Here is a 72,089-nt window from a genome sequence, read left to right as displayed (position 1 = left end):
AAAGAATCTTATGGTGTTAATCCATGCTCCTTCTGGTTGTTGGTTGTCTGATATCCGATGGTTTTATTGCAGATATCTCTTGAAGAAACCATACGATATGTTGCTTTTGATGAACTTGTTGAGGTATCTTTGCTATTTTAACTTCAAACGTGATATAATGACTCCCCACTACAGATAAGTTTCTATATTACTTATTTCGAATAATGGGTTGTTCGGCTGAACATATGTACCTTGGTATCCAGAATAAAGTAAGCCTACGCTAACGATAACTTTGTTATAAAAATATTATTGCAGGTTACACCGAAAGCTATTAGGCTCAGAAAGAGATACTTGGAAATAAACAAGAGAAAAGCAATGAGCAAGAGGCCAAAATAAACTCACACGTGTTACCATTTTCTTCTTTATACTTGTTGGAAATCTTCAGTTTTGCCAAAATTCCTTACACATCTTTTTCAGCTTCTTAATTCATGGCTGAATGAATGTTGTTTCGTACTTTCGGTTCTAAATTTTGGAAGAATTGATAATTTTTTAAGCTAACGGGAGAATCTCTTCACAATAGTCCTTACTAATTGCTGCTACTTTATTGTTTTGAAGCTCCAAGTATTTCTTAGATGAGTTCTTTCAACTTTTTATTCGCTTTTCTACAATTTTCACGGTGCAATTTCAGATCAACTTTTATCTAATCAATTTTGTCCTAATCGTCTTTGGGTTTTCATATTTTTTGATTTCACAGCTTTAATATATGGTTACTGTCGTTATTATTTTGCCTGATTATCTTTTTAGTATTCTTCGGCATTCATTTGCTTCTGTAGATGCTCATATTAGATAGACATAGTCTCTGCGTTAACAGTAATACGTTGATGGACTTATCTCGAAATCTACGTTACTTGAACTCTTTAAAAATAGGACTTATGTCAAATACTTCAAAAATAGTGAATATTTGGAGAGTCCAGCACGAGTACAACAATGTCTTCGGAGAGTCCAAACAACATAGTCCAAACACAGTCCATTAGGCTATCAACAAACATAGTCCATTAGGTGTGTGTATCAGTAAAACATGTGTATCAGAACATTAAGAAGAAGACATGGTTTTACTTATGTTCATTGTTGTCTACTATTGTTATGTTATTGTGTTGCTGATATGTATATGTCAAGCCTGTACTTCATAAGGATACACACATTATTTGTTGTCACTTCTCTTCGAGTGCATTTATGAAGACTATATTTTCCTGATAGAACCCAAATGAAAACAGCTAAAACACCGGTAGATATGATGATATTAACGTATAGTTAACCATGATATTTCGGAAGGTTTGCGCTTGCGACCCCAATTATTGTAATGCATTTGTGGTTCCAGCTTGTTCTGGTAACTATAAAGGAGTTACAGAATATGTAGGTTGTTCTTATATTGTTGTCACGAATCACACTGAATGTTGGCAAGGATTGGAGCAAGATATTACAAGTAGAATTTCAGCAGGTTATTTTTACACACTTTCTGCTCATGCTAGAGTCTCAGGTACTTTTCATGGCTCTATCGATGTCCAACCTACATTGACACTTGTTTGCCAAAATACAGAAACAAGCTATTTATTTATTTCAAAGTTAGAGTCTTTATCTTTATCCTTATTATTACAGTATATATTTTATGAAACATCTATAATGTTAGCACCTTTTTCCATGCAAAAAATTTGTTACGAAAGAGGGTTGGCAAATGTTGGAGGGTTCATTTTCACTATCAGCTATGCCCGATCAAGTTTTCCTTTATCTTGAGTAACCTTTGCCTGGATCTAACCTACTCATAAAACCAATGATCATCACTTGCCCCAACTGATTATTAAGTAGTTATTACTGTTCTGAAAGTGCTTTTTATATCCAGAGAAAGTGAACAATAGAAGTCCCACTTATGACTTGTTTTTGTTTTTTATTGATTATAACAACTGAAATCATTTATTCTGTTACAAAAAGCATTCTCACCTATATTCTGATAAAGTTCACGGCCAACATCCAGTTGTGCCAATGATGAGAGGATAATAATAAACACAAATTTTGATGATAAACTGAATAGTTGGTCTGGAAGAGGCTGTAAGGTTGTTGGCCATAACTGTATGGCAGATTGAAACATATTTGTACCACAAAATTCACCAATCGTGCAAAGGTTTCTCTAAGACAGAGTGCTCTTTCATATGTGATTCCTTCTTGTCGTTTCAATATGACCTGCAATGAATTATTATATTTTTTTTGTAACTTATATTAATTTTTGTTTGGCATTATTGCAGAATTATTTAGGTGACAAAGTATTGGTATGAAGAGTTCTAGAAAAAATGCTCCTTTATGAATGAGGTAAGTCGCTCTTTTGCTTGAGGTGGAGTGAAAATACAAGATCTTATCAATAATCACTAAGTGCCTCCATGGACCCAGGTAGCTAAATGTCCATAAAAAACTTGTGCACAGGTTATTTGTTCAATAGACAAACAACTGCTAACAGAAAGGCATAAACAAAATGCCAAAAGAAAAATCCAATAAAAGGAGGACAAGTGTATTAATGATTATTATTTATTTACAAAATCTTGCATCATTATTTTAGCATATTAAAAGTTTATTCCCGGAGGTCGACCGTTGACCATGTAAGATACTCTTGTGCATTAGAATTTAGTACTCCCTCCAACTCAATTTAAGTGTGTTAGTTTGATTGGACTCCGAGTTTAAAAAAAATAAAAAGACTTTTGAATCCTATGGTGTAATTAAAGATGTGTGTAGTCCTTCTAAGCTTGTGATCTTGCTTTCCATATAGAATGTTGGGATTGAAAAATACATAAAATATAAAAAGAGACTTTTTTTTTAGACTTGCCAAAAGGAAAGTACTTGAATTCAGATAGAGGGACCATGATTTATGTACTTAGTAAGAGTTTTAGGAAAAATATAAACTGAACATTATATTTCACATATTACAAAAGAATATAGACCAGCTTCATGGATAAGTGGTAGCTTTCCACCATCTTTAGCGATCCTTTTCCCATTGTTTCGATTATCCTTTATTTTATTGATTGTTTACTGGGGTCTGGAACTAATTTATTGATGTTTTTTCTGTGTAATGAGCTAGAATTGGCTTTAGTACTTCATACTTTTAGAGCTGGTCCCTTTTTGTGAAGGTCGTGGGCTCACGTTTCATCTTTATAAAGTGACTTTTTTATCTGACTAATCAAATAAGGAGCATGTTCTTTATTGTTGTTGACATAAAGTAGGTCTTGCCGAGGAATACTACTGAATGCTAAAGTTGTAACACCCCGATTCGCTGAACCAGAATGCTACACGGTACTCATGACCCCGAGGGACCACAAGCTAACCCATGACTGATATCTGTACCTGTATACTGCAAATCATGATATAATAATGCAGAATACATAGAACTGTAAGGCCATAAGATTCAACTGAATAAAACCATGTGGGTGAAAATACCCAAAACAACTCAATCTGAACGTAAATCTAAACATAAATCTGAAAGCCTCTAAACTATCTGAATAAGGAGTTGAAGGAACATGTCTCCAACTAACTCCGTAAAACTAAACTGAGGAAATATATAAATGAATGAAATCAGATTGTCCTTAAATCAATGAGGACTCACTGTGTCTCTGCGACTGGAATGCTACCGCTACTGCTAGGCTGGAGCTCGTGTCTCGAAACCTATGGTGTAACATGAAAAGAAAGCACCATAGCGCAAATGCGTCAGTACAACTGGAGTACTGAGTATACGAGGAAGGTAGGCTGAACATAAAGGGTTTCATGCATGAACAACACTGACTGACTAATATGAACGTGGGAGTGCAAACACACATATATAGAAACTGGGACCGTGAATACATGATAGCATGACCTGTAAGCTAGTACATGGTTTACTGATAACTGTCATGACTGATACTGAAACTGATAACATGTACGACTGTATCTAAAAGTCCTTTATATATTGAAATATGAAGAACGCCCTAAGTTCTTTTACTGAGACTGATACTGAAATTGTGGGAAGTAGTGTTTAACCGACATGCCCCATGTATGCCTTTATGGCTAACCTGGGTTCCAACCTCTACCCCGACTGGAGGGGTGTAATACCGTGCCACGGGTAAGGACAGCCTGTGAGTGACCCTTATCTGGCGGGTACTTAATGAGAATGGTGGGAACCCTAAACTGACGGGTTAAGACACCTCATCAACCCTAATCTGATGGGTTAAGATATCTCAACCTACACTGGCTACGTAGTTCTGGAACACAAGGATTGCTACTAAGAATCATACCCTGAACTGGCGAGTGAGTTCTTATCCTTGGGTTCACTCGGTGCTAACCTCTACTCCCATCTGGAGGGACTGGACATGAATAACTGATTGTACATGATTTAATCTTACTGGATTCCGTTGACTGGTAAAATATTACTAATATCTGACAACTGACTAAGATCATGAGGTTTTCCTGAGTCACATGACTGATTGAAGTCTATGGAATCATAGCTTGAGTTTGGATATCATGAAACATGACATGGATCTAGGCACACAGCTATAGTTTTCGGGTACAAGTACCTCCAAGACTCGATAGAAGGAAACTGACACACATGACTGACTTGATCATAATTGCAGAGTCCATAATTTATAATATCATAAGTAGGGATCTCATACTAAGCATGGTTATCAACAATGTATTGCATGGAAAGGATTTCATATCACATGGAAGTACTTGCATAATCTTAATATCATGTTTATTCCATAATCATATTGGCAACACATACTAATAGCATGGAAGTTCATGTGGAATGCATGGTTATCATACATCTTGTTCTTAAGTAGGATTTGCAAGTAAACATAGCATAATCTCATAAGAATAGTTCATAGGTATTCCAACAACATTTACAAGGCACATTAACAACTTAGAAGTCATTGGAACATAAGAGCATATCATGAATCCTTCACTTAGTCACAACTTAGCTATATTGCATAACTTCTGGTTCCTTAGGCATTTTATCAAACACCTTACATTCACATCTTAAGCATAGGTGAATTCATCAAATTATACATCATGAACAACCAAATTTACATGTTTCCAACTCATATGATATCATGAATTTACAAAAACATATAAAGATTCCATCTTGGGAATCACCCAATATCAACAACATGATCATCAACACCCAACAATATAGAAATCATACTTTATAATGAAAAGAGGAAAACAAAAAAACATCAACATGGGTATGATCATATTACCACAATCAACCAAGCTTTTGTATTTTAAAGATTGATTCTTGAACTCCACGGATGAAAGGAATTCATGGATGAACACTACGCATACCTTAGAAGGAAGATTCTTGATGATTGACGGAGGAATTTCCTTGAAATCGGATCTTCAACCTTAATTATGCAACCCTAGTTGTTTTTATCCTTTAGTTCTCTTCGATGATGAGCTTTGAGATGAAAATAGGGTTGTAATATGTTTGGAAGATATATATTTCGTAGGTTTAAGTTTAGGGACGTGTTAGGAGTATTTAAAGATTTAATTACCTTTAAAATAACTCAATACGGAGTGTTTTTGACACCTGGAATTGACTTAGGTGGCGCCCAAGTGATCTCCTATTATTGGGTTGGGTGGCGCCTAACCAATCGCCTATGCTTGGGTTGGGCGGCACCTAACCAATCGCCTATGCTTACTGTCTCTCACAAAAATGGGCATAACGTTTTGCTCGGGTATTGGATTAAGGCAAAATTGGTATCGTTTGAAAGCTAATTCAATTCTCTACAATTTGGTGGGTCTAAATCAGCCAAAATATCACATTAGTATTTAGTTACACTCATTAAAAGATGACCCTTGAAAAATTGAACACTGAAACTTGATGGATTCTAAAACTCTTAGCTTGTATTACCTTAAGTGACTCATATGAACATGCTTAATGAATTAGAAGCTATCCTATCACTAGGAAATTCATTGTAAGTCATGTACTAAAGTATGAATCACAGGATAGGATATTCTAGATGTAGGAATACTTATTCACCTCCTAGCTTAAAAGCATGCAGGGTATTACAATATCTCCCTCTTGGGAATATTCGTCCTCGAATGAGAATTTACTGAGAAGGGATACAAGACAATATAACCTAAACTGAACATGAAGAACTGAAACTTGATCTCATAACTGACATGCTAAACATACTGAACTCGTGCATATCTGATGCACGGACAACTGACATATGAATGCATGACTGAGTATGAAACAGTTAATAGGTACCAAGTTTATGCTGGAAACATGAATGTGAAACTGAATAAGATAACCTTGAGCTTGATCTAAATTGGCGGGGAAGAGTAAGTATACTTGGTACGCATATCTGCTTCTGCTTCCCAAGTAGCTCCCTCATGAGACTGATTTCGCCAAAGAACCTTGACTAGAGGGACTTCTTTGTTCCTTAATCTACGAGTCTCATAATCTAAGATTTTGACTGGAATCTCTTCATAGAGAGGCTATTCTGAATATCGATGCTCTGAATAGGGACAACAACTGCTGGGTCACCTATGCACTTTTTTAGCAAAGAGAAATGGAAGACTGGATGGACTGAGGCTAGATCTGAAGGTAACTCAAGATCATAAGCTACCTTGCCAAAATGACAAAGAATTCTGAAGGGACTGACATACCGGGGAATGAGTTTCCCTTTCTTGCCGAACCTCTTCACTCCCTTCATAGGAGAGATCTTAACATAGACATAGTCATTGACCTTGAACTCAAAATCCTTTCTACGAACATCTGCATAGGACTTCTGTAGGCTCTGAGTAACCCGGAGTCTCTGTCTGATTAACTGAACTTTCTCTAAGGCGTCGAATACTAAGTCAGGACATATGATTGAGGCCTCACTAACTTTGAACCAACCAATCGGAGATCTATATCTCCTACCATAGAGAGCTTCGAATGGAGCCATCTGAATACTAGAATGATAGCTATTGTTGTATGCAAACTCAATCAAAGGCAAGTGGTCATCCCAACTTCCCTTGAAGTCAATTGTACATGCCCTTAGCATATCTTTAAGAGTCTGAATGGTCCTCTCTGCTTGACCATCTGTCTGAGGATAAAATGCTGTGCTGAGATGGACTTGGGTACCGAGACCCTTTTGGAATGCTTTCCAAAAGTGAGAAGTGAACTAGGTACCTCTGTCTAAGATAATTGATAGTGGAACACCGTGTAATCTGACTAACTTCCGGGTATAGAGTTTGGGATAATCCTCGGTGGAATAAGAAGTATGAACAGGAAGAAAATGAGTTGACTTGGTCATTCTATCTATAATGACCCAGACTGAATCATGTTGATGACGAGTTCTAGGCAAGCCCGTCACAAAGTCCATGTTAACTTCTTCCCACTTCCAAGTAGGAATGGTGAACTCTTGCATGGAACCACTAGGTTTTTGATGCTCTATCTTAACCTGCTGACATGTAGAGCACTTAGCCACAAACTCTGCAATATCTCTCTTCATCCCACTCCACCAATAGATCTCCCACATGTCGCGGTACATCTTAGTGGCCCCTGGATAAATAGATTATCGCTCACCATGCTCTTCTGCAAGTATTCGCTGCCTCAATTCATCTACACCTGGAACACATAGATGACCCTGACAACAAAGAACACCATCTCCTTCTTGGGAGAAAACCTTGACTTTTTGATTCTGAACTGACTCTTTGAGCTTGACAAGGCTAGGATCCCTGTCTTGTTTCTCTTTCACCTCGGAAACTAGAGATGACTCTGAACTACTATGAACACATACACCACCCTCTAAAGAATCGACTAAGCAAACACCTAGTCTGGCAAGCTGATGGATCTTCTGAGCCATCTTTTTCTTACTATCTTCAACGTGAGAAAGACTACCCATGGAGAGTCGACTGAGAGCGTCGACCACAACATTGGCCTTGCCCGAATGATAAAGAACACTCATGTCGTAATCCTTTAAGAGCTCTAACCATCTTCTCTGGCGAAGATTGAGATCTTTTTGGGAAAAGACATACTGGAGGCTTTTATGGTCTGTGAAGACATCTACATGAACTCCATAGAGATAATGCCTCCAAATCTTTAAGGCAAAAACTACTGCTACTAACTTAAGATCATGAGTAGGATAATTCTTCTCTTGTGGCTTTAAATGTCTGGAGGCATAGGCTATGACCTTACCATGCTGCATGAGGACACAACCTAAACCCACTCTGGATGCATCACAATATACTATAAAACCATCTGAACCATCTGGAATAGCTAGAATTAGAGCGAAGGTGAGTCGAGCCTTCAACTCTTGAAAGCTCTTCTCGCATGAATTTGACCACTGAAACTTAATCTTCTTCTGAATCAATCTGGACATGGGAGATGAAATAGAAGAAAATACATCAACAAACCGCCTGTAATAGAAAGCCAAACCTAAGAAACTCCTAATATCTGATGGAGATATAGGTCTGGGCCAGTTTTTTACTGCCACGGTTTTCTGAGGATCTACTCTAATGCCATCACCGGAAATAATATGGCCAAAGAATGCTAATGATCTTAGCCAAAATTCGCACTTGCTGAACTTAGCGAATAACTGGTGATCCTTGAGAGTCTGAAGAACAATCCTGAGATGGTCTGCATGATCACGCTCTGTGCGAGAATAGACCAGAATATCATCTATGAAGACTATAATAAACATGTCCAAGTACTTCTTGAACACATGGTTCATCAAATCCAGTAAAGCTGTAGGGGCATTGGTAAGACCAAATGACATGACTAAAAATTCAAAGTGATCATATCGAGTACGGAAAGATGTCTTCGAAATGTCACATTCTCTAACTCTGAGCTGATAATAGCCTGATCTGAGGTCTATCTTGGAGAAGTAACTGGTACCCTGAAGTTGGTTAAATAGATCATCAATCCTGGGAAGAGGATATCTGTTCTTGACCATTACCTTGTTGATTTGACGGTAATCAATACATATCCTGAGAGAATAATCTTTCTTGCGCACGAATAATACTGGCGCACCCCATGGGGAAATGTTAGGTCTGATGAATCACTTATCTAAGAGATCCTTCAACTGATCTTTCAGTTTCTTGAGTTCTGTCGGTGCCATTCTGTATGGCGGAATAGAAATAAGTTGAGAATCCAGAAGAAGGTCTATGCCAAAGTCTATTTCCCTTTTGGGAGGTATGCCTGGAAGATCTTTGGGAAAGATATCTGAGTATTCATTAACAACAAGGGCTATTTCGAGGCTGGGAGATTTAGAACTAGAATCTTTAACATGTACGAGATGATACACACACCGCTTAGAAATCATTTTGCTTGCTCGAAGGTAGGAAACAAGTTGACCCCTGAATGCTGAAATACTACCCTTCCACTCTAGGACGGGCTCATTCGGGAACTGAAACTGAACTATCCTATTTCTACAGTCGAATGTGGCATAGCAGGAAAGAAGCCAATCCATGCTGAGAATGACATCAAAATCAGTCATCTCTAACTCCACTAAATCTGCTGACATGGATTTCTGAGATATCATAACCGGGCAGTTCCTGTATACCCGCTGGGCTATAATGGTTTTACCCATAGGGGTAGAGACTAAGAAGGGCTCTGCTAGGACTTCAAAACTAATTTCGAAATCGCCTGCTATGTATGGAGTAACAAAAGACAAGGATGCACCTGGGTCTAGTAAAGCATAAACATGAACATGGAAATCTGTAACGTACCAGTAACGACATCAAGAGAATTTTCCTGATCTTGCCGGGACTGAAGAGCATAGAGTCTGTTTGGGCGTTGCCCACTGGTAGTACTGGAAATGGCACCCTGCTGGTTCGGGCGACTGGACTGAGCTGTAGAATAATTTTGCTGACCCTGAAGACTTGACTGCAGACACTCTCTAATCCTGTTGCCTGGCTTGCCATAACCAAAACAGACATCACTACCGGCTCTGCAAATGCCCTTGTAGTTCTTACCACAAGTCTGACAAAGGGGATTCATTCGGGCACTGCTAACACTGCCCTAAGATTTAGAGCTTGGCACTTTGTTTCTATTGCCGTCTCTGAACTTTGACACTAGAGTGTTGGAAGAGGAAGGATATGGAACGGATGACTTAGAGTGAAATTATGAACGGTTTCCTCCATCTGACTTGGGGTGAGCAAAGTTAAAATTACCTGAACTTGCTCTCTTTTTCTGCCTCTCCTTAGTCTTAAACTTCTACTTTTCTACTTGCTGGGCATGGGTCATGAGTCTTGCTAAGTTCATATCACCGATCAGCATCGTAAACCTACACTCATTTACCACGCTATCATTGACCCCTGACACGAACTTGCTTATCTTAGCTCTATTATTTGCAACCATATGAGGAGCATACCTGGCTAGCTAAGTAAATCTGAGAGAATACTCCCTAACCATCATATTCCCCTGCCTGAGGTTGATGAACTCAAGAACTTTGGCTTTTCTCAGCTCTTGGGGAAAAAATCTATTTAAGAAGGCTGTGACAAATTCCTCCTACTCGATAGGGCCTGAATTATCTAACCTCTCAGACTTCCACTATTTGTACCAATCATGAGCAACATCCTATAACTGGTAGGTGGCTAACTCAGCACTCACAATAGAAGTAACACCCATGATGTCAATGACCTTCTGGACTTGGTCAATGAACTCCTGAGGGTCCTCATCAAACTTAGACCCATGGAAAGATGGAGGATTCATCCGGGTGAAGTCTTAAACCCTAGTTTCTTTGGGAGTGGCCACTGGATTAGCCGAAATGACTGGTGGCTGTTCATTCTGTGCAGCCATGGACTGAGCAGGTGTGGTAAATACGACTCTAAACTTCGCATGGGAAATATGTTCGCCTAAAGGATCTTCGGGCTGAGGAGCTGGTTGGTTTCTTCTCTTTGGGGCCATGGTCTGGAATAAGAGAAGAATGGATTAGACTGAGAGTTTATCTTGTGATTATGCTCACTAGCATGACATGAATAATGAAGAAAGGGAACTGTTCCTAAAACATCTTATAGCCTCTCGCACATAAATGTGGCGCGTAACACACCCTTGTACAAGACTCTACTAGATGCGGCTTTCAGACTTGCTAGGACTCTATTGAAACTTAGGCTCTGATTCCAAATTTGTAACACCCCGATTCACTGAACCGGAATACTACACGGTACTCATGACCCCGAGGGACCACAAGCTAACCCATGACTGATATCTATACCTGTATACTACAACTCATGAAATAATAATGCTGAATACATAGAACTGTAAGGCCATAAGGTTCAACTGAATAAATCCATGTCGGTAAAAATACCCAAAACAACTCAATCTGAATGTAAATCTAAAAGCCTCTAAACTATCTAAATAAGAATTTAAAGGAACACGTCTCCAACTAACTCCGTAAAACTGAACTGAGGAAATAAATAAATGAATCGACTAATATTGTCCTTGAATCAATGAGGACTCAGTCTGTATCTGCGACTGGAATGCTACCGCTACTGCTGGGTTGGAGCTCGTGTCTCAGAACCTATGGTGTAACATGAAAAGAAAGCACCATAGCGCAAATGTATCAGTACAACTGGAGTACTGAGTATATGAGGAAGGTAGGTCGAATATAAAGGGTTTCATGCATGAACAACACTGACTGACTAATATGAACGTGGGAGTGCAAACACATATATATAGAAACTGGGACCGTGAATACGTGATAGCATGACCTGTAAGCTAATACATGGTTTACTGATAACTGTCATGACTGATACTGAAACTGATAACATGTACGACTGTATCTGAAAGTCCTGTATATACTAAAATCTAAAGAACGCCCTGAGTTTTTTTACTGAGATTGATACTGAAACTGTGGGAAGTGGTGTTTAACCGACATGCCCCATGTATGCCGTTATGGCTAAGTTGGGGTCCAATCTCTACCCCGACTGGAGGGGTGTCAATACCTTGCCACAGGTAAGGACAGCCTATGAGTGACCCTTATCTGACGGGTACTCAATGAGAATGGTGGGAACACTAAACTGACGGGTAAAGCTAACTCATCAACCCTAATCTGATAGGTTAAGATGTTTCTACCTACGCTGGTTACGTAGTTCTGGAACACAAGGATTTCTACTAAGAATCACACCCTGAACTGGCGGATGATTTCCCATCCTTGGGTTCACTCGGTGCTAAACTCTACTCCCATCTGGAGAGACTGGACATGAATAACTGACTGTGCATGATTTAATCTTACTTGATTCCGTTGACTGGCAGAATATTACTGATATCTGACAACTAACTAAGATCATGAGGTTTTCCTAAATCACATGACTGATTGAAGTCTATGGAATCATAGCTTGAGTTCGAATCTCGTGAAACATGACATGGATCTAGGCACACAGCTATAGTTTTTGGGTATAAGTACCCCCAGGACTAGATGGAAGGAAACTGACTCACATGACTGGCTTGATCATAAGAGTAGAGTCCATAATTTATAATATCATAAGTAGGGATCTCATACTAAGCATGGTTATCAACAATGTATTGCATGGTAAGGATTTCATATCACATGGAAGTACTTGCACAATCTTAATATCATGTTCATTGCATAATCATATTGGCAACACATACTAATAGCATGGAAGTTCATGTGGATTGCATGGTTATCATACACCTTGTTCGTAAGTAGGATTTGCAAGTAAACATTGCATAATCTCATAAGAATAGTTCATGAGTATTCCAACAACATTTACAAGGCACATTAACAACGTAGAAGTCATTGGAACGTAAGAGCATATCATGAATCCTTCACTTAGTCACAATTTAGCTATATTGTATGATTTCTAGTTCCTTAGGCATTCTATCAAACACCTTACATGCACATCTTAAGCATAGGTGAATTCATCAAATTATACATCATGAACAACCAAATTTACATGTTTCCAACTCATATGATATCATGAATTCACAAAAACATATAAAGATTCCATCTTGGGAATCACCCAATATCAACAACATGATCATCAACACCCAACAATATAGAAATCATACTTTATAATGAAAAGGAGGAAAACAAACAAGCATCAATATGGGTATGATTATATCACCATAATCAACCAAGCTTTTGTATTTTAAAGATTTATTCTTGAACTCCACGGATGAAAGAAATCCGTGGATGAACACTACGCATACCTTAGAAGAAAGATTTTTGATGATTGACAGAGGAATTTCTTTGAAATTGGATCTTCAAGCTTAATTATGCAACCCTAGTTGTTTTTCTCCTTGAGTGCTCTTGGATGATGAGCTTTGAGATAAAAATAGGGTTGTAATATGTTTAGAAGATATATATTTCATAGGGTTAAGTTTAGGGATGTGTTAGGAGTATTTAAAGACCTAATTACCTTTAAAAAAACTCAAGACGGAGTGTTTTTGACACCTGAAACTGACTTAGGCGGCGCCCAAGTGATCGCCTATGCTTGGGTTGGGCGGCCTAACCAATCGCCTATGCTTGGGTTGGGCAGTGCCGAACCAATCGCCTATGCTTACTGTCTCTCACAAAAATGGGCATAACTTTTCACTCGGGTATTGGATTAAGGCGAAATTGGTATCGTTGGAAAGCTAATTTGATTCTTTACAATTTGGTGGGTCTAAATCAGACAAAAAACCACATTATCATTGAGTTATACTCATTTAAAGATGACCCTTGCAAAATTAAACACTGAAACTTGATGGATTCTAAAACTCTTAGCTTGTATTACCTTAAGTGACTCATATGATCATGCTTAATGCATCAGAAGCTATTCTATCACTAGGACATTCATTGGAAGTCATGTACTCAAGTATGAATCATAGGATAGGAGATTTCATATGTAGGAATACTTATTCATCTCCTAGCTTAGAAACATGCGGGGTATTACAAAAGTGTAGGAGTAGAAAAAGGGCAACACGAAGAAGATCCTTGAGAAACAAAGCAAAACAATATCCAGAAGCTAAAATCTACTTTTTTTAGTTTGATTTTTATTTAGAGTATAAATAAATTCAACATATGTCCTATGGGAATTAAAGGGAACTATTTAGTAATGGCTATTCTAATCAGTTTCCCAAATGTATTTGTCAGATTCTTAGTTTTAGGTCTGAAATCTTAGTAATTATTCTTTCACAGTGGTACTTTGTCATGTTGATTAATGTGTTTTGGAGGTTGTGAGATCAAATTTCATCTTTAATTTAAGATAAAATACATAAAGTAACGATTGAAGTTGTCCATCTTAGGTAATAATCATTCTATTAGGACATTTGTCATATTGTTGAATATAAAAGATGAGCCTATGAAATGTATGGTCAGTCTCTTAGTTAACTTCTAAATATTAAGATTCCTCACATTCATATTAGGAATATTGACTATTGTGGCTTGGAGTAACGTTTAGGCTTAAACAGATGAATATGTTTATTTGGATAAGTGGTTTGTCTTAGATCAATTTTTATGAGTCGTGTTCTAGAGCAGAATGCATTTGATTGAGGAAGATTCTTAAATTTAAGATAAAGCTGAAAAAAAAATAGGAGTAATGATTTTTTAAGGAATGAAAATTAAGTTGTTTCCTATAACATCTTAATTAAAGTTGATATGAGGGGGACTTATAAGCCGGTAAAAGGGAAAAAATATTACTTCTTGATGATCTCCAGGCACTCTACTGATCGCGAGGGTGTTATAATGAAACTTATGGCATACCTATCACACACGCTTGCTGAAGTAAGTTTCTCGACTATGTAGCTTGCTAACATTTTTCTCTTTCTATAGGAAAGTCAGTCACTTCCTTTCTTGGAATATTTGTCTTTCAATAAAAGTTATTACTTTGAAACTATGTCATTTGCAGTTATTCTATTTAAGTGGAATCCTCACTGTATTTTTATCTGGGATCGTAATATCTCACTGCACCTCGTATAATATGACTGAGAGCTCAAGAATCAATACCAATGTAACGCTCTGAGTCTGTACTCTGGACGTTACACGATGCTCATAATTCCAAAGGATCACAAGCTAACCCATGACTGGTACCTGCTGCAATAACTGAATAATAGTACTGTAATATGCAGAAACTAGACAGAAAATATGCCATAAGGTTCTATACTGTAATAAAACTAAATACGGTATGGAGTTGATGGGACAAGTCCCCAACTAACTCTGAACTACTAAAATAAGATGAACTATTGAAATAATTATCATTTCGTCAAACTAAGAGGACTCACCACTAACTCTGTCAGTTGAATATTTGAACTACTAAGTATGATCGGGAGCCCGCGCGTCTGAACCTATGATATAAAATTTCATAGCTAAAGGAAAGTTATGCGTCAGTACTTTGAATGTACTAGTATGCAAAGTGTGGTAGGCTAAAATGCATGGGTTCATATGCATGAACAATACTGATTGAATAACATAAATATAACTGAATGGGAGTACATGCATGAATACGTATACTATAATCTGAGGTCGTGATAAAACTGGATACTCAGTTATGAATTACTAATTTACTGATATCTGAGTTTAATGATATTGTGTAGCTGATAAATAAGGGATTGTATATGATAGTCTTGATCCTATGGAACTATACTGAGTTCCGTACTGAACTAAGTGACTATATCTGACAGTCCTAAATCTATAGAACTGAACTGAATTCGATTCTGAGAATGGAACTGAAACTGAGACTGTGGGAGGTAATCATCTGACCAATATGCCACTTTCTAAATAGATTGAGGTCCAACCTGAAACCCCAGTTGGAAGGATGTCAGTATCGTGCCACGGGTAAATACAACTATGAGTTAACCCTCTCTGAGAGAAAGCTCTTTCGTCAACCCTCGATGGCAAGAAAACTTGTTCGAGATGTATCAACCCTAATCTGGCAGGAGAATATCTCAACCTATGCCGGCTACGTAGTTCTGTAATGCAGGGATTTCTACTAAGGGTCAAACCCTCTGCTGGCAGGAATTCCCCTACCCCTGGGTTAACTCGGTGCTGAATCCTACTCCCAACTGAATAGACACTGAACTGATTTCTAGTTCATACTAGACTTGACTGAACTGTTACTGATTATACTATCTAACTGAATTGAATTGAGTTCACTAAGTTTCGTTGACTGACGAAATACTACTGAATTCTATTAACTGGCTGAATTTATTGAGGCCTAAACTGAATACTGAACTGAACTGGACTGATACTGAGTCTACTGAGTTTTTCCTGAGTTCTGTAACTGAATGAGAGTACTACTGATCGTGACATGGCTGATACTATCCTGAGACTGACCATGGCTCTAGGTAATCAGCTAAATTATCGGGTATTAAATACCCCAGGATTCGATAGCATAAATTTAAGACCTGGCACAATCTTGAAACATGATAAATAACTACTTAATCATTATTCATTCATTGGGATATTCTAGCAAACACATGTATGACATAAACTTTAATACATGCTAACATGATATAATTTTATTATTTAATTCTCATGAAAAACTCATCAATCACTTGGAAGGCATTGTATATGAACATAGTACTAATCAACATATGAGCATCACAATTTCAAGGCTTTAACATGAATTCACATGATACTACATACATAATAGTTGTTTTTACATAAATCTTGCACTTAATTATGGAATAGAAATCCAATCAACATTATAATCATGAATACTCTTGAATCCAAATCATGGAAAGCATGAAATCAAACTACTTGAAGTTTAAAAGAGTTTCTTGGACTCCAAGGGTAGAAGGAACCCTTGGATGAACACTTGACATACTTTGTTTGCTAAATTCTTAAAGAAAAATGGTGAAACCTTGAGCCTTGTCTTTGAAATTAAATCACCTAGGGTTCTTGTTCTTGAGTAATTTGAGAGAAAGTGAGTATATTTTACCCAATGAGGGTTGAATCATGTGTTTTAGGGTTGAACAGGGGTTGGAAAAAAAAACTTAATACCCCCGAGAATGCGGCTTTTTAATTACTGAAAATTGAACTATCGATATGCAGACTAATGCACCGCATTATTGGTATCAACACGACGAACAACACACCACATTGAGTCCATGTCGGTTAACTGGAAATTGCCACTGGGAGCTAAGGAAAAATATTGATTGACATGATGGCCGATATGCCGTGTCGAGATCGCATCGATTCACTATTTTGGATTCCCAAACGTGGTTCAAAAGAGGTCCAAAAATATGAAACTCATCCGGTAACACCTACAGACATTCCTGATCATGAATCAACCTAAAGATTGACATTTTAAAGCTATAGAGGTCGTGAAATAGAGTTGCCAACTTATGAAGGCCAAAATAATACTAAGTCTGAATACTTAGCTAGAATTTTGTAAGTCTGGGACCCCTTAGCAAGCTTAAAAGACTGAGTTGAGCTTAGGATTTTGTGGGGTCTTACAACCAAGTATGTTGTCCAACTTCCTGAACTATTTTGATGGAGTGTATTCAGCTGCTTCTCTTTCTCCCATGAGATGGTTTAATCCTAACATATCGTCTTCATCTGTTTCTCAGGCACGCGTTTGCTATATTATCATTTATTGCTGAAATATTCATATTTCTTGATGTTGGTATGGATGCTTTAGACATTATGAAGTGGAGATTTGTAAGCGACAAGTGTATTTCTATGTCACTGAAGTCCATCATATACTATTGGATTATATGCACTTCATCAATTGATTGGAGGTAACTATTCCTTGGATGAAGAGGATAGTCATTATCACTTGTGTATGATTCATTAGCCTTTCTCACTCCATAATGCCATAGTAAATAAGCATAGCGTGCACGTTGACTTTCAGAATCAAAACCACATGAATGCACTTCCAGTTCTTCACTTAATATTTCATATATGCAGCTACAAAGATGTCACAGTCCCTGATTTTAAAAAAATTATGAAATAACAGGTCGTTAAAGAAATATAAAATGATTATACATGTAAAAAAATATAAACCAAAATTACTTACAAACTATCAGACGCTTGTTGTGATACATTTTGAACGTAGTCAACATCAAATGAGTTTTTATTGATAAGTTGAGTGTGCTAACCAAGCTTGTATTTTTACGCTTCCAGTGATGCCCAGTCAGTTTGCTCTGTCTTTAAAAAAAAAAAACCACTGTCTGACAAGTAAGTAGGCAGCATCACTGCCAACTTTTATATTTCATTTGGTGGTTTCTTTTTTCTTTTACTTGATAATATGTCGTAGACACGTATCACTCTCTTCTTCAACACAATTAAAAACAATACTCTACGAAATTCTTTGACATAGTTTACTGAAATATAGACCTCATGTAATACCCGTGCTTTTTCTTAGCTTGGAAATAATCTCAAGGATGTTAGAAATTGCATTGAAATAAGGATTCATTCTTATACACATGGTATTTCTATAATTTTCACTTTCTATCATGTGGTAAATTGAATAATATTTCCATCGATATATAATTTGCCTAAATTCGACACCCGGGCGAAGAGTTAGGGCTTTTTTAATAAGACAGTGTCTGACCTAAGCCTTCAGCACGTTGCGGGGGTAGCTCAAATGATAATTGTCAAATTACAGTGTTTCTTCGCGATCCTGGCACATCGAGCTAAAGTTATAGGTCTCAAAGAGGGGGGCAACATGATGGCTCCACATCGCGCCATCCCTCCATTTCCCAGTTGTCAATTTCAAGTGACACGGTGCGATAACGCCGCGTCGCGCCAAAGGTCTAATTTGGGAAATTTTTTGAAAACTTAATGACATGTTCAGGGTTAAAAGGGTCAATTTCCCCACCCTATATAAACCTTATAACACAAGATTTAAGCCTTAATTCATCAACTTACACTCAATTTCTCTCAAAAACTCTCAAGAACAAGCCCTAGGGATTTCATAGAAGATTTAATTCAAGGAAATTTCACCATCAATCTTCACGAAATCACAAACTAAGGTATGCGCAGTGTTCATACATAGATCCCTTTCATCCGTGGAGTTCAAGAATCAATCTTAAAATACTAAATTCTGTTTGTTTGTGGTGATATGATCATACTCATGTTGGTGTTTGCTATTTGTGCTATAGAATAGTATTTTGATTGTATTTCATGAAGGTTATTATCATGTTAGTTGAAACCCGTAAATTATATGGTTTAATATATTGCAAACTTATAAAATACACCTATGACTTAAACAGTGCATGCAAGGTGTTTAATAAAATGCTTAAGAAACTAGAAATCATGTAATATAGCTAAATTTTGACTAAGTGAAGGATTCATGAAATGCCACTATGTTTCAATGACTTCCATGTTGATATTGAGTCTTGTAAATGTTGTTGGATTGTTCATCAACTAGTCTTATGAGATTATGCTATGCTTATTTGCGAATCCTACTTATGTACAAGATGTATGATAACCATGTACCTCATGAAATTCCCCAAGTTATGGTATTATGGAGTGTTGATGTTGATCATGTATTCAAGTCAGTCACGTGTGTCAGTTTCCTTCCATCAAATCCTGAGGGTATTTGTACTTGAAAAATATAGCTGTGTGCCTAGAACCATGTCATATTGTCATGATAATCTCAGTCAAGCCATGATCAATAGAACTCAGTTAGTCATGTGACTCAGGAAACCTCAGAAATCTCATGATCTCAATAAAATTATCAGATGGTAGTACTATCCCGTCAGTCAATGGAAGTCAGTTACTCAGTCCATGTATAGTCAGTTACATCATGTTCAGTCTCTTTAGATGGGAGTAGAAGTTAGCACCGAGTAAACTCAAGAATGGAAACTCACCTACCAGTTTAGGGTGTAATTCTTAGTAATCATCCTTGTGTTCTGGAACTACGTAGCTAGCATAGGTTGAGACATCTAAACCTGCCAGATTAGGGTTGATGAGGTGGTTTAACCTGTCAGTTTAGGGTTCCCACCATTCTCATTCGAGTACCTGCCAGCTAGGGGTCACTCATAGCTGTCCTTACCAGTGGTGCGGCATTGACACCCCTCCAGTTGGGGCAGAGACTGGACCCCAACTTAGCTATATGCATTATTGGGGCATGTCGGTTAAAAAACTACCTCCCACAATTTCAATTTCAATCTCAGTAAAAGAACTCAAATAGTTCTTCAGATTTCAGTATATCAGGACTGTCAGATACAGTCAAATTCAGTTATAGTATGGAACTCAGATATTTCCATTAGCTTCAGGATTGTCAGACACAGTTACCTATGTTATTAGAATTATAGTAGCATTCATGTTAGTCATTAGTAAACCACGTATTCACGATTCCAGTTATTATGTATGCATGTTTGCACTCTTACATTCATATCAGTCAGTCAGTTAGCATTTTTCATGTATGTAAACCCTTTTGTATTTAGCCTACCTCACTCATATACTCAGTACTTCAGTTGTACTGACGCATTTGCGCTATAGTGCTTTTTTTCATGTTACACCATAGGTTAAGAGACACGAGTCCCAGACCAGCAGTAGTAGTCACAATCCAGTATACAGAGTTGCAATGAGTCCTCTTCATTCGAGGATTATATGATTTGATTCATTTATTATTTTAGTTAGTTTTCAATTTACAGAGTTAGTTGGAGACATGTTCCTTCAACTCCTTATTCAGACAGTACTTAGAGGCTTTCAGATTCAGTTTAGAATCATGTTCAGATTCGATTCAGACTTTAGGTTATTTAGGTATTTATCACCCACATGAATGTTATTTTGTCAGATATGCTATTCAGTTGAACCTTATGGCCTATTATTCATGTTTTTTGCATATTTTATGTATATTATGCAGTGCACAGGTATAGATATCCGTCATGGGTTAGCTTGTGGTCCTTCAGGGTCATAAGCACCGTGTAGCATTCCGGTTCAGAAAATTGGGTTGTTACAAACTTGGTATCAGAGCCTAAGGTTCAAAAGAGTCCTAGGAAGTATGAAAACTGCATCTAGTAGAGTCTTGTACATGGATGTGTTGCGCACCACATTTATGTGCAGGAGGCTATAAGATATTTTAGGAACAGTTTCCCTTTTTTCAGTATTTATGTAGTGCCAGTGAGCATAATCTCAAGTCAATCTCGCATTCTAATCTATTTCTCCCTTTCCTCTACAGAGCATGCCTCCTAAAAGAAGAAATGGGAATCAGTCAGCCCCTCAGCCCGAAGAACCTTTCGGCAAACATATTTCTCATGCGGAGTTAAAGATCATATTCACCATTCTTGTATAATCAGTAGCTCCTCATAATGAGCGACCAACAGTTATTTCGGCCAACTCAGTGGTCAACTCAGCTGCAGCAAGGATTCGAGACTTTACCTGAATGAATACTACAACCTTCTTCGGGTCTAAGGTAGATGAAGACCCTCAGGAATTCCTAGATCAAGATTATAAAGTGACAGATGCCATGATGGTGACTACTGCTGAGAGTGCTGAGCTAGCTGCATACCAGTTGTAGGATGTGGCTCATATCTATTTTAAACAGTGGAAGTCCAAGAGGTTAGAGGATGCAGGTCCTATAGAGTGGGAGGAATTTGTCATGGCTTTCTTAGACAGATTCTTTCCCCAAGAGCTAAGGGAAGCCAAAGTTCTTGAGTTCGTCAACCTTAGGTAGAGAAATATGATGGTTAGGGAGTATTCTCTTAGATTTACTCAGCTAGCCAGACATGCCCCTCATGTGGTTGCAGAGAATAGGGCTAAGATGACCAAGTTCGTGTTAGGAGAGAATGATAGCGTGGTAAATGAGTGTAGATCTGTGATACTAAATAGTAATATGACCTTAGCCAGACTCATGACCCATGCCCAGCAGATAGAGGAGCAGAAAGTTAGGGCTAGGGAGAGGTAGAATAAGAGGGTGAGATCAGGCAGTTTCAATTTTGCTCAGCCCAAATTAGAGGGAGGAAACCATTCACAGTTTTGCCCCAAGTCATCAGCTCCAGTTTAGTCTTCAGCCAGTGCTCCGGTTCCTAAGTTTAGAGATAGAGCACCAGGCTCTAAATCTCAGGGTAGTGTCAGCAGTGCCCGTACTAATCCCCACTGTCAGACTTATGGTAAGAACCAAAAGGCTGTTTGTAGATCCAGTAGTGATGTTTGTTTTAGTTGTGGTAAGTCAGTCCACAGGATTAGAGAGTATTTGCAGTTAGGTCTCCAGGGTCAATAGAATCGTTCTACATCCCAGTCCGATCGCCCAAATCAGTAGGGTGCCACTTCTAGTGCTACTAGTGGGCAACGCCCAAATAAACTCTATGCTCTCCAGACTCTACAGGATTAGAAAAATTCTCCTGACATCATTACTGGTACATTATAGATTTTCCATGTTTATGCTTATGCTTTGCTAGACCAAGGTGCATCCTTGTCTTTTGTTACTCCTTTCATAGTAGGAGATTTTAGAATTAGTCTCAAAATTTTAACAGAGCCCTTTTCAGTCTCTACCGCAGTGGGTAAAACCATCATAGCTTGGTGGGTATACAGGAAATGCCCGATTATGACATTTCAGAAAGCCACGTCAACAGATTTAGTCGAATTAGAGATGACTGATTTTGATGTCATTCTCGATATGGATTGGCTTCATTCCTGCTATGCCACAGTCGACTGCAGAAATAGGATAGTTCAGTTTCAGTTCCTGAATGAGCCCATCCTAGAGTGGAAGGGTAGCACTTCATCTTTCAGGGGTCAGCTTGTTTTCTATCTTCAAGTAAGGAAAATGATTTCTAAGGGATGTGTTTATCATCTCATGCATATTATAGATTCCAGTTCCGAATCTCCCAGTTTTGAATCAGTCCCAGTGGTTAATGAATATTCAGATGTCTTTCCCAAAGATCTTCCAGGCATTTCTCCCAAAAGGGAAATAGACTTCGGCCTAGTCTTTCTCCCAGATACTCAGCCTATTTCTATTCCACCATACAGAATGGCACTAGCCGAACTCAAGGAACTGAAAGATCAGTTGAAGGATCTCTTAGATAAGGGGTTCATCAGGCCCAGTATGTCCCCATAGGGTGCACCAGTCTTATTCGTGTGCAAGAAAGATGGTTTTCTCAAGATGTGTATCGATTACCATCAGCTCAACAAAGTTACGATCAAGAACAGCTATCCACTTCCTAGAATAGATGACTTGTTTGACCAACTTCAGGGTGCCAGTTATTTCTCCAAGATAGACCTTATATCAGGCTATTATCAGCTTAGAGTTAGAGAATGTAACATCTTGAAGATAGATTTCGATACTCGATATGGTCACTTCGAGTTTCTAGTCATGTCCTTTGGTCTTACCAATGCCCCTGCAGCTTTCATGGACTTGATAAACCATGTGTTCCAGCAGTACTTGGATATGTTCATCATAGTTTTCATAGATGATATTCTGGTCTATGTCAGGGTAGTCTGTGTCTTCCAGGTGTAAAAGATTTAAGGCAGCGAATTCTTATAGAAGTGCATGGTGCACGATACTCTATTCATCCAGGGGCCACTAAGATATACCGCGACTTACGGGAGATCTATTGGTGGAGTGAGATAAAGAAAGATGTTGTAATGTTTGTGGCTAAGTGCTATACATGCTAGCAGGTTAAGATAGAGAATCAAAAACCTAGTGGTTCCATGCAGGAGTTCACCATTCCTACTTGGAAGTAGGAAGAAGTGAACATGGATTTCGTGATGGGTTGGCCTCGCACTCGTCATCAACATGATTTAGTCTGGGTCATTGTAGATAGAATGACCAAATTATCTTATTTTCTTCCAGTTCATACTTCTTATTCAGCTGAGGATTAGGCCAAACTCTATATCAGGGAATTGGTCAGATTACACGGTGTTTCATTATCTATCATCTCAGACAGAGGTACCCAGTTCACCTCTTACTTCTGGAAAGCATTTCAAAAGGGTATTGGTACCCAAGTCCATCTCAGTATAGCCTTTCATCCTCAGACAGATGGTCAAGCAGAAAGAACCATTCAGAATCTTAAAGATATGCTAAGGGAATGTGCAATTAATTTTAAGGGAAGTTGGGATGACCACTTGCCTTTGATTGAGTTTGCATACAATAATAGCTATTATTCCAGTATTCAGATGGCTCCATTCAAAGCTCTCTATGGTAGGAGGTGTAGATCTCCAATCGGTTGGTTCGAAGTTTGTGAGGCCTCAGTCATAGGTCCTGACTTGGTATTCGGCACCTTAGAGAAAGTTCAGCTAATTAGAGAGAGACTTCGAGATGTTCAGATCCAATAGAAGTCTTATGCAGATATTCGTAGAAAGGATCTCGTGTTCGAGGTCAATGACTATGTCTATCTCAAGATCTCTCTCTTGAAAGGGATGAAGAGGTTTGGCAAAAAAGGAAAACTCAGTCCCCGATATGTCGGTCCCTTTAAGATTCTCAGTCACTTAGGAAAGGTAGCTTATGATCTCTAATTGCCTTCAGATGTAGCCTCAGTTCATCCTATTTTCCATGTCTCATTACTCAAGAAGTACATAGGTGACCCAGCAGTTGTAGTCCGTATTCAGAGCATTGGTGTTCAGGACAGTCTCTCCTATAAGGAAATTCCGGTTGAAATCTTAAACTATCAAACTCATAGACTAAGGAACAAAGAAGTCCCTCCAGTTAAAGTTCTTTGGCGAAACCAGTTCGTAGAGGGAGATACTTGGGAAGCAGAAGCAGATATGCGTACCAAGTATCCTCACCTTTTCCCTGTCAACTCAGATCAAGCTCAAGGTAATAGTTCTCCTTAAGCTTACTCAGTTTCATGATTAGTGTGCATCACTAACTTAGTATTCAGTCACATATTCATGTTTCCATGATAATCTTGGTATCAAGTACCACCGCATACTCAGTCATGCATTTATGTATCAGATCAGTTATGTAGTTATGCATCAGACATGCATTCTTATTGTGAGAAAACATAGTTCTTCAGAACTTTTAGTTATACATTCATGAGTTAGTTACACATGCATCAGATATGCATGTTCAGTATATTAGGTTCAGCTTGTCAGTTATGTCAGTTATGTCAGTCACGAGATCATGTTCCAGTTATTCATGTTCATTTTATTGTTTCCCCTCTCATTCAGTCTTATTCGAGGATGAATGTTCTCAAGGGAAAGATATTGTAATACCCATGCTTTTTCTTAACTTGGAAATAATCTCAAAGATGTTAGAACTTGCTTTGAAATAAGTACTCATTATTATACACATGGTATTTCCATAATTTTCACTTCCTATCATGTGGAAAGTTGAATAAGCTTTCCATCGATATATAATTTGCCCAAATTCGACAACCGGGCGAAGAGTTAGGGCCTTTTTAGTAAAATAGTGTCTGACCTGAGCCTTCAGCGCGTCGCGGGGGTAGCCCAAATCCTGGCACATCACGTCAAATTTCTAGGTCTCAAATAGAGGGGCAACACGTTGGCTCCGTGTCGCTCCATCCCTCTATTTCCGTACTACATATATGATAATTTATTATACATCATTTTCTATGTATGATGCAAGACTTTACTACAGATTTTACATCATTTTACTTCAGTATTATACATAAGATCTCACTGCAGATACTACATTATCTTACTTCAATACTATTACTTCAGATTTTACTTCAGTATTATACACCATTTTCTATTTATGATGCAAGATTTACTGCAGATTTTAAAAATAATTTCAGTTTATAACAAAAACAACATGTATGATATGGTAAGTTTCTAACAATAACAGGTGCTACATGTATGATAATATGTTATACATAACTTTAAATGTATGAGAAATGTATTATTCCCATTCTGTACAATAATGTTGACACCCAATTTTGGCTCGCTCTGTTTCCTTTAATTATTTTTCGGTGCTCCTCGATCCTAAATAATTTGGAAAAATTAAATAAGAAATAAGATTCGTATTTTAATCTCTATTTCTATAAATTTTTAAATAAAAAAAAATTTATATTATTTATTTATCATAATATAAAATATTTTAATCAAATGTAATTAAATATTTTTACAAATAAAATAAAATAAAAATATCTTTCGGTAATCACATTCGCATTCTTTCTAATGTTATTTTTAGGCGATATTATGACCATATATATGCATATATATTTTATATTTTATTATATTCTTATTTTTATATATATACACACATAAATTTTGGTTAATAAAAAAAAATATGCATATTAATTTGGACGTTTATACAAACTACGTCTATGTTTATATATGTTAAACTAAATAATTTTAGAATAATAGGGAGTATCGATAAAATTAATTCCAGTAGAAAAGAGTATTCGGGCCAACAATAATCCAATTTCATTTTTATTTCACCCAAACTCAACTCTTATTTAATGAATTTTGGCCAGGAGTCCAAAAATTAGCTCGAAACCGCTCTGCCATTCCACTTCAATAGATACAATTTAACCTGATCCACCAATTTATTTTAATTTGAAGGATCCTAAAATTTTCAGATATTTTTTGTATGTGTGTAGGAGTATATAAATTATTTTTATTTATTTAATTATCTGTTTATTTATATATTTATTTTTTTTCTCCCTTACTCTTTTCTTTAAAATTAAATTTGAGTCGTCTGATCAAATATCGAACGAATCAAAATCAGTTCAAAATTACCGGACTAATGGAAATTATCTGACCTGACAATTTATTTTCAAATCCGAAGGTCCGAAATTAACAATTTTACAAATAAGTTATATTTCATGCATATATATATATACATACTTGGTGGCCCGAACCCATGCTATGCACGGGCGTATGTGTAATACCCCAAAGTTTCCTAACAAATTTTATCTCAAGAATGTCTCGTATTAACTTCTAAATTGAATGATGTTTATTCCATGAGGAATTTTTAAGATTTTCACTTTTAGTTATGTGAAAAATTCAATAAGCTTTCCGTTGATATAAGATTTGCTTAAATCCGATAATCGGGTAAGAAGTTATGACTATTTCAAGTTTCCATCGTAAAGCAGGGCCATATTAGTCAGTGGCGCGCCGTGCCACAAGAGAAAATGACATTTGTCAAATTCCAGTACGGGTCTGCGATAGTGGCGCATCGCGCCAAACATTCAGGTCGCAAACGAAGTGGCAACATGATGGCTCCGAATCGCGCCATCCCTCAATTTTTCAGTTGTCAAATTTCAATGACACGACGCGATAGCGCCGCGTCGCGCCAGGGGTCCAGGTCAGAAAATTTTTACCAATTTTAAAAGACGCGTCCAGGGTTAAAAAGGTCAATTTTCCACCCCTATTTAAACCCAATAACACGTGATTTATCCATTCTTCACCCAAAATATACTAGTTTCTCTCAATTTTCTCTCAAGAACAAGCTAGGGTTTCAATTGGGGAGTCAATTTCAAGAAAGTTTCTCCGTCAATCTTCACTAAACAAAGAACTAAGGTATGCATTGTGTTGATTTATGGATTTTTTTCGTTCATAAAGCTCAAGAACCCTATTTTAAATTATGAATCATGTTATTAATGTTGTGGGTTTCTCAAGTTTATGTGATGGTTGTTGTTTGATTCCCAAGTTAGGATCTTCATGTGAAATTATGAAGACTATGTTAGCATATAAATTGAAATCCATGAATTTGGTGGTTTAAGATTTATGAAATTTGATGATTTCACCTATGCCTTAAGTTGTGCATGAAAGGTGTTTGATAAAATGCCTAAAAGGATATAAATTATGCCTTACAGCTAAATTATGATCCAAATGATAAATGCATGCTTTACCTTTATTATCAAAATGACTTCTATGATATTGTTGTGCATTATTAATGTTTGAAGGATTACGTAGGGGATTAGTTGATGAAATATTGGTATATTGATATGTATTTCCATTCATGTACGAGATTATGATAACCATGTACTTCATGAAATTCCCAACTTATTGTATTATGGATTGTTGATGTTGGTCATGTATTCAAGAATGCCATGCCTTGTCAGTTTCCTTTCATCGAGTCCTGGGGGTAATTTCCCGAAAAATATAGCTGTGTGCCTAGATTTAGTATCATGTTTTCATGATATCCTTAGCCGAGCCATGATCCATAGAACTCAGTCAGTCATGTGACTCAGGAAATCTCAATAATTCAGTAATCTCAGTACTATTCCATCAGTCAACGAAACTCAGTTAATTTAGTCCAGTTCAGTTCAGTAATCCATGTTCAGTGTCTATTCAGATGGGAGTAGGAATTAGCACCGAAGGAACCCAAGGATGGGAACTTACCTATTATATGAGGGTGTGATTCTTAGAAGCAATCCTTGTGTTCCTGAACTACGTAGCCAGCGTAGGATGAGACATCATAGACTGTTATACGAGGGTAGATGAGGTGGATTAACCACCATTCTTACTAGAGTTACCTATTATATGAGGGTTACTCACAGATTGTCCTTACCAGTGGTGCGATATTGACACCCTTCCAATTGGGGTTACAGATTGGACCCCAACTCAGCCATAATGGCGTATTAAGGGCATATCGGTTAGATAACTACTTCCTGTAGTTTTAGTTACAGAATCAGGACTGTCAGGTATAGTTATTCAATCTCAGTAACAGAACTCAGATAGTTCTACAGAATTCAGGATTGTCAGATACAGTCAACTCAAAATAGTACAAACTCAACTAGTTCTATCAGCTTCAAGACTATCATACATAGTCACTCATGTCATCAGTTATATCAATTATCAGAATTTAGTTATCAGTCATGTTAGTTATCAGTAAATTCATGTTATCAAGATCTCAAATCTAGTTACTACGTATTCATGCATGAATTCTCACGTTCATATTAGTTAGTTAGCCAGTATTGTTCATGCATATGAACCCCATGCATTCAGCCAACCTCATATGCATACCAGTATATTAAAAGTACTGTCGCATTTGGCTATGGTGTCTTATACCATAGGTTTTGAGACACGTGCTCTAGAGCATCAGTAGCATTCCAGTCTCAGTAGTCAGAATAGCAGTGAGTCCTCATCCTTCGAGGACATAACCATCTCTTTATTATCTCATTTATTTATTTATTAGTGGAGTTAGTTGGGGCATATCCCATCAGCTCCTTATTCAGACAGATCAGTCAGTTAGAGGCTTTACAAACTATCATGTTCAGACTATTATGTTAGACAATTTTGTTTTGGGTATTTATACCCCACCCATATGTTATGATTTATCAGTTATGTTATAGTTTTGAACCCTATGGCTTTTCAGTTCATGTTTCCGCATTTATACAGTATATCATGTAGTATATAGGTATAGATATCAGTCATGGGTTAGCTTATGGTCCTTCGGGATCACGAGCACCGTGCAGCATCCTGGGTACTAGATTCGGGGCGTTATAGTATGCTTGATATAACTATGTGCATCTTGTGTATAATTGCACGATCATTATACTAAGCTTGAACATTGATAATAGCTAAAGTAACTTTATCATTGATAGGCAAAAGGTACTATATTACTTGAGTTACAATCACACAAATAATATAGTATTAAAGTAGCTAGACACAACTTTTTTCTTGGCAGTGAAAAGAGCAAGAGGTAAATGACTGGCATATTTGAAACCAATTCGACAAGCCGTGGATGACATGTTTTACGTTATGCAACAAATCAGGTTCATCCAATGTCACCTGTAGTACATCATGAATGTATGTTAAATGTATACAAAAAGATGAGATAATCTTATCCCGTGCTGAAAAGTACAACAGATGGTACTTGTGATCATTATTTCATTACCACGTAATCGAGTATGACCTCCCCTTGTAAACTGCAAGCATAAAATTTAGGAATCAGTCAAAACTGTAAGCATAAAATTAAGGAATAGGTCAAAAACTTTCAAAGACTATATGCAACATGAAAAAAAATCCACCAAACTTAAACAGAGTGACATCAAATACTTGTAGTTTACCTAATTATAAGAAAGAGCCACTGAAACGACACCTCGCATAAGTCTTGCCTACCATATTATAATCTGCAAAATCATCAAAGAGATATAATGGGAGACCATATGATTTGAGGGCCTTTTAGAGTAACTAACAATTTATTAGCATATACTTGATGTTTAAAGCTAATTTTCTCCTCTAGAGACTTTTTGATCAAGTTGGACAAAGATGATAGGGGGAAAACAAAGGCTGCTCGTCCGACCAAAATCAGACCCAACAGTATTGAGCTAACTTGAACTGATAATTGAGGGCTGCAAATAGATTTAAAAAAAAAATTAATAATGTAAGTTTTTTTCTACTTGCAATTGTTACTTTAGAGCAGCACGTTTTTATAGTCTGCATGGAAACATCTATTTGTTATTTTAGTAGTTGATGTTAAACAGTTACAATACTTGTTATTTTTTGGTGTTGGATTTTAATTTAGATTTTATTGATGTCCTTAATCTTCTTATACATACATATCTTTTAATTAAGTGTATTGCAATGACGTACAACATATTGTATAGTTACTATATAATTTGGTAGATATTATATTTGTCGTACATCATATTATATATAACGTATAAAAATAAATTACACATTAATGTGTTAGTGTATATATAACTTATAATTTTTTTTAGTACATAAATTCTTTTATGAGTTAATAACATATAATGTCTGAATTGTACAGACTATGACTAATACATTGAACATGTGTCTCATACATTTAAAGTTATGTATATTGTATTATCATACATATTGTTAAAAGTTACTAACTTAAACGAAAATAACGAAAATTTTATCATCATACATATAACTAAAGTACAAAACTATAACATATATGTATTACATAATGTTAATGTATTTTACATTTATTACGTTGTGATTGTTTTCAATATTAAATATATGATTGGTACGCAAATAAGAGTATGTTATACCAAAAATAATTTATATCATATATATAAACTTAGGTATAATATATTTTTGTATATCTAATGTATACTCTGTTCCAGTACATAAATTCTCTTATAAGTTAATAATATATAATGTATGGATTATACATAATGAGACTAATATATTGAACAAATATCTCATACATTTCAAGTTATGTATAACATATTATCATACAAATTATTAAAAGTTAATAACTTAAATGAAAATAACGAAAATTTTAACATCATACATATAACTAAAGTACAAAACTATATTAAATGTATGATTTGTATGCAAATATTTGTATGTATACATTATCAAATACATAAAATATTATACAATGGAAACTTAAATTTGAATAAAATAAGATACATGAGTGTGCCTTTTCTTTTGCTGTTTAAACATGAAACTGTACAAATGTTCAGTTGTAAAAAAGGTTATACATTACATAGATATGGCAGTTTAATATTTAACTGTTTGTTATACAATACATATGAATGAATATTTAGTGTTATAGCTTCCAAATTAGATAGTATTTATACACCTGTAAGTACATTATAAAGGTAAATAATAAGGCAATGCAATATGATCTATATATAATGTGGAACATTGTTGTGAAAATCTCAAACAGTTATTAAGAACTAAACTTCAAATAATAATATAAAACATAGTTCAAAATTATTCTAGAGTCTCAACATAAACTAAGTAAAATAATTATTCAAACAAAACCAAATTAAACATCAGCATATAAAAAAACTAATTATATTCTTCACGTTTCCTTTGGAAAAAAATAGCACGTCCTTCGATTGTGACCTGCACGTATGCATTTACCGCAACAGTTTAAACTTGAAGAAAATGATTCACTTGATTTCAAATGTCTTTCTTTCTTTGGCCTACCCGGAGGTTTTCTGTATTTAGGCGGCACAACTTCTTCATTTTCTACAAATTGAGAAACATTTCAATCCTTCATGGATGACATTAGAACTATCGGGAGTTCATACATCTTGACAATGGCATTTGCCCAGTACAATTCAGAACAGTAAGGAACATAATTCTTGACATCTATATTTTTACTCTTTAACACGATAATTGCGTGTGGACGGGGTATTTCATCAATTTGATATCGGTCATAGTTGCACGTGTCACACTTAATATCGATAATGTATCTCCTTCCTGGTTCATATACACAATAAATATAACTAGCAACTGCCTTTACCTATTAGAAACAAATTATTAAATACATATGCTAACATACAAATTTATAATGAATAAAAAAATTAGTTTCATAAATATTGTAATACATACCGTCATCCGCAAAGCCTTAGCCCCATTAAGAGTCAGAAGTTCTTCAAATCTTCTCCCGAGTGTTATGTTAGTCTAAGTTGCAATTTCACTGTTTTGACAATTCCATGCGACAAATAAAATTCTAACTTCTTCAAGGAAACCTAGAATAGGAAGTTCTCTAGTCTCTACCACACAACTGTTAATACATTTGGCTAATATTAGAGGTTATCATTCTACCTCTATTAAAGGGTGAGTGACATCGAGACCATTTTTCATATCTAGCTTCTTCCAGGTATTTCTTAACCCTGTGATTAACCTTATCAACCTTTGACATAATGTAATCAAAATCTTCTTTTCTATAAGCTTTAGTTATAGAACAATAAAGGTCACTAAGTCTATCTTTGCTTTTTCTAAAACATGGGCAAACATTTTTTCATAAATACCAAATACATAATAGATAGGGGACATTAGGATAAACAATGCTCATACCTTTTATGATACTCTCGTTTCGATCCGATACAACACACATGTTGTCCCATTCCCTAAATGCTTCCCTAAACTGATGAAAATACCAAGTCCACGCATTGTTATTCTCCAAATCCACAACACCGTAAGTTAATGGTAGAATACAACTTAACTAAAAAAAATTATACAATAAAATATGTGTAGGTAACAATATAGGTACTGATTATTCAAGTATAGAAATCATTATACATACAACAACAATGTATAAGCACATCAAATACATAGAAAACTGCATATGATCACAAAGTCAAAAATAAAAGTAATGAATAATACCTGAACCATCATGTGTACTTGCTGATACAAAGGTTCCTTGATATGGATCGCTTAAATGAGCACCATCAACAACTACAATAGGCCGGCAAAACTCGAAACCCCTTATCATGTGATGTAAGGTAATAAATAAGTATTTAAACTCATTATCTAATGCCTTATGCATCCGAATAAGCGATTCAGGATACACTAGGTTCAACATATAGATATATCGGGGCATTTTTTGATATCCATCAGTTGATCCACCTCTAAGCATGACAATTGCCTTTTATTTTGCGCGCCAAGCCTTCATGTAGTTAATATCAACTCCATAAATAGTCTTTATCTCTTTAATTATGTCAGTGGGTGTGTGTATTCTCCTTTGATTAATTAAATTTAGTGCTGTAAATTTATTGACAAAAGCTATTGTCGTAGCTAAGTTATTCAGTACTCTATCACTAAGACTGCATGTATGTTCTGAATCAAATATTTTATCACACATATTTTAGAATGATTCATACAAGACTCCTTGAGGACCTATTTCCAGTCTTCGTTACGATAATGCAGTACATAGCTGCGTCAAATATAAACAGGTAGTCAATGTATTATAATATAGATATAAAATTCATAATTTTAATTAAAATGCTGAATTTCCGTCTGCTACGATTTCATTATACATTCGTTCGAATGTATGTGTATATATTATACGTTACTACTACTTTATTCAACAAACAGGAAACAACATCAAAATAATAATTCATACAAAACATCTGTTAGATTATAGCCATACATTAAACCTTCAACACATTAAAATAAAAATTTAGTTCATACCTTTATTTGTCAGATCGTTTAGCTTTGGTGTTGAAGCCATTTGCTATAGCATATTTTTCCATTACCTCAATCAGAGTTTGCTTATCCTTATAAAGCTTATCAACCTTTATTTCGGTGTTCTTGCAATCAGTAATGAAGTTTTTTACTTCAAATTCTGAAATGTATAATGGATACTGATTTTTCATTTCAACGATCGTTAACGCAACAAAATCAGATTCACTACCTTCAATACAACGTACAACCCCTATTTCACTATCAAACTCGATATCCTTATTCGATTTGTTGAAAGTGAAAATACATAGCAGAAAATTAACAAATCCTGAAAAAAAATTCTTAAACTCAATGTAAACCCTCACTCCATTGTCATTCCTTATGATAATTGGAGAAGAATTACCTTCAACAATATTTTTTAATTCAATTTTTTTATGAACTTTGTCAATATTCAATTCCATCGCGAACGTAGCAATCAATTTCAAGAAGGTTATACTTTTCAAAATAATAATTGTGTCACTTTTATAGGATTGATAAATAATTTTTGACTCCCAAATACCCGAATGACGAAACAATATGGGGATGTTCATATTGATTTTTTTGAGAATTGAAGAAAGCAGATGCCGATCTTTTTCTTTCAGAACGTAATTCAACAGAGAAGAAAATTAACTGTGATGTTTAAGATATTTTTTTGAATTTGAATTTTAGTTACTATATTTAATCATACACCACATAAATACATGTAATTAATGGCGTTAATTAAGGAAAAGAAAGATAGTATTTGATTTCTCTTTCCATAAATATAAGTTAAGCAGTTTTCTCATACAATCCAGCAATGTATAAGGTCGACCCTAATGTATAAATATATTTCACAAATTTGGGAGAGAGAAAGCTAGCGGGGATTTTAAGTAAATACTTTCACTAGGAAAGGGATTTATGTGGTTTATACATATATAATTGAGACACGAGTCTCCAAATATACATCTCAGGTCTGGGTGTCACTAGTACAAGCCTCTAATATAGATTTAGAATAATAATAAGAATCATCTAAAATATCTTAGATTCTAATAAAACATAAGACATAAGTAGAGAGATCCGAAAAGTTTCAAAGTTAGTCTGCTACTACCTCGATCTCTGCAATATCCAACATCGAAGGAATGCAATCTACAATTTACCACTTGAACCGAAACCTAAACGGGGTACAAAAAGACAAGAAAAAGAAAAGAAAAGCAAGGGTGCATATGAAGCCACGTTTACTCAGCAAGTATCGTCGAATCCAAAGCCAAGTCGAGAACCACTAACCCAACTACCCAAGGTTTCCCCAAATAGATCTATAGCTATAATATTCTACATTTTATACTAATAGGGTAACCCAATACAATAATCACAACATTATTCATAAATAGGGTAGGCACAAAAGTCTAGGTGAGTCGACACTAGCCATTTTATGATTAAAAACAATAGAAAAACATTTATAAGAAAACCTCACTAATATAATATGTTAGGCTCAATTATCATATTTAATCAATAATAGGTAATAACATAGTGAGAATGTACTAGTATGTGTATGACATGCTACCACTAGGTATGACACATGTCTAACTAACCAAGTCATAGATTTACCCTACACTTCATGTAGACCTCAACTCGCAAATCAACCTATAAGTAGAATATCATGATGTAACGAAGTAAAGTGTATGCTCAATATAGTATCACAAATAAGATTCAATCATGATAATTAATTATAAAAGTAATCACTCAATGATAATGTCAAACTATACCATGGAAATGTCATGCAATGCAAGTGATAAAATGCAATGTGATGATGATGAATGATTAAAATTCATTGCATGACTTTTTGTATACACCTACGGAGCCTCAAAGATTTCAAGATAGGACCACATGGGGAGTTCAAAATTCATATACACTTTATAATCTCAATCTCATATCTCAAATCAACCTTACTGCCACATCCCTCGATATATACGCTTTATAAAGTGTCTTATTTTTGTATAAAATCAAAATGTTTTAGTGGTACCAATGTATCATGAATATGCATGCGAGATATGAGGATGTAATGCTTAAAACAAATTAGTATATAAGATCAAAATACATTCAATACATGTATGAGTGAGCTCGGAATCAACACAATGTATCAATAATTCATAATATTAGTTTTCACTTGACACCACCAAAATAAATAGTCATGTAGTCATTAGTATTAGTATTTCCAACCCCTCACTGGGACATCACTATAATGAATATGCAATTAAATTCTCAAACAAGACATATGATGACAGTTGGGTTCCTCGTTAGACCTTAAAATATGTTTTTATTGAATTTTTCAATAAATAAGAGACGACTAAAGAATTCTCTCTCCTACTTTTGAAACATAATTATATATCCCTATATCTCACAACATGACCTAAATCAAATTCACGGTCCATCTTTTTCATTACTCATACTCCAATCTTGTCAACTCGTATTATCTTCATTCAAATTCAGTATTTATTGATATTCTTTAAGGATATCATTTGTCCTTAAATCTAGAAATACACATGACTTAGTTATCGTAAAACTAGAAATATCCATGCGACTTGAAATCAAAGTCTCGGCCATAATATTTTCACAATTTCAACTCGCTTCTTTTGATTTCAAAAGACTCATTTACTCAGTTAGACAAAATTGGCTACTCCATCAACGTTCTCTGCCAGACAATTTATCTCTCATTCTTGAGCAAAGAAGGGACAGTTGTTGATACCAAATTTTGACCTTCTTTTTGTCAATGGCTCTTACTTACTTAAGTATGTTCGTAGGTCACTTAAAACTCTCTCTCATGTTACTTTTGACTCCTAATCCTCAATTACATTTGGTTAACCTTTTTTAATGCAAGATGTAACTATTAAGTTTACGATGAGCATCCTCTATTACCCCTAGCTTAAACTACTCTGTACTTAACTTATACCTCGCTCACAAGCTGTAATATTTCCTTCACTAGTCATGATTCTAACAAGTTTTAACCTATTTCATACTAGAAATTAACCACAATAGTAAAGCCTACTCGGTTCTTATCATTTTCGTCCACTCAATCACCATGATCAAAGGCCTAAAATGCATGATAACTCCCAACATTACTACCAATGAATCTAGACCAAGTCTACTTTCTATGATAAATAAAAACCATAATATACTTTATAGTTGAATCTGGATGTTGTTGAGAGGAGAGAGATGTCCCATTAATGCTAAGCGCCTTCCCATCGGGTTCCTATTGAGTGTGCCTCAAAACCACCCTCATGAACCCTAATATTTGAAATCTCATTGTTCGACAAATGGGGTATTTCAAAGTATTTTTGGGTGAAGGGGCCGACTTGGAGAAATAATATGGAAGAAGGTTTTAAAAAATTCTCAAGTTGACTACTATCGAGTACCGCTGCAGTAATTAATCTACCACTGTAATGGTAGGCTGCAGACCAACCCACTTCTTTTGGGATTTTTGTCCTAATAACTTTAGGATTTATTTTATCTTTCCATTTTAATTTTTATGAATCCAATTTGAGTTTATTATTTATCGTAAATTATTTTTGAGCATTTTTACAAGTAACAATGATTTAGATTGTTACAATAACTCATTGTTTACCAGGAAGATAAATATTCTCTTCGTTATTTCACACTACGTAATGTGTGTGTTATACTAAAGTCCCTAACATACAGAACATGATGCATCTAGAAAAGAATCAATTTTGATTATGCGACTCTCGAAAAGTTTCTTTCTAATCATGTCATTTCTAAATAAGTGGATTTTATTAATTAATTTACATCAAATTTGACTTCTAATTATCAATTTTTATCCAATATAATGAGCATTAAGATAATACATAGATTTGTAGACTACATAATTGACAGATTAATGATTCATAGAAATATAGTATTTGAAAGTTTTGCTAATACTATTATAATACAATTAACTATGGGCGTCGAAGCTAATTTACTAAATATTCATTGTAAGTTGGCAGACGACTATTCTCCACCATTGTCAATGATAAAAATATTAATGTTTTATGCATCAAATAGAAGAATGTGAAGAAACAAATTTAGAATTTATAGTATATTCCTTATGTGTAGCAGTGACGGAGAATGATATACATAAAATCCTTTAAATTTTGAACGATGAATATTCATTGTAGATGATGATATATATCATTATCTACAATGAATATTCATAGTTCAAAATTCAACAGATGTTATGTATACCACGCACACACACACACACACATACACACACACACATATTTATATTTATGATAGTTACTCAAATTATTTGTGAGCCTTTCTTTTTCTTCTCTGATTAAGTAGTGGATTTGGTGGTTGTTGGTTGGGTAGGGATATGCCATAGGTTGGGGTTGGAGTGAGGTTTGGGGTTTAAGGTGAGGTTGGAGGTAGGGGATGGGTTAAGGATAGGGTCTGGTTTGGGGTTGAGGGTGAGAGATAGTACTGTTAAGTGGGAGAAGGGAGCCTCTACGATGATAAGAGGGTCTTGGAAAATAAGAACTCTTCAAAGTAAGTCCATAGAGCTCGAGAATATTCTTAAAAATAGGAGGATTAACATAGTTTGTGTCTAGGAGATTAATTGGGTAGGTTCTAAGGCAAAGTATGTAGATGGGTATAAATTATGATACTCGGGTAGTGTGAGGCATAGAAATAGGGTAGGTATATTAGTAAATGAAAAGTTGGGGTAGGTGGTAGAGGTTAAAAGGGTTATAGATAGGTTGATGCCAATTAAGTTGGTCGTTGGAGGGTCTAACTTGAGCATTATTAGTTCCTATGCTCCATAAGTGAGCTTGCACAAGAAGGAGAAAAATAACTTTTGGGAGGTGTTGGATAAGTCTATGAGAGGCGTTTTGATCACTTAAAAGCATTTTATTAGTGGGGATTTCAATGGGTATATTGGGTCATTATCGATAGGTTATGATGATTATGATGACGTGAATAGAGGCTTCGATTTTGGGGAGATAAATGAAGAAGGAGAATCTCTTTTTGATATTGCTAGGGCTTTTGGGTTCATGGTAGTAAACTCAAACTTTCTGAAGAAAGAGAAGCACCTTATTACCTTTCGTAGTTCGATGAACAAGACCTAGATAGACTTTTTGCTTCTTAGAAAGAGAGATAGAATGTTATATAGATACTATAAGGTCATTTTTATTGAGAACCTGCTAACCCAACATAATCTTTTGGTGATAGTTTTATACATCAAGAAAGGCAGAAAGAAGGGGAGGGTGACGGATCGACTCAAAATTAAGTGGGATATCTTGTCTTTTTCCAGTGCCCTAGAGATAGGTAAGAAGTTGAAAACTATGGGCCTTGGGAGAGTAGAGTGTATATGGACTGTATGTGGGAGTCGACTTCTAGTTGTATTAGGGAAACAACTAGAGAGATATTGGGTGTCTGGAGAGGCTATTCTAGCAAACACCAAAGGGACTGGTGGTGGAACAACGATGTAAAAAAGGAAGGTAGATACCAAAATGGTGGATTATGCTAAGTTGGTTGGCAGTAAGGATGAAGAGGAAAAGCAAACGAATAGAGAAGAGTATAAGTTAGCCAGGAAAAAGGCTAAGTTAGTGGTTACATCGGCTAAAAAATAGCTTTTGAGAGCTTATATGTGACGTTAGAGAATAAAGGAGGAGTTATTGTAGGCATATAAAGTTTGAGGTTAAGGATGTTATTCATAGGATGCATAGGGGTAGGGTGACTGGGCCAGACAATATTCCAATAGATTTTTAAAAGAGCATCAGTGGGGCAGGTATGGTGTGGTTGACTGAGTTTTTTAACATTATTTTCAGGATGAAAAATGCCTGAAGCTTGAAGACGGAGTACGATGATCCCTTTATACAAAAATAAGGATGATATCTAAAGTTGTAACAACTATAGGGGTATTAAGTTATTGAGTCATGTTATAAAGGTTTGTGAAAAGGTGATAGAGTTGAGGTTGATGAGGATTGTCGTTATTTCTAAGATCCAATTTGGTTTCATGCCTGGTAGCTTGACTACTAAGGCCATTCATCTCATGAGGGGACTAGTAAAGAAAAAAGAAGAGAGGATAAAGGATCTGCACATGGTTTTTATCGATCTTTAGAAGATATACTATAGAGTCCTTAGAGAAGTTATGTGGAGGTGCTTGGAGGGTAGAGGTATTTCCATATCATACGTTAGTTTGATCTAGGACATGTACGGTAGGGCAAAGACTCATATGAGACGGTGGGAGAAGATTCAAAGTACTTTCCTATTTTATTATGGTTGCACCAGGGATCAATGCTTAGTCCATTTTTATTTGCCTTAGTTATGAATGTTTAGACGCGGCATATTCAAGGAAACATACCTTGGTGTATGTTTTTTACTATTGATGTAGTTTTAATTGGCGAGACTCAAGGAGGAGTTAATGATAAGTTTGATGTTTGGAGACAAAACCTAGAAGCTAAAGGATTTCGACTGAGTAGGACTAAGACGGAAAACTTAAAGTGCAAGTTCAGTGGCTTGATCAATGAGGCTAATGTAGTAATAGAGCTGGATTCTTAGGTCATTCAAAAAGAGATAGTTTCAGGTATAATGGATCTATGATTCAACAAAATAAAGACATTAGCGAAGATATTACACACTTTATTAGTGTAGGGTGGTTGAAATGAAGGCAAATTAAATGGCAAGTTCTAAAGAGTGGCAATTCATCCGACTATATTGTAAGGAGTTAAGTGTTGCACAGTTAAGGCATCCCACATTTAAAAGTTGAAGGTGGTAGAGATGAGGATGTTGTGATGGATGTATGGATTTATTAGAAGAGATAGAGTTTGGAATGAAAGTATTTGTGAGAAAGTGGAAGTGTCCTCAATAGATGACAAAATGTGAAAAGTGCAGTTAAGGTGGTTCGGGCATATAATGAGGCAATGTACGGATTCCCCAGTATGGAGGTATGAGACAGATATGGATGGCTTTAGATGGGGTAGAGGTAGGCTTAAGAAATCTTAGAAGGAGGTGATTAGTCATGACATAGAGCAGCTACAACTTACTTCGGACATGACCCTAGATAGAAGGGTATGGAGTGATACAAAAGATCAAACTTACAACAACAAATCAAGAGAACAACAAGAACAACATCACTAGAGAATCAAAGGCCCCACTCGGCTTCTCTAGGTTTTCAAGGCAAAAACGACAATATTCAACAAGATAGATAAATAACACAAGATTGCAATAACTATAGTGAATCGAAAGAGACCCACACGGCTTCACTATATCAAGATACAAACAACAAGATTACAAAATAAAGGATAGTAACTTGACAAAAAATATCCTAGAATCTAAGAACCCTAACATGAAGATTAGGACCCTAAGACTAAAAGATATTTACACCAAGTTCTTACTTGAATCAAGAGGAAATCATGAACCTCAAGACCCCTAAGTTTCTAGCCAAAGAACAACAAAAGTGTTACTACACTTTGTTGTCTAGTTTTGGTTTCACTCTCAAGAACAAGAGAAAGTTCTCAAAATATTACAAGACTTGTGTTTCTTCAATAATAGGAATGAACTAACTCAAAAATAACCCTAACACTATCTATTTATATTAGTCCACAAAGAGAGATAATAAATGACCATCCTACCCTTGCCAAGGGATGGCCTTGGAGTGTAAGTTTATTACACTTCAAGGATCCTCTTCACACTTAAAAATATTTAATCCATTGAAAGGCTCAAGTACCAACTCACACTCGGCCATTTGCATGAACATAGCTTTGAGTTTTTGTAACTCCCGAGCTTGGCTACGTGTGAATGGTCGTGAAATTGTTGGAAAGCTTGATACACCCGTATCATCCTCTCCATCTTGAGAGGAATTTGAACTCAAATTCGATATTTGGTCATCCTCCTCCTCATCCACTAGAGAAACATCACACACATTGAAAGTGTTGCGCAATTGGTATTCCGGGGGAAGGTCAATCTTGTAGGTATTATCATTGATTCTTTCAAATACTTGAAATGGACCATCATCCCTTGGCATAAATTTGGTATTCCTATGAGATGGAAACTAATCCTTCCTAAGGTGCACCCACACCCAATCTCCCAGTTCAAGAATGAGTTTCTTTCTTCTTTTGTTTGCCCGTTTTGCAATCTCCTGATTTTTCTTCTCAAGTCGAAGCCGCACCTTCTCATGCAACTTTTTCATAAAATCTTCCTATTTTTTTCCATCTAGGCTAATCATAAGATCACTTGGAAAAGGATTTAAATCCAAATACACACTCAAAGGGAGTCATTCCCGTACTTGAGTGTATGACACAATTATAGGCAAACTCAATTAATGGTAGGTGTTCCTCCCAAGAAGTCAATTTTCCCTTAATCATGGAAAGTAGAATAGCACCCAAAGTCCTATTTACTACTTCCATTTGGCCATCGGTTTGTGGATGGTAAGAAGTGGAGAACAACAACTTGGTACCAAGCCTACCCCATATGGACTTCCAAAAGTGACTTAGGAACTTAGAGTCCCTATCACTCACAATAGTCCTCGGAACACCATGCAACTTGACAATATTATCAACAAACAAAGAGGCCTCACTAGGTGTATCATCACATTTATATCATAGAATAAAGTGTGCCATCTTAGAAAACCGATCAACCACAACAAAGATACTATCCCAACCTCTTCTAGTCCTTTGCAACCCTAACATAAAATCCATAGATATATCAAGCCAAGGATGTAAAGGGATGGGTAGTGGGAGCCGAGATTTGGTTCCTTTGCAATCTACATATTGGCCGCAAATCCTAGACACATCCTTGTACATTTTTAGCCAATAGAATTTCTCCCCCAATATTCCAAGGGTCTTTTTGACCCCAAAGTGACCCATTAGACCACCATTGTGTGCTTCTCTCACAAATAACTCTCTCCAAGAGCTAGAGCGTACACATAATCTCCTATCTTTAAATAAGTAACCGTCAAACTTGGCATAGGGATTTGAACCCCTAGCCAAATCCCACTTGTCCCTACCCCATTCTTCGTATTCCTTATAGATAGGAGCAAAGTGAGGGTCCTTGGGATACAATTCCTTTAAGATCTCAAAACCCCTCAATTTTGAAGGCAAAGTAGACACAAGAATGTGTTTTCGAGAAAAGCATTGCCAACCATATAATCCTTACCATTTTTGTAATGAATAACATAAGAGAAAGTTTCAAGAAACTCAATCCATTTGGCATGCCATTTTTGAAGCTTATCTTGTGCCCTAAGATGCTTTAAGGACTCATGGTCCGTTCGTATCACGAATTCTTTAGTCCATAAATAATGTTGCCCAGTCGCCAAGGCTCTAATCAAGGCATACACCTCTAAATCGTACGTAGAGTAGTTTAGAGTTGCTCCTTTGAGCTTTTCGCTAAAGTACGCAATAGACTTCAATTCTTGAATTAGAACGGCACCCATACCAAATTTGCTAGCATCACATTCAACCTCAAAAGTCTTATCAAAATTCAGCAATTGTAACAAAGGGGCCGAGATGAGCATAGCTTTCAAGTCTTTGAAGGCCTTAGCTTGTTCATCTCCCCATTTGAAAGGCCGATCCTTTTTAATTACTTTGGTCAAGGGGGAGGCAATGGTGCTAAATACTTTGACAAAACGTCTATAAAAACTAGACAACCCATGGAAGATTCTCACTTCACCTATGGTTATGGGAGTTGGACAATTTTTTATAGCGTCAATCTTAGATTCATCCACTTCGACCCCTCTTGAGCTCACCACAAAATCGAGAAATACAACTTCTTGAACACCAAAAGAACACTTTTCTAAATTAGCATATAACTTCTCCTTTTAGAGGATATCAAACACACATTATAAATGTTTTACATGCTCATCTAAGGACCTACTACACACCAACACATCATCAAAGTAGACAACAACAAACTTTCCGATAAAAAACTTCATCACATGATTCATTAGCCTCATGAAAGTATTTGGAGCATTTGTTAGGCCAAATGGCATAACCATCCATTCATAGAGACCGAATTTGGTCTTGAAGGCAGTTTTCCATTCATCACCCGGTTGCATACAGATTTGGTGATAGCCACTCCTCAAATCAATTTTAGAAAACAAACATGAACCACTCAATTCATCAAGCATATCATCTAGCCTAGGAATAGGGTGATGATATTTTACCGTTATCTTGTAGATGGCTCGGCAATCAACACACATACGCCAAGTCCCATCTTTCTTGGGAACTAGTAGCACCGGGACCGGACAAGGGCTCATACTCTCCTTGATATACACTTTGTTGAGGAGTTCCTCAACTTGGCATTTCAATTCCTTGGTATCCGTCGGGTTGCTCCTATAAGCCGGTTTGTTAGGCAATTGTGATCTCGATAAAAAATCTATTTGGTGCTCAATTCCTCGAAGCGAGGGCATCCCTTGTGGAAGTTCTTTAGGAAAACATCTTCATAATCCTGCAACACAAAAGAAATCAAAAGAAAAATAGAAGAATTAGTGGGGTTAGTGTTAAAACAATATGTCAAAAGAAGCATGGGTGTCTCCTCATCATAATCCATGAAGAGCTCCTTCTTTCTAACCAATATCACCATGTTTTATTTTCCCTTTGACGTTGAGGCAGCCCCGGATATCCCCACTGCCCCACCTAGGGGTTCCTCCTCTTTTTCTTTATTTTTGGATTTCATCCCCTTTTCTTTCAATTCTCTCATCCTTTGATACAATTCGTTCACTTGTGAAGGCAAAAGTGGATGAAGTGCGACCTTTCGGCCATCCTTCTCAAGTGTATATCGATTAGACCTCCCATCATATTTAGTAGAACTATCATATTTCCAAGTTCTACCTAACAACAAATGACACGCTTGCATTGGTATTATGTCACAAAGCACTTTGTCGTGGTAGTTTCCTACCTTAAACCGTATCACACATTGCCTCATGACTTTCAATTCGCCATATTCATTAAACCATTGCAACTTGTAAGGGATAGTATGAAGTGTAGTTGGCAGTTTTAAAATATTCGCCATAGCAATACTAACAACATTTGCACAACTACCACTATCTATCACCAAAGTGCACACACTTCCCTTCATAAGGTATTTAGTATGGAATAGATTCTTCCATTGGCTAGGATCATCTGTCTCATTACTAATCATGGCACGCCTCATTACAAAGTTTGAAACTACACACTCTCCTTCTTCTGGATAAGCATCCTCACAATCATCATCATCATTATTATGTGGCTCATTTTTGGGTTTCTCTCCATCTTGAGGCTCAGCCTCATTCTCTTCTTTTTCAACACCCACTTCCTCACCAAGGTAATACAATATCCCTTTGGACATTCATTGGCTTTATGTCCCCAACCTTGGCACTTGAAACATTGGAACCCTTTAGGATTAGGATACTTATAAGCTTCTTGTCCGGGAGGAAATTTGTGGACTGTTTTAGGCTCGGGCAGCCTTATAGTGGCGGGTTGGTCCTTGTTTTTAGGCCAACCCGAAGATGGTTGAACCATATCTTTGCTCCTCAGCCAACCCGAGGTTGGTGGTCCCTTTTCTTTGATCGATGACCTCTTTTTAAGCTCCCTTTCAATCTCAAGAGCCGCTTGGAAAATTTCTTCAATGGAATCAAACTTGTGAATCATCAAATGAGTGGATATCTCTTTGTTCAACCCACACTTGAACTGAATGATGTCATGGACAATTTGTTCTCCACGATGATCAAGCTTCAACATGAGTTGTTGAAACTCATCATAATATGACATCATACTTTGATTCCCTTGTTGAAAATTATACAACCTAGCAAGCAACTCATGATAATAACTTCTGAGAATATACCGTTGCCTCATTAGATACCTCAACCTCAACCATGGTGGTGGTTGTCCATCAATCAACTCATGACCAAACCGTTTGACATATTCCGACAATATGTTAGCATAGTCTTCAAAGTAAGCTATGGCATAACAACTCTTCTTCTCCTCCAATATATCATTCACTTGAAACACTTTATCACATGCCGACTCCCAAGCAAGATACTTAATTTGATGGTATTGATGCCTACGTCTCTCTCTTGGTATTGGTTTTCCCTTTTTCCATACCCTCGGTATATTATTGGATCCATACATATCCCTCTAATCTATTACTCCATCATATAAGCATCATCAAAGGCTCTATACCCTTCATAATACTCTCTACCGTATTTCTCAAAGTGGACAGGACGGTTTTAGATGTTTGGAACTTGATTTGGAGGGATTGGATTTTGTTGAGGTGGTGGTTTTTGGTTTAGTGGAGCTTGGAAGGGAAGGTTCAGATTTTGTGGAGGCATTTGACATTCGATTCCCTCTTGCGGAACTTGAAGAGTTTGGGAATGGGTTGGTCTATTGGAGTCTCGGTTTAGGGGGTTATGAGTGGTTTGGCTCGCGGTATTTAGTGGAGCTAGTGAAGGATTTGGCAATTGTGGTCTTGTTTCAGGAGTAACGGTGGCGGAGGAATTTCTATCATGTCCACTTGACAAAACATGCTGAGGAGTAGAAGGACGAGAGTTCCTTTGACTCTCCAGTTGGTCTAACCTCCCATTAATAGTCATCACTTCTCCCCTTATGGCTCCCACTTCGGTACTCAACCTTTCAAGAGCTCGGGTCATAGCCGCAAGAGTGACCCTCATATTCTTCATTTCATTAGAATCCACAGTTTGAGATGTGGTTCCCTCTATTTTTAAGGTATCATCTACACGAGCAACAAACAAGTTAGTTTAAAACTCTCCTCACTCACACACTCTCGAATCACTCACACTCGAGCTCTACAAGTGTTGTACATTGGCTAGTAACTTATGAATCCTTAAGGTTTGAGTTTGCTCTTGTCCGGAGTAGATTCTTCTTTGAAACTACAAGAATTCTTGTCGGACTAAAGTCAAGGAGTTACAACATATTCGAACGATAAAAGCTCACAAACAAATGATGACACGAATACAAGGCTTCAAAGGACTAATTGATAACCCAGTAGGAATAAGAAACTAAGAATCAATAATTAGAAACTAGAATATCCAAATTGAACTTAAGTAATGACGTGAAGAGTGATTAAGGTGATGTGGAAGCATGAAATTGGTCACGGGTTCATACATTTTGTTCAACAACTTGAATCCTTAATCTTCACAATTTTGATGGATGACTTTGCTTTTGGAGGAAAAGTAAAGCCTTGTAACTTTTCAACTTTTTCCAACTCAAAAAGATGAGGCTTGACTTTACTAGTTCCACAAGACAAGGCTCCTTGTTTTAAGGAAAAGTGGTTGTTAAGTCAAGGAAGTGATGTTGGCAAGTCTTTTCATAAACAACTTTACAACTTTGTCTTACAACCCTTTTGGATCTATTTTAGTCTTTATAGTGGTTAAGATATGAGATGATGAGAAAATCAATATGAACACCATAACAATAATTCAAGAACACAACCACAATTGACCAACAATAGCCCACTTTAAAGTTAAGCAACAACACACAAACTCAGCCTACTTCAAGTTCACCATACTACAACTTCAAGTCCACAATAGGAATGTCAATATATTAAGCACAACTTAGCTTTAGACACCTTTTGTGTTGATGAGAAAGAAATCAACACAAGAAACAAACTAGACAAATAAAAGAACATCTAGATATAAACACACAAACACCAATCTTGGCCAAGACAACAACACAACACAATTTTCTTGGCCAAGAACAAGATGGACAGATTTCTCTTTTTTTTTCTAAAATTTTCAGATTTCAGTAACCTTTTTTTTTCTTTTTTTTGGTATTTTTCAACTACCAAACCCAAGATTGATTTTATTGGAACAAAATCAACCACAAGTTTTGATACCAAATGATACAAAAGATCAAACTTACAACAAAGAATCAAGAGAACAACAAGAACAACATCACTAGAGAATCAAAGGCCCCACTCGACTTCTCTAGGTTTTCAAGGCAACAACGACAATATTCAACAAGATAGATAAATAACACAAGATTGCAATAACTATAGTGAATCGAAAGATCCCCACACGGCTTCACTATATCAAGATACAAACAACAAGATTACAAAATAATGGATAGTAACTTGACACAAAATATCCTAGAATCTAAGAACCCTAACATGAAGATTAGGACCCTAAGACTAAAAGATATTTACACCAAATTATTACCTGAATCAAGAGGAACTCATGAACCTCAAGACCCCCAAGTTTCTAGCCAAAGAACAACAAAAGTGTTACTACACTTTGTTGTCTAGTTCTGGGTTCACTCTCAAGAACAAGAGAGAGAAGTTCTCAAAATATTGCAAGACTTGTATTTCTTCAATAATAGAAATGAACTAACTCAAAAATAACCCTAACACTATCTATTTATATTGGTCCACAAAGGGAGATAACAAATAACCATCCTACCCTTGCCAAGGGGAGGCCTTGGAGTGTAAGTTTATTACACTTCAAGGCTCCTCTTCACACTTAAAAACATTTAATCCATTATAAGGCTCTAGTACCAACTCACACACGGCCATTTGCATGAACATAGCTTGGAGTTTTTGTAAATCCCGAGCTTGGATATGTGTGAATGGTCGTGAACTTGTTGGATAGCTTGTAGAACTTGTTGGATAGCTTGGTTCACCTGTATCATGGAGGAAATAAATTAGGATAGAGGTTTAGTGAGTAGGAGTGTGTCCAGGCTAGTAGGAAGTGTTTTTTGATTGCTTTAATGAATGTAGTCGTAGTGTTATATGTCTATCTTGTAGTTCCTTGTTTATGGGGTTTTGGTGATGTTTGGGATTTCTGGATAGACTATATATCATATTATTCTGTAGATGTCCTTTTTTATTTGTTATTGGTGTGGTATCCCTTTTTGTTTTCTATTTTTATGTTTTTCTCATATTATTATTTATCCTGATTTGAGGATCTATCTAAACAACTTCTCTGCTTCATTGAGGTAGTGGCATAGACTGTATACATCTTACCCTCTCCAGAATCCCACTTTGTGATAGTACACTGGGGTCTGGGTATGTTGTTGTTGTTATTATTATATATATTATTAGGTTTGTAATAGGTGTGAATGAAAATTAATAGGTGTTTTTTTTTAAATGACACAAAAAGAAAGGATGCAATTTGAATAGACACCTTTTCGGTTGGGATGTTATGACCTTTCCAATAGATTGTGACTTTTTTGAAGAATTGCACCTTTTTTAAAGAGTTGCACCTTTATGAAGGGGTGCACCTTTCTAAATCATTGCTTCTCTTCATGAATAAAAATGTTGATAGTTATAAATACCTGGATTTTTTCTCATGTATAGACATGAAATTTTGAAGAAAAAATACTCCTTTTTCTTGAAAAAATCTAGTGTGATTTACTGTCGTTGAGTGCATTAGTAGTTCGACAGAATTTGAGGTACCGTTGTTCTGTCAAAGTGATTCATTTTATCCTGGGAGAATATATTCCATAACCTCAAATACTTGAAGGGAATAATTTTCTTATGGACATACCATGAATTCAGTGGACTTGAATCTTTCTGTTTCATCTCTTTTCTTCAAACTTGATTTTACTATTTTTCTAAAAAACAGTTTGAACTTCATGTTGATAGTTCTTCAATTGTTTGAAGTTCTTGAAACTTCATTTTGATAGTTCATACGTTAGTTGAACTTATGGTGAAGTTCTTTACATTTGATTTTTCTATTTTCAAGAAAATAGTTTGAACTTCATTTTTAGTTGTTCATAAGTTGGGTTGAACTTATTGTTAAAATTTTAAAGATATAAATACAAATTTTAAACTTTATTTTGATTGTTCATAGATTAATTTGAACATGTGTTTGAAGTTATTATTGACAAAACATAGATTTTATTAAATCTGAAAAACAACAATCTTAAGAAAATTATAAAAATATTTATTTATTATGCTTGTTTGGTCAAAGGAAAAACATTATCACCATTTATAAATAAAGTACTTGTTCAATATGTATTGAGTATAATTTTGTGGAGACTTTGATTTCTACTCCCTTAGTTAGTAGAATATAAAAACTTTACCGAGAAATCAGTGTGGAAATTATGTTTGAAGAGTATAAAAATTTCACCGATTCGTTAAAATCTCTGTATTGAATTCTGAAGATCAAAATCTGTGGGGTTTCACTTTATTTGAATTTGATTCTCATTTGAAGTCACAAAAACTTTGTCAGGTTTCTAAGTTCATTTGGTTGATGATTTCAAGATATAAAAACTTTATCATTGACTACAAACAAGTTGGTTAAAGATTAGAGTCTTTATTGTTAGTATTCTGAAATGCTAAAATATATGTCAAAGATTTACAGGAAAATGACAAATGAAACTAAACAACAAATTATTTCGATTGTGAAAGGTGTTGTCCCAACGACAACTAATGTTGCATCATTAAGTCATTCATATATTGTTCTAGCAATAAAAATGATAGAGAAACAGGAAAAATATTTTGGTGTGAACTTCAATGAATGACAGAAAATGATATAATTTTGGATGACCAAATATGAAATGCAGATGTTTATAAGTATAGTTCCTTATATTTCAGAAAAAAGTAGGGATTCAAAACCAATTGTCTGGTTTGAAAAATCTTGTGAGTCGTCCCAAGATAGAAGATGAAGAAGTCTTATGGACAAGAGATAAAACATACAATGACCATTCAAAGTGAAGTGCTACAATTATAGTGATGTTGGCCACAAAGATCTAAATAGTCAAGTTCTAAATAAGAACAAGAAAACAAATCAGATAAACATGTTGAAAGCAACTGAAAAGATTTAAAATCGATGTGTTATGATCACTGAATGCAATCTAGTTGGAAATCCAAATGAATGGTGATTTGATTTAGGATCCACTAGACATATTTGTACGGACAATGAAGTTTTTGCTACTTATGATACCGCTGGTCCCAAAGATGTGATCTTCATGGAAAATAATGTAACAACCAAGGTTGAATAAAGTAGAAAGATATTTCTAAAAATGATTTCTAAAAAGGTGTTGACTCTTAACAATGTTCTCCATGTTTCTACTATTAGGAAGAACTTAGTGTTGACAACACTTCTCATAAAAAAAGAGTGTAAGTGTGTGTTTGTTACAGAGAAAGTTGTAATAAGCAAGAACGAAATATTTGTAGGAAAGGGCTACCATAATGAGGACCTTTTCATACTTGATGTAATGGTTCTTGAAATGAAGAAAGCTAAGACTTCTTCTTACTTACTAGAGTCAGATGATTTGTGGCATAGTCATGTAAGACATGTCAATTACAAAGCCTTGCAAAATCTAATTATTTTGGAAGTGTTGCCTAACTTTGAGTGCAATAAATCAAAGTATCAAATATATGTGGAATCTAAGAATGCTAAGCATTCATATATATCTGTTGAAAGGAATTTCAATCCCTTAGACTTAATCCATACAGATATTTGTGATATAAAGTTGACACTATCTCATAGTGAGAAAAAATATTTCATAACTTTTATTGATGGTTGCACTAGATATTGTTATCATTGTGTGGTAAATCATAAGGTTGAAGCTATAGACGTGTTTAGGCAATATAAAGATGAAGTTGAAAATCAGTTGGATAAAAATATAAAATGATAAGAAGTGATAGGAGTAGAGAGTATGAATCTCCTTTTATAGAAATATATTTAAAAATAGAATTATTAATTAAAATACTGCTCAGTATTCACCTTAATCGAATGAGATTGCAAAAACAAAAATCAAGCGTTAAAGAAAATAAGGAATGCATTACTCATAAGTTCTGATTTACTACAAAATATGTGGGGGGAGTTATACTTACAGCAAACTGAATACCCAATAGAGTGCCCCATAGCAACACATTCTATTCCATATGAAAAATGAAAAAGAAGGAAACTCAACTTGAAATATTTTAAAGTGTGGAGGTGTATAGCTAACCTCCTAGCTCATATACCTAAAAGGGTAAAAATAAGAGCTAATACTGTAGACTGTGTGCTCATCGGATATGTTACAAGCAGTAAAGTATGTCAATTTTTGATGCATAAATACAAACATCTGGATCTAATGAAAATATACTATTCAAATCAGATAGTGTTGAGTTTTTTAAACACATTTATCTGTATAATACTGGACATGAGTTGTTTAGTGGAGAATTTAAACGACCTCGAGATGAACCAATTAGAATGTACTTAATAATGAGAATCAAATGCGTAGTATACATTAAAGAACATCAACTTTCTTTGGATCAATTTTGTAATATTTGTTCTTGAAAATGAGCCTCAAACATTTAAAGAAGTTATGTCATCTTCGGACTTATCCTTTTTAAAAGAGGCAATCCATAGTGAGATTGATTCAATCTTGAACAACCATACATAGGAATTTGTTGATCTTCCTCTAGGAAATACACCTTTAGGTTCTAAATGGATCTTTAAAAGGAAAATAAAAGTTGATGGAACTAGTGACAAATACAAGGAAAGATTTGTTGTGAAATTCTTTAGACAAAAAAATGCGTTGATTATTTCGATATTTATTCTCTTGTAATAAGGATAACGTCCATCCGGATATTAATTGCATTGACGGCAGTATATGGTCTTTAAATCCATTAAATGAATGTAAAAATAGCATTCTTAAATGGAGAATTGGAGGAAGAAACTTACACGGAATAACCTAAGGGTTTTGTGATTTCTGATAAAGAAAGAAAAGTGTGCAAAATTGTTAAGTCACTTTATGGACTAAAACAAGCACCTAAACTCTGACATGTAAAGTTTGACCAAATCATATTGGTAAACGATTTCAAGATAAATGAATGTGATAAATGTGTTTACATTAAAGACGCTCTAAATGCAGATGTGGTCTTAGGGATAAAAATTCATAGACTTCCACAAAGGTTGGACTTGTCATAGTCTCATTACATTGAAAAATTAGTTGACAAGTTCAAGTAGTTGGATTTCAGTATTACCAAGACTCCACTAGACGTGATCTTTGCACTTCAAAAGAATGAAGGTGAAAGTGTCTCACAGTTGGAATACGCAAGAGTGTTGATGAATTGTAAGTGACTATACATAGCATGTGCTATTAGTAAATTGAGTCAGTACACGAGTGATCCGAGTCAAACTCATTGGATGGTAATGAAAAAAGTTTTGGAATATTTGAAATATACTCAAGACTATGTTTCACATTATAACAAATATCCAACGATAATTGAAGGATATAGTGATACAAATTAGATCATTAGATCAAATGAAGTAAAATCCATGAGTGATATGTATTTACTTTAGGTGGAGGAGCAGTCTCTTGGAAATCATCCAAATAGATATGCATTGCCTGCTCTACATTGAAATATAAATTTATCTCGTCAGATAAAGCTGGTGAAGAAGTTGAATGGCTTTGAAATTTTATGAAAGATATTCCTTATTGGCCCTAACCTTTGTCACCAGTATGCATACACTGTGATAGTCAAACAGTAATAGGTAGGGTAGGAGCATAATGTATAATGGTAAATTTTTTCATATAAAACAGATAAATAATACCGTTGGAAAACTACTCTTTAGTGGAATTATCATGGTTGACTATGTAAAGTTAAAGGATAATGTGTCGGATTCACTTACTAAAGGCATATCTAGAGAGGGAGTTAAGAGATCATCAAAGGGAATGGGTTTACATCCTAGGAAAAGTCATCATGAGGGTAACTCTACCTAGCATACTGGAGATCCCAAGATTTTGGTTCAAGGATATCAAATAAAGTTGTAAATGACAGATCAAGATTGTCAAAATACTCAATCCAGTCTCATGATTAAGACAATATTTAGGGAACAAGTATAAGGCTTATGGTTTAAAACTTTTTAATGGTTTTTAAGTTTGGTAGGTTTGACCAAATAGTTTTATCTATAGACTAAATATTTAGGAATTACCTATGTGAGAGTTAAGTTGCCGCCGCTTCAAGGAGAATGATAGTAAAGGCCTATTCTCTAATCTCTCATGAAATCAGGATATGTTCATGGCTGAAATGAATAAAATTATGAGAAATATAAATGGTAAAAAGTTGGTTGAGTGACTTGTGTTGTCTAGGTGTACATTAAAGCTCGACGGTTCAAAGATATTACATCTATCTATTGACCAAGTGCATCCGATGAGAGTTCATTATAGAAAGTTCAAAGAAAAACCTACTTATCCAGGTGCAACTAGTCTTTGTTTGTGAATCACATACTTATTAGTAATTTTTTTATGAAATAGTCATTCCATATTAATGTGCGGGATTGTAGGTTTGTAAAAGATGTGAATAGAAAATGAATAGGTATTTTTTTCTAAATGACACCAAGAGAAAGAATGCAATCTGAATAGGCACCTTTTCGATTTGGGTGATTATGATCTTTCCAATAGGTAGTGACTTATTCGAAGAGTTTCACCTTTATAAAGGGGTGCACCTTTTTGAACCATTGTTTCTCTTCATGAAACAACACCTTGATGGCTACAAATACCTAAATTTTTTCTCATGTATAGATATGAAATTTTGAAGAAAAAATACCTCTCTTTCTTGAAAAACTCTAATGTGATTTACTGTCGTTGAGTGCGTTTGTAGGTTGATAGAATTTGAGGTACCACTTTTCTATTGAAGTTATTCATTTTATCCTACAAGGATATATTACATAACTTCGGGTACTTTAGGGGAATAATTTTCTTAAGGATACACTATAAACTCAGTGGACTTGAATCTTTCTGTTTCACCTTTTTATCTTAAAGTTGGTTTTATTATTTTTCAAGAAAACAGTTGCAACTTCATATTGATAGTTCTTCAACTATTTGAACTTGTGTTTGAAATTCTTGAAACTTTATTTTTATAATTCATAAGTTGGTTGAACTTTTGTTGAAGTTCTTAACATTTTATTTTTTTCTTTCAAGAAAATAGTTTGAACTTCATTTTTGGCTGTTCATAAGTTGGGTTGAACTTATTGTTAAAATTTTAAATTTGTAAATACAGAATTTAAACTTTATTTTGATTGTTCATATATTAATTTGAACATGTGTTTGAAGTTACTACTGAAAAAAATACAAATTTTACTAAACACGAAAAACAACACACACACACACACACACATACACAAATATAATAGCAGTGATATGATGTTGGTTGTATATGTGCACTTTAGTGTCACTATTCTAGTCTTTTGAGCCTTGTTTTGAGGATGATTCGTATGCTATATGGGTTGATAATGAGATAAATGTTTATCTAAGTGTCAAAGGACGTGATTACAATGTTAAAAGTGTTTTCAAAACAAGTTCGCACTTAATTGAGTCATTTAGAGTTTAATCGAGAAAACTAGTGTTACTAGCTTGAGTTAGGTGTGTGTGTAGTTGGTTTCGATGGATTATAGTGTGTTAAGTGAGTTCCTTATGTTTTGAATGTGTAATATTATGTGGAAAAACTTGTTAACCTATGCAATGTTTGAATTGAATGAGCCAAGAGTCAACAATAAGTTTAAGTGTAAAGTGTTCGAGACTAGTAATTTACTTGAGTTTCTAGTGTGTTGTTTTTTACGTGTTGTTATGTTGAACTCTAATCCATGGTGTTTGATGTTGTAGGATGCTGTTTAAGTTAATTATGATGAAAAAGGGTATTAAACAAGCTCTAATTAAAGGAAAAACAACACCAAAGGCATGGATGGAAGGAACGATGCTAAAACACTTAACCAAATATTTGGACATATTTTCCAGTGGCTGCCTGCGATTACCACGCGACATAGACTCTATAGAATGCTGATTTTCCTTAGAAAATATTGTGAGTTCAACTTCCAGTGGTATCAGGCGATAGCTTACGATGCATGCTATATTTCATCGCAAAAAGGACCACGACACATGCTGTATTTTGGTGTTCCCATGAACGCACTGCATGCTTTAGTTCAGTACTAAATTGCACGTGAACTCTTCTCCTACTTAGCATATGATTGGTTGACCATCAATTAAACAAGTGTAATTTAGGATTATTTTTTGTGCTTAAAGTTACATGATATATTTTTATCCTACAGGGATTAGGATTATTAAAATATATATACACACACAATACACATAATCTGGGAAGGCTGGAGATCTTGGACTCTTGGGGAATCTTTGGATCAGCTTGGAACGTGATAAAACATTAAGGGAGTTATTGCACTTCTTTTTAGGTTTTTTTAATCTTTTCTTTAGCTTTCTTTGATATTATATCATGTATTCATTATTTTGGATCATGAGTATGTCCATGAGTGGCTAAAAACCTCCATTCCGAGATTAAAGCAAAGAGCATGAGTATTATTGTTTTGAATTAATTTAGTTAAATTTTGCTTATCATTATGGTTGTTTGTTTATTCTTATTTTAATTATTTTGAGGATTAATCACCCTTAGAATACATAGATTGTCAACCTTTTGATCTTAGGAAAGGGAATAAGAAGATAGAACATGGGGATGAACAAAGTATGATTTGTATTTTTTATGAAATAAGGAATTGGAATTAGTGTCTAGGACAAGGATGTACTTAGATGTCGTCCTTGATTCACATGTAGGATGATAGCTTAAGAACTTAAGTGGATTATTACATCCCCACTCAACGATGTAGTTGTAATGTCTAAATTAGGTAAACAGTTAGGGGTCGGGAGACCATGATCATGTAATTAACTTTATGAATCAACAACCAAGATAAGTAAGTTAACGAATGAATTTTAATAACATAGTATGACCGTTTGAAGTGCTTTAACCCTGGGCTTTCTCCTATTGATTGCTTTCTCCTATTGATTGACTCAAGACCTTTTTTTTACGCGTTGTTTACTTCATTTTTAGTTTACAATTATTCAACATAATTCCTGGTTACTTTATCTCAATTGTTAAACTAGAATTGGATAGTTGTCGACACAAATCCCTGTGGGATCAATATTCGGCTTTCTTGAAGGCCACTATATTACTTGGTAGACCACGTACACTTGCATGTATGCTTAGGCGCTTTCAAGTTTTTTGATGCCATTACCGGGGATTTGTTAATTGACAACTATCTTTTTTTTTTTAATTTAGCTATATTGAGTTATAAATAGTTTAGTAATTTCTCTTTTTAGTTTCTTTATTCTTTTTTATTTCTCACACTTCTTAAGATGTCATCCTGGATAAATGGTTTTCGAGTGATGACGTTTCTTGTCGGTGTATAGTTTGTGGAAATAGTGGTCATTCTATAGATATGTGTGTTGTCAACCCCGATTCAGTAATGTTTGTGGGATATGATCAAAGGAAATACTATGTGAACGCCTACAATCAATAATCGCAGGTTCAGAATAACAGGCCCCGACTCAAACAAGCAAATTGGAAGAGATGATCAAACAACTTCTACCTTATCAAGCACAGTTGTTAGCAGATATAAAGAGTAATGGGACCATTCTAGAGAGTCGGAAGATTATCATGAAGAACTTGGAGATACAAATAGGGCAAGTGCAGCAGGTACATAATACCAGACCTCAAGGTGATTTGCCAAGTGACAATGAATATGTAATTGCAATCAGTTTGAGGAATGATACAGAGCTTAAAGAAGAAACTTCAAAGACAACTAAGGAGGTAGAAACAGAGTTGACTTCCCAGCCTGTTATAGACTAAGTTGTTGATAATTCAAGAAAGTCTAAGTACTCAAAAACTAAAATTGTTGAACAGGTTAAGGAGATACCACCATATGAATCGCAGCCATTCAGTTGTCATTTTTCTCTTGAGACTGAAATTGGGAAGATGAATAATAGTGAGGGTGTTGTGGATAGTGTAAATTTTGAAGTGGGATTGGTTGGGCCTCACTCAAAGCACTTTTCTATATTATGTTTAGATGGTGTCTTGTCTATGGAATCATTTAAAATAGTGAAAGAGTGTGAAGATGAAGAACAAGAATCCTATATTCTTGATTTTACACCCGATAAGTAACATAAAAATACATCCCACTTCAAGGCCGACTGATTTACTATGCACATTTCATTACTCGGTTCCTTAATTTTTATACCGCGACCCTATGAGCGAGGCCAAAATATGGATACAAAGTTGGGGGTGAAATTCATATCTTTAAGGTGGAATATAATTTTGATTGGGTTGTGCCGCAATACTAAATCAGGTGCTTCTTGGGAGACAACCCAAGTTATGTAGGTATGTTTTATTTTTAGTTTTTGGTTTTTACTTCACATATTTTTTTTGTTTTGTTGAGTCATAGGTTGACAGAAAGTTTGAGTACCGAAAACCTGAGATAAAGAGCATTGCGAAGATTGAGTGTGGGGTCCCACAGACCTATTTTATGTGTAAAGATGCTACTAGTTAGGCCTAGAGGCCTTAGGGAGTATTTCTATCTCTTAATTTTAAGTTCACTTTGGGATAAAGTAGATTTTTAAGTGTGGGGTGGGGAAATTCCTAATTTTTGGCTCAATTTAAATATTTTTGTGTGAGATATTCTTCTTGTTGTAATTTTTGATTACATGGTGCAAGTGTTTTAATTGTAAAAGCATATTGATTGGGAGAATTACTATTTTTGAGACTCCTAGGCTCAAGTTTATGACTCTTGTATATGTTGGCTTAAATTTGAATTCATGCTATTGTTTGGTTAAGAGTTTATGATGATCTTATGTGAGTTGAGCATGTGCTATGTGTGATGTAAGGTATTCATATATTCCTTGTTGCATGTGATGTCTAGAACTTGCTCGGCGTCTGTGCAAAGCGAAATAAAGAATGGAAGTTTAGGAGATTATTTAGGCATTTCTTTGATAGCCTAGTTTTATACCTTCTTTTGTCCTACCCTTTGTGCTTAATCCTAGTCAGCCTCGTTGAGCCTTTAACTTTTTTCTTTGGTAGACTCACATGTAGCCTAATCCTTTTTTTGATAGACCTTAATTTGATCCAAAGATCCTAGGCGCTTTAATAAAAAATTATGTGAGTAAGGAGTTGAAAATAAGAGAAGAAAATGTGAAATTGAAGCCCCCAAAGAAATAGTTATTGGTATTTTAAATTGATATATTGTGGTTGGGAGTGAAAAAGAAATTTGTGCTAAAATTGGAATCATGAATAAATAGAAAAATCTTCCCACCATAATATGTTGTTAATTTAGCTTAATAAGATGGGATGAAAATAAAAGAATGAGGCAGACAAAAAATGGTGTAACTTGGTTGTTAGAGATTGGTTTTAATTGAATATAAAAAGTGATGTATTAAAGCTCTTAGGGAAGATAATCACTATTCCAAAATAGTTCCTACCCATCCCTTAGCCTATATTACAACCCTAAAAGACCTAATTTATCCTGAGCTTTAACATTCTAATATTAGTGACGGACTATACTAAGGGTAATTCTATGGGTCATTGTGTGTAACTTGTGAATTCCTTGTGAGAGTGAGTGTAAGTTGACTCTTATACCCATTGTGTTATGAATTGCTTTTATTATGAGTGATTATGGGTAACTCTCATGTTGTCAAGGGCCCATGTTTGATGAATGTGGGTGATTTGTATGATGTCCTTTATTGAATGATAAGCATGAGTTTCCCAACTAGGTGAGTCAATTCTTGAGGTTAGGATGTTTTGGAGTAATGTTCATGAGCTTTCAATGGTGTTATAGCATGCTTAGTGGAGACACTTACATTCTGCGTAGTAATTATAGTACTAGCTTGAGTGTCTTTCATGTAGTAGAAGTGTAGAGTCACCTTAGTTAATGATACTTATAGTTAAGAGTTGTTCGAGGATGAACAAGGCTTTAAGTGTGGGGTGGTGATGTTGGGTGTATTTGTACACTTTAGTAGCACTATTCTAGTATTTTTAGCCTTGTTTTGAGGATGATTCGTATGCTATATGGGTTGATAATGAGATAAATGTGTATCTAAGTGTCAAAGGATGTGATTGCAATGTTCAAAGTATTTTTCAAACAAGTTCACACTTAATTGAGTCATTTAGAGTTTAATCGAGAAAACTAGTGTGACTAGCTTGAGCTAGCTGTGTGTCTAGTTCATTTCGATGGATTCTAGTGTGTTAAGTGAGTTCCTTATGGTTTGAATGTATAATATTATGTGGAACAACTTGTTAACCTGTGCAACATTCAAATTTAATGAGCCAAGAGACAACAATAAATTTAAGCGTAAAATGTTCGAGACTACTAATTTGCTTGAATTTCTAGCGTGTTGTTTTTGATATGTTGTTATGTTGAAATCTAATCCATGGTGTTTGATGTTGTAAGATGATTTTTGAGTTAATTATGGTGAAAACAGGTGTTAAATGAGCTGGAAATTAAAGGAAAAACAACACCAAAGGCATGGATGGAAGGAACGATGCAAAAACACTTAACTAAATATTTGGATGCATTTTCCAGTGGCTGCCCGCGATTACCACACGACACAGGATCCATAGTGTGCTGCTTTGCCTTAGAAAATATTGTGAGTGCAACTTCTAGTGGCATCAAGCGAATAGCCCATGACCCATGCTATATTTTGGCACAAAAAGGGCCGCAACGTATGTTGTATTTTGGTGTTCCCATGCACGCATTGCATGCTTCAGTTCACTGCTAAATTGCACGTGAACTCTTCTCCTACTTAGCATATGATTGGTTGACCATCAATTGAACGAGTGTAATTTAGGATTATTTTTTGTGCTTAAAGTCGCGTGATATATTTTAATCCTACAGAGATTAGGATTATTAAAATATTGTACACACACATTACACATAATCTGGGAAGGCTGGAGATCTTGGACTCTTGGGGAATCTTTGGATCAGCTTGGAATGTGATAAAACATTAAGGGAGCTGCTGCACTTCTTATTAGGCTTTTTAATCTTTTCTTTAGATTTCTTTGAGATTATGTCATGTATTCATTATTTTGGATCATGATTATGTCATTGAGTGGCTAAAAACCTTCATTCCGGGATTAAAGCCAAGAACATCAGTATTATTATTTTGGATTAATTTCGTTAAATTTTTTTTATCATTATAGTTGTTTGTTTATTCCTTTTTTAATTATTTTGAGGATTGATCACCCTTAGAATACATAGATTGTCAACCTTTTGATCTCAGGAGAGGGGATAGGAAGATAGAACATGGGGATGAACAAAGTATGGTTTGTATTATTTTATGAAATAAGGTATTGGAATTAGTGTCTAGGACAAGGATGTACTTAGATGCCGTACTTGATTCACCTGTAGGATGATAGCTTAAAGAACTTAATTGGATTATTACATGCCCGCTCAATGATATAGTTGTAATGTCTAAATTAGGTAAACGGTTAGAGATCAGGAGACCATGATCATGCAATTAACCTTATGAATCAACAACCAAGATAAGTTGATGAATGAAGTTCAATAACATAGTATGATTGTTTGAAGTGCTTTAACCCTGGGCTTTCTCCTATTGATTGTCTCAAAACTTTTATTTTTACGCGTTGTTTACTTTATTTTTAGTTTACAATTATTCAAAACTCTTCTTGGTTACTTTATCTCAATTGTTAAACTAGAATTGGATAGTTGTCGACACAAGTCCTTGTGGGATCGATATTCGGCTTTCTTGAAGGCCACTATATTACTTGGTAAACCACGTATACTTGCGTGTGCGCTTGGGCGCTGTCATGATACAGTCTTGTTGTTTGGCTATCGACATCCCGATGAACAAGAACTAGAACTGGAATCAACATAGTTTTATTAAATATTCATTTACGTATATCACTATGAATAACTCTATATATAAATATGCATATATGTGAAATAATAAGTTTTTATAATACAATATATATATATATATATATATATATATATATATGAAAATACTATACACAACTGTGTATTTACATAAATTATTATATATTAGTAGGAAGAATCATGTGTCGCATTTGTATGTCGCTTGGTTAAAAATTAATGTATATCATATTGGTTAAATTGGTGTTCATAAATAGTATTCAGAGTCATGGAGTCAGTGAAGTGTTTTTTTTTTTTTTACTTTTTATATGTTTTGTAGTATAGTAGGAACAACTTGTATCTTAATATGTAAATTATATAAGAAAAAATTAATGTATATTAAAATAAACTAACACTGATCATAATTCATTTTCACAGATGATTTGTATATCATTCTGTATAACTTTGTATCATAATCATGAAAAACTCAAAAGAATTCAGCAATCGAACATACATATATTGATGTACTAGTAGCAAGTATGTTGACAGTAACAATGGTGATATTGATGCTCATCTCAGAAACAAAGAAAGAGGATATGAAAATGAGAAGTTTTTCGACATAACTTCAGAAACTTTTAGGTAAGTCTCACACAAGGAAATAAAGCAGGTCAAAGAGAATAAAAGAATTGGGCCCAACAACTTATTCGGCCAATCATTCGTATCAACCCAACAACCCACAAGTTCATAGTTCAAATATTTTCTGTCTAATTTCATATACTTGTACATAGCATGGGATTCTCCCTTGATAGATTTTTCTAGAATTTGTATAATTGTACATAATCAGTTACACTAGAGACAAAGTTAGTTAGAAACTATCTTTATTTACAAAATAGGACATTGTATTAAGTATAAGTAGCTCACAATTACATCAATGAAGATCATTTGGAAATTTCCCAAAATTTCTCATTAGTTCTCTAATTTCTTTATGGGATCAAAGCTTCTTTGAAGATCCTCTCTTCGAAGCTTTCTTTTCTCTTTAATGGCAAGCACCAGCTCTAAGTCAACTCTTATTCTTGCTATTTCCAAGGTATTGGATCAAAGCAACCCTTACTTCCTTTATCCATCTGATTCACTAGGGATGTTTTTGGTGAACTCTACTTCTAAAGGAAAAGGCTATGGGGATAGAGAAGATCCATTCTTATTTCTCTCTCAACTAAAAATAAGTTAGGATTCATTGATAAAAGCTACAAGGCTCCATCTCTTAGCAGTCTAGATCTGTAATCATGGACCCGGTGCAATTACATTGTTACCAGTTGGTTGCTGAATTTACTTGCTAGAGACATTGCAGACAGTGTGGTCTATTTCAAAATTGCTGAAGAACTATGGAGAGACCTTGAGGATAGATTTTACCAATCTAATAGAGTTAAATTATATCACCGATAAAAGGGAATGAGTGAGTTGTCCTAGGACACACATGACATTGAAGGATACTACACAAAAGTTAAGGGGTTATGGGATAAGATAGATACCTTGAACACCCAAAACACTTGCTCTTGTGAGTGTAATTATGGTAGTCCTAAAAATGACAAAGGCACAACAAGATGAGAGACTCATTCAATTCTTCATGGGATTGAATGAGGCTTATGGGAATATAAAAAGCAACATCTTAATGATTTTACCTCTACCATTTGTAAGTTTTGCCTATTCTATTCTTATTCATGATGTAAAACAAAGAGAGATTTTTGTCTACTCTAACCCTGCAAGAGATCATTCTTCATACTTGGTTACTGATAGCAACACACTTCCTCAGTAGTTTCAAAAAAAGATGAGGAATCACACTCCTGATTATAGATCTAAGAAGATTAGCATATATTTGATATGTTCTCACTACAAGAAGGTTGGACACACAATTGACAAATGCTATAAGATCATTGGTTTTTCTAATGATTTAAAGTTCACCAAAAATGAAAGGATGCACAGCACTGTGAGGAGCAATATTGTTATTCCCTCTGATTTACATAGCTATCTTAGTTTGCTACCTAATTGTGCAGGTCAAGTAGGGAATCAGTTCACTAGTGAGCAATTCTCTCAATTGGTTAACCTAAATCTAGTAAAGCTCTCTTAGCCAAAAGCTTCACTTGATGATTCTGCAGCTACAATTGGTTGTGCTGGTAATGGTTTAGTTTCTTATTTCCTTTTTCTAAATTCCAACCCCTTGGTTTAGTTTCTTATTTCCTTTTTCTAAATTCCAACCCCTGGATTTCAGATTCAGGGGCTACTTAGCATATCTATTTTGATGCAAGAAATTTCACTACTCTCACACCACTTAATCAAGCTATTAACATTACTTTACCTAATTATTTTGGGGTAAGGTCACTCATTCAGTGATTATTGCTCTATTACCTGATCTCATTATTCACAATGTCCTTTATGTTCCTTTATTCAAGATCAATCTCTTATCAGTGCACAAGTTATGCATATAATTAGATTGCCTAATTATTTTTACCAAATGTGTCTTGCAAGGCCCTTCAGTGAAGAGGACTCTGGTTCTTGGTGAAGCACGGAATGGTCTCTATCAGCTTTTCCCTTCAAGTCTCCAGTCTAAGAGTCATTTCAAGTAAGATGCAGTTTCTTTTTCTAGTTTTAGTTTTTCCACTTATAATTCCCTATCTAATTCAGTTTCAAGTAATAGAAGTTCTGACTTTCCTTTATGGCATGTAAGATTGGGCTATTTGCCTATTTTATTAATGAACAAGTTAAGTTCAATTGTGATTCTAATTTTATTTGTGATGTTTGTCATTTTTTCAGGCAAACTAAATTGTCATTTCCATGTAGTTACATCAAAACTAAATCATCTTTTGAATTAATTCATATTAATATATGGGGTCCCTATAAAAATTCAACCTATAATGGGTACAAATACTTTCTCACCATAGTGGATAACTTTAGTAGAACTACTTAGTCTTATCTCTTTAGTACTAAGGCTAATGTTTTCCCTGTAATAAAACAGTTTTTATCCTTGGTTCAAAGACAGTTCAACACTCAAGTCAAAGCCATTAGGTTTGACAATGTCTTATTAGAATTAGGAAAGGGATCTGTTGCCTCTGGATTTTTGTCTTCCTAAGGTATTTTACATCAAACATCATGCATTTCTACTCCTCAACAAAATGGAATAGTGGAGAGAAAGCATAGACATCTTTTAGAAACTTCTAGAGCTTTGTTTTCAGTCTAATCTACTTATTTCTTATTAGCGTGATTGTGTTCTTACTTCTACCTTTTTAATCAATAGATACCCTTCCATAATCTTAAATGGTAAGACCTCTCATGAAATATTGTTTGGTTATCCTCCCAAGTATCAATTTCTTAAAGCCTTTGGTTGTCTGTCTATGCTTCTACTCTTACTCAAAATAGATCAAAATTTTCACCTAGGGCTATTGCTTGTGTGTTTTTAGGATATCCTTTAGAAAAAAAAGGGTATAAGTTATTATCTTTACAAGACAGAAAAGTTTTTGTTTCAAGAGATGTTCATTTCCATGAAATGGTTCTAATTTTATCTCTTTCACATACTACCTCTACATATTCCTATAATGTTCCTACAGGTCCTAATTTAACACCTAATTTCCCTACTCCAATGTAACCTTCATCGCCTTCTACTCCTTCTAATTTTGATTCTCATCTTACCTCTTCTATCCCTGATCCTACTATTTCTTTACCTGAAACTGCTACTACTTCTCTTGAACCCTAAAGATCATCCAGAACCTATAAACAACCTGTTTAGTCAGATGATTATTATTGTAATAATGTGTTTCTCACTGATCTTACCTCCTCTTACTTCACTACACCTACCAATCCATAGGTTTTTCCTTTTAATGCACTCTCTTCTACAAATCAAGTTGTAGTTAACTCTATCTCTTCTGTCACTAAACCTACTATCTATGTGCAAGCTGCAATGCATCCAGGTTCTTAAGAAGCTATGAATGATGAGATTGAGACAGTAATAGATAATCAAACCTGGGATATTGTGGAGCTATCCAAAAACAAAAGGGCTCTACCCTGCAAATAGGTGTATAAAGTGAAACACAGATTTGATGGTAGTGTTGAAAGACTCAAAGCAAGACTAGTAGTTTGAGGTGATATTCAAAGGGTTGGGATGGACTTTACTGAAACATTCATCGGTGGTAAAAATGAAAACTATAAGGTGTCTTTCGGCTATTGCTAGAAAGAATAAATGGCCTCTTTTTCAACTAGATATCAGAAATGCCTTTCTTCATGAAGAACTCGATGAAGAGGTCTACATGAAGTTTCCAACATGTATGGATTCTCCCAGTCCTAATCTTGTTTGTCAACTCAAGAAATCACTCTACGGATTAAGGCAAGCATCGTGTCAATGGTTTACTAGACTATCAGCAGCTCTTCATTTCAAAGGATTTCACTCATCGCTTAATGACTACTTACTGTTTTACAAGAACTCCGGGAATCTTATCACCATCATTGCTATCTATGTCGACGACATTATCGTCACTAGGAGTGATTTATCTATTATTATACAATTAAAGGAATTTTTCAAAGGTGAATTTAAAGTAAAGGATTTGGGAAACTTACACTATTTTTTGGGACTTGAAATTTTCAGAGAAGATTGTGGTTTGATTGTCACTCAAAGGAAATTAGCTCTTGAGCTCCTTACCGAGTTTGATTGTGCCCATTTGTCCCCAATTTCTTCTCCATTGGAACCATCAGTTAAGCTCTCATCTAGCTCCGGAGAATCATCACTGACCCCACTATTTATCGTCTCCTAATTGGAAAGCTCAATACCTTACACATACTCGCCCTGATATTTCTTATGTCGTCCAAAATCTCTCCCCATATATACAACAACCCTGTCTTCTCCATTTCAATTCTGTTCTCTGAATTCTTCGTTATCTATGCTCAGACCCCTTTCTGGGATATGATTTGAGAGTTTGGAAAATGATTTGGGATAGTGAATGATTTTCTGAAAGGGAGAATGAGTTCAAAATTTTGGAAGCTATTTAAATGAGATACTATGATGGTTTAAGAGATTTATGGATATGATTTGATAAATTTGGGAGAGTGGAATATATTCAGAAGATCTTTACTGCTTATTAAATAGAAAATTTTGGCCCAAAAAGTGGGAATAGGCTATCTGTTTCTTAAGATTTTGAAATATGACTATTTTATGCTATTTGTTTGTCCATGTTTATGTCTAGTGTCCAATTTTCAAAGATTTATGTCATATGAGTCCGTGAAATCTTTGATATGATCATGACGTATGCATGTGAATTTGGATTCTTATGGTGTGCGTGCTGATTTTGACTAAGATTATGGTTGAGGGCACATGATTGTTGGATGGCGATATTGATATGAGATACTATGTAACATCTTTAATAGTGTCATTTTGGATATTGATTATGAGATATATGTCAATTTTAATAGTGAATCTTTATTTGCTTATCTTGTTGACGTTTCCGCTGTGATGTTCATTCACATGAGTTGTACTTCCTTCATCTTATTTTACTTGTTCTAAATTTTTTAATTTGATTTTCATTTTATTAGTTATTTTTCACAAATCAAGAAGAGATAATTTTTTTTATGTTTTACACATTGCATTAATTATTTTTTTTTTAAATTAAAATATAAACATCATTTAATAGGAATACTATGATAAACTAGTCATATTATTAATTACTCCCCCTGTCTCATTTTACTCGTCTCAAATTTTCTAATATAATTTCTCATTTTACTTGTCATTTTTCATTTTTCATTTTCTTTTTTACCCTTAGTATTAATTGTTTTATCTCTAAATTAAAATATAAACATCATTTAATAGGAATAATATTGTAAAGTAGTCATGTTATTAGTTGTTTTTCTTAATCAATGTGCATTGTCAAATTGAAACGAGTAAAATAGGAAGGAAAAAAGTATTTTTCTTAATCAATATATTAAGTTAAATTAGGATAAATAAAATGGGACGGAGGAAGTAGATGCAGATTCTTTTATCCTTTATCTATGCAAGTTGAACTTATTGGGTTAGTATGTTATAATGTGTTGTGCGTATTTTTTGTTGCTGCTCTCTTATTAATGGAACATATTACTTCTTCAAGTTAAAAATAAACTATTTTTAAGCTATTTTTAATATTCAAAATAAGTTAATTGGTCATTCGTTAAGAGATATGTTAGAAATTTGTTCTATTTTTATTTTTTATTTATATTTTTTAGGTTATAAGTTCTAAAAGACTTGATTGACTTTATTTTAACGCGATTGAAATTTCAAGAGTAGTTTAGTAATATCTAAAAGGGTAAACATGAAAAATAAGGTACAATTTATGACCTATTTTTTCCTTAATAAGTGTGAATTGATACAAAAATTCATTTATTTTGAACTAGAGAAAGTAACGATTAGAAATTACTGCTTTTTTTCTAATTCTCATCACTATTTTATAGGGGATAATTAATGACACTTGCTAGGAAATTATGTAATCACTCCTTTTTTATCCTGCGCAGTATATGCATATTTGAATAGAAATAGTAACTGCTTCTTTGTTGATATTTTGAGACCATGATATACTCTTTTTATTCCTAGAAGCTGATGACTAGTATTATCTTTCACCATTCAGGGTAGCACTCCCAACAGAATTTTCTTCATATCAAGAGTCGAACCCTCGACCTCTGGTTAAAGGTGGAGTAACCCCATCCGTTGCACCACAATCTATGTTGATTTTAATTTGGTTATTGCATCGTGATTCGATCAACTCGAGGTTTGTTGATTGCTATCGCAATTTAATGAAATTGGATTGTGACAATGACACTATCTACTTTGATATCTTCATTGAATTAATTAGTGCCATCAATGTCAACATTAATGTAGGCAAACCAACTTTGTGATGCCAATGGCAAATATGATACTCTATGTTTGAAAATAATTGATGCTTTCTGATTTGACATTCCTCTTGAGATAATATTTATCAGGAATTTATTTTATTAAAATAATTTAAACAATTATGTTTTGAAAATATAAATATGAGTATATGCATTTTATTTAGTCATTTAATGATAAATATAGTATTGAAAGAATAAAATAACATTCTCTTGATTTCATAAAGGAACAATAAATTTAAAAAAAATACTTTCAGAAAAAGGATCAACTATTTTGAAATGAATAAAGTATGTTTGCATTTTAAAATGTGCAAGTATGTATCTCAGTATAATATTTATATTTCAAATAATTTTCTAATACATACCGAATATCAAACTTTTTAGAAACTTAAACCAAATATTATAAGAACAGAGTCGATTCAAAAAATCGAAAAAAAACCGACCTAGTCCATTGTTTATTAAAAAAAAAATAATAATGACAAATCGATGGACACCATCAGTTTTATTTGCACAAAAATGCACGAAAATATAAAAAAGTTTTTAAAAATCTGTTTTAAGAAAACCAACACAGTCCCACTTTTTTGGTTACAAAATCAATGGACTCCATCAATTTAAGTGTAAAATTGCAGTTGAAGAATACAAATAAAATGATGAAAGTATTTCATCAGAAAACAAGTGCGGTCGAGTAGTAGAATTTTTCAAAATCATAGAAAATACCCGGGTTTGATTCCATTTACCTATATTTTTCAATATTTTTAATTGTTTTGAAAAACCGATCCTATCAACTTGTTTTTGTCGATTTTTAAAAATCGACGAATAGGATTGAATTTTCGTCGATTAATATAACCGATGTTATCCATCAAATTGCTAAAAGCGATGAAACCAAATTCAACAAATGTAAGCGCATCAATATTTCATCAATTTTGACAAAAATCAATGCAGCCTGTCAATTTTAGCCCTCATGTTTAGGCTTTTTTTTTAATAGTGCAAAAAAATTAGTGGTTTCCTACTTATTCCACTTATTTTTTCGATGTTTGGGTAGTAACAAAAAAATACTACTCCAGAAATTTTTAGGTATGATTTGGCAAATACAAACCGGATTCCCATTACCACCCTCAAACACAAACTCAAACCCCTTATTTCGACCCTAATCCTCAACCCAACAGAACCCAACATCGATTTGACAGATGACTATATAATCCTAATCGACACAAAACCAGACTTTAGCCTTACCCTAACTGAGAATTTAATTCTCGACCTGACCCTAGCCTAACCTTAACCTCGAACCCAATAATCAATGCCATTTACGACCTAGATATTAACGCTAATTCGGAGATATAACCCCAACTCTGAATCGAGATCAGAGATCATACCCTAAGAAAAGACACGACCTTGAACTCTAGTTGGTGTCACGGTGGGGTCGAGATAGGAGTCGGGCTCGGGAGTTGAGTCCCTTTGGGGTGGGAAATCTAGTCCAGGGTTGGAGTTTGGAGTCGGATCTCTTGTCTCAGGTTTGTGCTAGGTTCCATTTTGAGGTTGGAATCATTTGATTGGGTTAGGGTAGGGTCGAAAGTCTGGTTGTGAGTTGGGATTAGGATTCATGATCGGAGTCGGATGGTGAGATTGAAAGATGATTTTAAAAATGCTTCTTTATTTCACGTAGGAAGTTATTTTTATTAGATTGAAAGAACTTATGTCTATTTAAAAATATTTTGTTCTATATATATAAGCCAACTATTAAACATGAAAAAAAAAAATAATACTTTTTTCTTCCCGGTAGTATGATGCTAGTTCATTTTACACTTTCTTTTAAAACATTGTGCCATATCAAGTGAAGTTTGCATATCACGCTTGTTCTTTATGTTATCCAACTATCTAATAAACGAATTAATTATAATTAACCAACGTGGACAAGATCATAGAAAGTTTCATACGTACAATGCTTGAAATTTGCTAAGCACATCAAAATCCAAACTTCAAAAATAAAGGTTTGGGGTTCGAATTGATTATGGTATTCCCTCAAAATTGACATTTTGGATCTAATGAAACTGTCAAAATCACCATTCGATGCTCGGATCATAAATTATTGACCAAAGTCAAATTAATTACTTAAAGGCTATTCAAAATCACAAACTCATATAAATCACTCCTGAACACATCGGGGACCGTATAAACCATTTTCGCAACTCAAGAATGATATATAAAGCAATAACGGTCAAGGACAAAATGATCAAAATATAAAAAAAAAATAAAAAAATTACGACAATAGTTATTACATGTTCATACTACAATAGATATTGTTATTATATATGTTATTACTTGTTAGACTTTAAAAACTGTTGTTGAGAATCAAGACGTTTATTTGTTTATTGCCTTGTGGTTCGATCAACTCGTGGTTTGTCAGTTTTCATAGTAACTTAGTGAAATTGGACTGTGACAAAAACACTACGATTTAATTTGGAATCCCTACAACCTTAATGTAGGCAAACCAAATTTCTGGTGTCAATGCCAAATACGGTATGTTTATAGTTTAAAGTATATGCAATATGTAAGTATATGTATATCAGTACAATATTCATATTTCATTTTTTTCTTATATATAAAAAATTTCTAACTTTAGAAAATTTAAACCATATATCTTACCGAAATATCGAACACCAAAATTATCGATTTTAGTTTCTTAATTCGACAAATACTAAATTATTTTAAAACTAAGCCAAAAGATGAATATTATGAATAATAAAGTAGATAAAAAGATATTGAGAGAGGACGAGATGAGAACTTTTCATTCTTCCAAATATCTACAAGTGTATACACTATGAACCTTTATACCTCTATTTATAGTGTCATATAGAGGCATGCAAATGGTTGTCATAAACATGACATTAACCATTAACATAATGGAGGAGGTTTTGGGTGTGTAAGGTCACAAGAATAATGGTTATAGATGGTGGAGGTTATCTTCATAATGGAGGAGAATAATGGAGACAAGTAGTGAACAATTTCTAGAATAGTGGGCATCCACACTTATTAGTTTTATAGCACTCCTCCTTGGATGTCTGTGGATGATGTGCCTCGTTTAAACCTTACTAGGAAAATACTCTATGAAAAAAAACCCTTAGTGAAGGAAAATGAGTACACATATCTTATAATACATGTTTGTTTGCTACCCCGTTAAAAACCTTGTTAGAAAAATTCATTGGGACAAAACCTAGGCCAAGGAAAAAAGAGTGCAGCGTGTATTTTACTCTCCCTGATGCAAACATCATTTCACTTCTCAAAGATGACGCCTCCAATCTTATATGTCTTCTTTCAAATGTTGATATTGGTTGTGTTGTTGTGAACAAATCACATTCATGAAGATGCTGCATTCTTGAAATTGTCATGATGTGTTGTTTTCTTATTTCTTGGATATATAAAAGCCATGAACTCAGTCAAATAAATTTTTGAAAATTACTTTATATGTGACCTCATCGGCGCAATCCATTTGCACATTAAACTTGTTTGTAGAAATAACCAATTAGTTGTGGAAACTTCATCTGCATGATATTAAAATTGACCGTAGATCAAATATTCTTGTTGCATTTGCATAAACGACAAGACTTTGACAATATCCATTAGAAATAATAAATTCATATCAATAATATTTGATTTCACTCACATTCACATAAAAGTGAAATTATATCATTTTTGAACATTAATAAAAATTATTATCTTATGCATAGAATAATATGATACTTAAGTGCAATAATTTCCCCAATACATGATATTTTCTAACCATTTTTATGCGATGAAAATTAATTTTTTTATGTTAATCGATCTCGCAATCATTGGGATATTCAATGGATTAAATTTCTTTTAAATTCTTTAAGAATTTTCCTATAACATTTGTCATCTAGCTAGCTATGACAGTTATTTGTTATACGAATTCAAGATTTTCATACATTGTCAGATTTAAAGAAACCTTGTTGCATCCACCATAGGAGAACACATCT

The sequence above is a fragment of the Capsicum annuum genome, chromosome 10 (assembly GCF_002878395.1).
Source record: "Capsicum annuum cultivar UCD-10X-F1 chromosome 10, UCD10Xv1.1, whole genome shotgun sequence".
NCBI classification, from domain to species: Eukaryota; Viridiplantae; Streptophyta; class Magnoliopsida; order Solanales; family Solanaceae; genus Capsicum; species Capsicum annuum.
This window is presented reverse-complemented; position numbering follows the sequence as displayed.